Here is a 60,948-nt window from a genome sequence, read left to right as displayed (position 1 = left end):
TCCAGCTCAACTCCAGCTTCTTAATACATAAGATAATGCGCAAACAAAAAAAATCAGTAATTCGTTCGCAAGGGGGGGGGGGGGGGGGGTGGGGATGTGTCTTCTCATGGACAACTCGCCTTTCCTGCATATTACATGCATCTTACCAAGTTACGATATGCTTCGTGATTTAATGGGATGGTGGTGGTGGGGGGGGGGGGGTTGTATTTTGTTTTATTTTTGAGGGTGGAAAGAAATTAATTTTGAAAGAATAACGGGTAGAGTTAGTTAATCAATGCATGTAATGCAAATACATATGTATATATTTGTTTAACTACAACAAACGAGAAATAATCAATATTTGTTTGATTATCGGTATCGTTCACAGTGGGGATATTTTACTAATTCGTTTTCTGTAGGTAATCACACTTACATCGCGCATGAGGACCTTGCATGGATAACATAGACATTATTGTTGTTAATTTTAAATCCTTAAAATCGCTCCCTTTATAAATCTAGCTATATCTTAAAAGTCTTAACATTTCGTAAGTTTCGCCGTGTGGTCCCAAATTTTTCATTAAGCACCGCTTGATGAGATGTTGGACCGGCCGATTAGATATTGGGCCGCTTTGACGTATTTTAACGTCAACATCATATGGGTTAACCAAGTAGTAGATGCCTGATCGTTTCAGCATTGACCCGATATCATTATTGTCGCAAACGTGGAAGGGAGCAAAAATCATCATAATATAAAGTAAACGATTCTCGGTTTGCCATCGGCCTAACGGCCTCAGGCAAACAGTTTAGGCCTTGTCATAGGTCCAACAAATTGCATGTTGCCCAGTTAAACCCAGTCAATAAATGTACATGTATAATCATGACTGCACATCACGTTTAATTTTTCGTACGAACTCAAAAGTATCTAAACGGTAAATTAATTTAAAAAATAACAGCAAACAAACAAAAACCCAGAACTATGTTACGCTGCATTTCATTTCCGGAATTTTGCAGGGAATTCCCGACATTTTTAAATTTCATTTCCGACAATTTTTATTTTCATTTCCGAGATTTATTTATTTTTTTTTCATTTCCGGAATTTTTGCTGGGTACCTCTCCGGCAATTTAATGTTAAACAAGTAGGTGGAAAAGGAATTTTAAAAGAATCTATTTCAAATCACATTTTCAAAATATGTCTTATACATTGTAATTTCCATCCAAACATATTTGATTTCAAACTTAAGGACATACGCAACGTACCTTACCTACTGATAATTTTTCAAGATATTCTTAATTTAAGATTATAGTGCCATCAGATGTTCGTAGACAAAAAACTGCATGCATTACCAGGGGTTTTGAAAATATATCAATATGATGAAAATTCTTGTATAATTCAAAGAAAAATACACAAAAATTACTAAACACATATTCTAGATGTTTTGTTTATCCAAACTTGTTATAGAAGAAGTGTACAACAGCAGACATATAGACATACAAATGTAGCACACAATTCCTTTAAGTACTGGAACTCTTCAATTCCAGGGAAAAAGACAATAAAGTTCAAACTACGTTGTGTATGTCCTTAAAACAAGATTTTTTTAGGGGCACACCTGCTTAGGGTCGAAATTCGTAAAAAAAAAAAAAAAAATACAAAAAATGCGAAAACCGATTTCTATCATAGTGGTTTATATCTATGATTTTGGTCAAAATAGTCAGTATAGCTCAGAAAGATAGACTGCAGACTCTCAGCATGAACATTTTTAGTGTCCTGGTTCGAATCCACCTGTTGGCATACTTTTATTTTTTTCAAATTTTCACCTGTATAAACACGAATTTAATTTCTTTTTTATACAGGCTTTTGCATTTTACTTCTATTTTCTTCATTTAAATATATGTTTGCTGTTGATATAAAAGACATTTATGGAAATGAAGATCATAAATTCTCTTTAGCTAAACGCAATCAACCGGAACTATACCCTAATGTAAGCACACTTTGTTCGAGGACACGAATCATTCACTTTGTGTTACTCGATACTGCAGGTGTCACGAAAAAAAAAATCATGCCGAGCAAAAATTGCTGCGTTTGTCTTTCAAGAACATCTCTACGTAATAGTACTGTTGTGCCAGTGGGAGAGATACTGCGCTATGCAGAGTAGATGCAGTTCATTCCTCGGGAAAATTATGTGCATTGGCGACATTTTATGCCAAAAATGCAGGAGGAAGGTTTACTGATTAGAAAAGAAAGTGGTAAGGTCAGTTAAGGTTTTATGTCCCGTTGCCATTACCCAGGCATCAAGTAAGGACCCTCATACAAAGGATGTATCTGTAAATAACGAGGTAGGGTCATATGAACACGCAGTTGACTACAACTAAAGCGATACATGAGAAACAAGAAACTACACGCTTGTGGCCTAAAGTCATGCAGCGACCAGAACGGATATCTACGAATTTTTTGAATGACCCTCGTATTATCTAACAAGTCAACATAATTTTTTGACAAGTCGACATAATATATTACAAGTCGACATCAGTATCTGACAAGTCGACATAACATCTAACAAGTCGACTTGTCAGATAATTATGTCGACTTGTCAGAATATTATGTTGACAGATATTTTGATGACAAGTAAATATCAGTTAGTGGCTTTAACATACTTTAATAACAAGATACCGAGTTCCTGGTCCTGATGATTATTATCTGACAAGTCGACAATAATTATTCAACAAGTTGACATAAATATCTGACAAGTAGTGGCAGAAATATGTCACCATAATATCATGTTCATATAGCATGATTTTCTTAAGATTATTTTTAACTTGAATCTGTGCAATCATTTTATTTAATGGCCCATCAGTAATGTGTATCTGTATACTATGGAATTCATGGTGGAAATGCTTTGCAAATCGTATGCTATCTAAATTATTAGTAATAATGAAGAGAATTTTTCATACTTTGTTTTTAGATCATTCAACAACCAGCAACGTTCAAATTCCTATTTCGGTGTTTTGGACGCATACACTATTATAATATATCTCGAATTTTCGCAGTTTGCACCATACTCCCTGAAACAGCTAATATCTTTTAGCATCAGCTTAAAAAAATCTTCAGTACGCAGACCCACAGAGAGCCCAAACATAAGGGGATATACAATCCTATATTTTTATGGGGAGGGGGTAACAAATATTTGCACATATAAACAAGGGGTTCTATTGAGGGAATGGGTTAGCTCGAATCTTCACCCTTTATCCGCCTGTTTATCTATATTACAAATTGTCACCTCCTCGAAAACCATTTTCAACCTCGGCTGCGCCTAGGTTGACAATCGTTTTCTTGGGGTGAAAATTTTCAATGTGATGTATTTAACTACATGCATTATTTAAACATGTATATTACAATACCATATACACGTCTTCTGGTTGGTTTAGTACACTTTCAGAGCAAAAAAAAAAAGGCACAGCAAATAAGAAAATACATGTACCTTACAAGTTGCGTTAAGGATACAATAAGAGGTGTTCACTATATACAGGCCCGTAGCAACGGTTTCAAAAGTTGGGGGGGGGGGGGGGGGGCAACTTCCCAAAAAATCAGACAAGCAAAAAAAAAGGTAATTTACTGTCCAAATCCTGGAAATTGTCAGTGGAAATTTTAATAAAGCAAAATAATATACTGAGAAAAGAGTGAGGCGGGGGGGGGGGGGGGGGGGGGGGGAGTTGTGCAATTTGATATAATGTAGTGCAAAAAAATAATTATTAATATTCTTGCAAATGACCGCAACATTTTCATCTTCAATTTTCTGAGCCTCAATTCTTTTTTTATTCTCCTTGTGCCACTGAAAGTACCTGTAATATTTGCCGTTTAAACAGTTTTTACTAATTTACAGATCAGACCTGGCGCGACACTAGAGTTACCTAACAACAAAGCTTTATGATAAATGTAATGACTTCAACTTTTCAATCGTCAACTTCTTTTACTTATGTAGCAATGATACCCTAATCACCTGCATATGGAAATTATGTTTCTCAGTTGATTCGATACGCAAGAGTATGCTCTACGTATGAACAATATCTAAAACGAGGCAAGCTATTAACAAACACGTTCAAGAAACAAGGGGCCCCTTCCCTATGTGTATCTTTTCATTTCCGCCCGCTTCCGATGCCAGTGATATCAATCTTTTGTCCATGATTGTTTTGCTTTTGGTTTTTAAAAAAATTTAGTCTTTATCCTGAACATTACGATAAGTTAAGCAGTCAGTATAGTTCTAGAAAATTACGTTTGCATTCTTCAACGAGAACGATTGACCTACTTTGCTTACATTTTCATATAAGTATAGATATAACGTGCCTGCGTTCAATACCCTAGCTGGTAGGATCTTAAATTTCGTTGCTGTACACTGTGAAGGGGTATTTAATTTTCTAGCTCTGCACACATATTAAACAAGAAGTCTGTGAGGCGTTGCTCATTAGTAATCTGATGTGAATATACGCTCTCATGTGAACTGCAAAGAGTAATTGTTGAGAAAACTGCGACGGAACTTTGATACAGACAGACGCACGAATAAACAAGAACATGACATCAGATTCGTACAAAAATGAATCCCAACATATGACATGCCTAAAGAAAGAGTGTGTTAAAATTTTAAGCATATGCGGTGAGTAGTTGCTGAGAAAACTGCGACAAAAATTTGTTACCGACAGATAGACAAAAAGACAGACATACAGACACACAAGGGTAAAACAGTATACCCCTCCTTCTCATTCGGAGCGGGGGTATAACTTGTATGTGTGTATAAATCATCGTACTGACTTGGAAAAACAACATTACAGTCAAACTTTGCTATCTCGACCTCCATGGGACCAAGAAAAAAACCTCGAGACATCGGAGGATTCGAGATATTAGGGTTAAAATGCATAGAAAAAAGAATTGGGGACTCTCATCTCACCTCGACATATCCATGGTATTAGAGATATCAGTGTTCGAGATACCTATTAGTTTAACTGTATAATTGTTTATTATTTGATTCAATGATTGAATAAATAAATACAAACTTGTTAAGCTAACATGCAACCTTTCTTGTTTACAATTGCTGAAGATAAAATAAAAATAATTATATAGTTGTATTAATTTGGAATTTCTGACTCTGTATTTTTAATACAATTGAAAAAAAAAATCAGGCACGTTGCATCGATTTTGAAACCTGGGGGGAGGGGGTGGGGGTAAAAAATATTTCCAAATTCCAAATTTTATTTCTTGTGAAGGAATGTGACTGTACATATTGTCGTTCTGTTCGTATTGTCGTCGGCGACAATATGTACCTACCCCCATTGCACATATTGTCGTCCATCGGTACATCTTGTCGCCGGCGACAATTCCTTATTTTCCTTCTGCATAATGTACGATAAATTAAACGTACAGTCAAGCATCGGCACATACTGTCGTCGGCGACAATATGTACTTTGAACATTTGCACATTTTGTCGCCGATAAATTATTTCGTTCAATTATTATTGCTGTTTTTGATTTAGCCACCTGAGGAGTACAATATTCACTGAACCCGAAGGGCGAGATGAATATTGTACATCTAAGGTGGCTAAATCATCGCATTGATCTCAAAAACAGCAATAATTGTTTTAATATATAATTCAATGATGAAATGACATAAAATCTTTAAGCAGTTCATGCCATCTTATTTGTTACTAGCCAATTGCAATGAGAGAAGCAGAATTAAATAAATGTTACCGGTCGTATTAAATTGGATTTTTTGAAATCAACTTTAGTTGCAATGATAATAAAAGAAATAATGTCAGGCTCTTTGATAGGATCGATTTTGGCGGGGGAAGGGGGGGGGGACAATAGGGGCATTATCAGGGAAAATCTTTGATTAGCCCCCACGAAAATAGAATTCTATTTACTTCAAATTTTATTTGGGGTTTGGTGGGGTTAGGGGTGGGGTATTAAGAACCATTAGTTGGGGACCAGCCTTTCAATGAACGTTTTTATTCTAATTAAATTAAAAGTAAAAATTTACGTTCACAAAAAAGTGTTGGGGGGGGGGGGGGTCCCTTCCACCCCAAAACCATTCCCACCCCAAATTATATATTCCCTAATGATATGTTCACCTGAGTGGAAGTCGGTAGTACGTGACATAGCTTTCCAAAACTATTGGTATCAATTTCCCGATCTACATGTATATTTTGACCAATGTAGAGAAAATAAATCCTTATATTCACCTGGAAGGTCAAATGCATGTTAATATAACGTAGCATTTTTTTTCTACATTGTTGAATCTCAGCCAATCAGGGAGATAGGAATTATTCAATCGTGTAATAATAGCGAATATTTACTGGGGCCGTGAAGAGATTGACAAGAAGACACACACAAACACGCACGGAGGGAGACAGACGGACAGGCAGACAGACAGACAGACAGTAGAATTACTCGCAAAAAAGAAAAGAGAAAATTTTGTGGTAAAAAATTTTTGTCAAGGATCGGTGTACACGACTATGATTTACAAAGATTTCAGAATTCCTGAATATTCTCTTTTGTCAGTTGTCATTATATATAGTTTTTGAGTTCAGTAGTAATATGTATCTAGATAGTATTTTTTGTTATTCTTATACATGTGCCAATATAATTATGGTGGTGGTCGGGGGGGGGGGGGGGGTCCACATTTTGGCTCAACTGAGCTGGATGCTCAAGTGACTTTTTAAATCACTCTTTGTGGAAAATAATCAAGAAAACCCAAAAGATATAGTAGGGTCATTAAAATCTTTTCAAGAACCACAAGACATGGTTAGAGCGTCTGCTCTAGAGTCGCGAAGTAAGGAGTTGATCCTTACGTCGCGGGTTCGAATCCCACTGTGGGACGTGGAGACCGGTCCTTCGGATGAGACCGTATAAAACGTGGTCCCGAGTCGCAGTAGGTGCTGGCACGAAAAAGATCCCTCACTACTCAATGGCCGTAAGTGCCGAGTATAGGACAAAATTTGCAGCTCTCCACCGGCAAGTGGTGGCGTCTCCATATGAGTGAAAACTTCTCGAGAGGGACGTTAAACAACAAACAAAACAAAAAGAACCACAAGACCAAAAAAAAAGCTGAAACTTGTGTGGAAGCTTCCTTACTTGGTGTAGATTTTAAAAGAACAGCAAAGCCATAAGGAACCGTACTAAAGAGGAAAAATTCAATGGTAGAGACTAGAAATATTCATTTTTTTTTTTTTTTTATCAAATCACGTCCGCTGTATATTGGGTTGGGTCACAAAAGGCGATCAGAAATTTACATCCGAATACATGTACAGTGTATATTGGGGGGGGGGGGGGGGGATCTTAATGTAGAACAACAGGCCAAAAGTTTCTCAGTAAGCCTTGTGGTCCATGACCCTTTTGATTAAAAGTCTTCTCAATAAATCTGCCTCCATAGAAGCTACATGTATGTGATATTGATTAAATCTTCAAAAGCATTGGATATCAGTGTAATATTAAAAAGTTAAATTAATAGTAGGATGCAATTTAGATAGATATTTCAGATATTTCAAATTAAAGAGATATGTACATGTATGTACAACCTGTCTGCTACCAAGCCTTCTTAACTTTCCTCATCAGTATCATCATCTTTACATGTATCACCAGCATTATCTTAATATGTGCATTCAGGGTACGCAAATTTTGTTGTCGCCTGCAATAAGATATACCGACAGATGACAATATGTGGAGTTATGGGAGGTACATAATGTCGCCTGTGACAATATCATACTGTATCAAAAAGGAAGAGGGGAGAGCAAAAAGCCTTTCCACGAACATTTTATACTTAACCGATAGTAGACATCGTTCAGAAAAAAGTGCCCCCCCCCCCACCCTCCCTCTACGGGTGAAATAACTTTTCAGTTCTAATTTTATCAATTAGGAAGTTCTCAATTTATTTTTTAATCCAATGTAGACAAAATTCATTAACTGCAACAATGTAGCCCTCTCCGATATTTTTTTTAAATCAGATGAAAAATATTGGAAAGGGCTACATTATTGCAGCTAAAAATTCTTATTATATGATTGAATAATTCCCATCTCTCTGATTGGCCGAGATCCAACAATGTTAGAAAAATACTACGTTATATTGACCTGCACGTAACCTTCCAGGTCAATATAAGGAATTATTTTCAGGTCAATATAAGGAATTATTTATTCTACATTGGACCAAAAATAGATAATCATATAATAAAACAGTTATTGCTGTTTTTGAGGTCAATACGATGATTTAGACACCTTCGAAGTACAATGTTCACCTCGCCCTTCAATATTCACCTCGCCCTTCGGGCTCAGTGAATAATGTACTCCTCGGGTGTCTAAATCATCGTATTGACATCAAAAACAGCAATAAGTATAATATTTTCACCTGGAAAGTCACGTGCAGGTGAACTTAATGCTCATGTTGTATTTTTTCTATCATGTTGGAACTCAGCCAATCAGAGAGCTAAGATTATTAATTCACATAATAATAGTGATAACCTTTGCTTTCTTTCATATTATTTTTTCTTAATAATCCTTGTAATATGTTCCTTTTTTCCCAAGACAAATTTCCCACCATTTTTCTTTATTATTGATACATTTCAGCACACCAAAGTGCTTGCTGGGATCATGGCAATTACAACTGTCATGGTAACATGACATTTACAATTGAAGTTAGTAGTTAAAATTATTTTCATATAAAAGAATTATATATACGGCTTGTAACCTCACACTCATAATAAATTAATCATGTCTGGCAACATGCAAGTAAAGAAATTTTGCTCAACATTTTAAAGTACTGTATATACTCCTTAAGGATACTATTTCATGAACCCTTCTCCTTCCACACAGGCCAACTTGGATATGAATGCATAAAGTAAACAATTCAAGACAGTGACCTGTTTTATTCCATTCTTTGCATAGTCATTTCATCATGAAAGCATTTGTACATACATGACTGTATAAAGATAAGGAATTATTTCCACCGATTTAAAAATTCTTTAAATTCTCAAAATATAGATGAAATGAATGCATAACTTATTGGATGATTACCTGATAAATTGCTCTATTAACTTCTTTTAGTTAGGCCAAATAAAAAATATGTATGGTTCCGGTTACCCGACCTTCCCTATTTTATACCCCCGACCCTAAACTTTTTTTTTGGCAATTTTCATATTTTTTCCAGAATTTCCCCCGATTTCCGTCAATGGCTCCAGTTTAAGTTTTAGTTTCAGCAATGACGGCCTCCTTGCAAAACATAGTGCAAGTGTTTAATAGTGTTAAATTCAAAGCAAGCTAGCATGTAGGTGTCCCCTACCAATATTGACTAGTATATTATCACACCACATCTAAATGCCATTTGCAAAGCAGTGATAGGTATTATTTAGAAAAAATTAAGAAAATCATTTTGTTAAAAAAAAAAATCCCTACCTACCTACCCTAATTTTTTTGGAAGTGTAACCGGAACCACACATATTTTTTTGTTTGGCCTTATCTAAAGAAATATGCACTCTGATTTAACAAAAGTACAGATTTATACACAACATAGTTAATATATACCTTTCAAACACTATTTCCAAGACTTCCCAAAACTTTCTTCATCTTTAAATCAAGAAATATTTTATTTATTTATTTTTATTTATTTATTTATTTTTTTTTTTTGATTTCTCATGCTCCAATACATAAGTGTATACCAGTATGACACAAATGACAAAGACAAAAATATTGTTTGACAATCTTTTTTGTATATTGCTGCATTGTACTTTACACAGGTACAGTCCTTTTTCTTGCGATTTTAAGTATAATCATAAGCATTTAAAATCCAAACAATAAAAAGTTGTTTTGCTGTGTTACACAAGATGTGATGGCTGCAACATTGCCCTTGCTCTACATGTATACATAATGGAGGAATTGTGATACAGAGAACACAGTTATATCAAAAGTCATGCATGAACATGCACTTAATATAAATTATGAGGCAAGAAAATCCATTTCCAGATCTGTGGTGTTGTTGACAACTTGACATAATATTCAAAACTCTTCCTACTTCTTTTCTTTATGATCAATGTCTTAATTTTTTCTTCCTAAATATTGATTTTAATTTTTCGATGATAGTGCTTTGGGTGTTGCTATGTGAAGAGATTGATATATCGGAAATAGGCAGTCCTCTTTTTTCCCGTCGTTTGATGTTTTTATATCTGAAAAGAAAGCATCTGTCATGAGCATTTAAAGCAATGTAGGAAATATCAACAAAAAATACAACTAGTTGCCAATTTTTGTAATTGCACACCCTCATCCCCTGAGATGTAAAATGCATTTGGCAGTATTCTAAGTTTGTCAAATGGCACAGAGTATTTGTGAAATACCAACTACAAAATCATGAACTTGGAAGGCATTCAAATGATAAGCATATTAAAAACTTAAATATTAGAAATCTCACAGAATGAAAAGACAAGAAAGATGCTATATAAATCCTCCCCCCCCCCCCTTAAATGTCATATTTTTAACATTTCTTGAAATGTCCTGAATTGTATATATTTGTATGAACTAGATGTGTCGAATGCCACAAATGACTCTGCAGGCAGTTAAATAAGTTTCAAATGCCAAATTCAATTTTAAATTTGTTTGCACAAAAGATTTTTTTTCTAAGTTCAGGGGACATAACTAAATTCAAACTTGACATGTATTTTCTGGTAAAAAAATTTCATCCTTATACATACATCCCTACAAAAGTTAGAGAGCAGAAACTGAAAATTTATTAATTTTTTTCTAAATTCAAGAGAGATAACTCTGTCAAAAATCATTGGACCATGACCAAATTTGAACTTGACCTGTATTTTTTGGAAAAAAATACCTGCACATGCAATTTCAACCTTATACATACATCCCTACAAAAGTAAGAGAGTGGAAACTGAACATTTCTTATTTTTTATTTTTTTCTAAGTTCAAGACAAACAACTCTGTCAAAAATCATCGGACCATAACCAAATTCGACCTTGACCTGCATTTTCAAATGACATATCCATATGTCAAATTTGAGTTGAATGTGTCCAACTGTTGCAGAGATAATGAACGGGAAGTGAATAATGATGGAATGACAGAACAGAGTAACACTATATTCCCCTGGCCATTTTATGGCGGGGGGCAGAACAATCTGAATTAACAAAAAATATCAATGTTTCCAAGCAGGTCATTGGCAATTTTTTGGCAATTGGCAAGGTCTAAGTAAAAAATGGTTGATGCAGTTCAATAGCTTACTTCATTATGTATCAGCATATGAAGTTTGATAAAAAATATCTTGAAGAGTTTCTTTAAAACTGAGCTAAACACTAATTTAAGAAAAGTAAGTCAAGGTCAAAAGAAAGGTCATGATCATGAAATGTTGATGCAGTTGAATAATTCTCCTCCAAATGTATCAGCAAATGAAGTTTGATAAAAAGATCCTGTCATAGTTTCTTTGAAACTGAGCTTTAAACTGTGCTAAATGCAAAGCATAATGGAAGGACAGAAAGACGGAAGACGGACATGACAAACTCTATATGTCCTGACCATATTCATGTCATAAAAATGTATTCTGATGCATTGTATTTATAGACCTTTCTATAAATGTCTTTATAGTACTGATACAGGTCTCCCAAAAATGGCTAACCAGTAATCTGAAATGAAGAACTTTGCCATCTATAAATAATACAGTCAGGGTTTAACACTAAGGCACATCAGACCAACTTGGTTAAATGAATGGTATGGTTGTGTGCAATGTATGTGAACTAGACCTTTTGGTCAGGTTGATAACTGTTAATTCCATTTCAGTCTTTTGAATAAATATATTCAAAATTGTAAAAAAAAAAAAAAATATCTTATTTGTACAAATGTAAACACAACCATTGCTCTGTAAGATGAAATTCCCTTCATAACACAATTGTTATTTTTAGCCATAAAATTTTTTTATAATACAGTGCTACCTCAGTATATTGCCAACTTTTGTCCAAGACAGATTTTGGCATTAAAGCCAGGGTGGCAATATAACATATTCTGCCATAAATTACAATTCAATGGGTAATCAAAACAAATTAAATACATGTAGATTACGTAATTTATTTCCGTTACAATCTATTTATGTCACATGATATAAGGGCAGCTCTCATTTCTTTTTGAAAAAAAAGTCATTATTATTTTTTTTTCTTTTTGTTTACAATATTTTGAATGAAAAGCAATAAAAATATCAGAATATTGAACACATCAATTTCCTTTCGTCATGCACATGTTGAATAAGAATTTAATAACCCGATGACAAAGATGTCAGTGGCCGTTATAGCCTCTTGGTATAAAAAAAAAGTTTTTGAGAATTATCATTAATGTCATCTGAATCAAAAGTAGATTATTTCACCATCTCAAGAATTTCTGAATCGGTTAAAATGTTCAGTTGGTAAAGCATCATGACTGACAAATGGTAAGTCACATGTCAGAACACGTCAACCCGTTAAATTAGACATGTATGCTCATGTTTGCTAATACCTGTGTACTTCTCTTCCGATTCTGTTTTGATATTTATCAATCAAACCAATATATGCCCGACAAATAAAGGAAATTTCAGGGCTAACGATATCCCTAATATTTTCATGTGCGGAATTATAGTTACTGTAGTCTAAAAAAAGATATGGGGTTTCCTTTTTGATTGATAGAATGGCTTCTTAATCTAAGGGGACGCAAATGATTTTTTGCATTTATTATGGTTTTGTGCATTATCCATGATAGGCTAACGATACCCCTAATATTTTCATGTGCGGAATTATAGTAGTCTAAAAAATGATATGGGGTTTCCTTTTTGATTGATTGAATGGCTTCTTAATCTAAGGGGACGCAAATGATTTTTTGCATTTATTATGGTTTTGTGCATTATCCATGATAAGCAATAATTGGCGATATACAATCAAATAGGTCGAATGTTGATCAATCCTTTTTTTTTGTAATCTAAATTTGTACGCTTTCTTTCGCTTTACGTTTCCATTACTGTGATGAAATAATTCTTCTATCTTATAAACACACTCCAAAGACATTGCTAATTTTGAGTTTTATGCAACAATTATCTTTAATCTAGCTGAATTCCTAGTCCAGCAAGTCGCTTCACCGCAACCACTGTCAAAGCACGGGTGTGGTGTCCAAATTACCGACACACGCTAGATAGTTGGCATTGTTACCAAGGATTTTTTCTTACATAATTTGACCTTTTGTTTCCCAAAACCAGTGGCAGATGGCAATAAGCAGGGGTGGCATTATAACGGGTGTATTAATACAGGGGGAAATCCTGTTCTTCAAGATTTCCTGGCAATAAGCGAGGGTGGCAATATGATCGAGGGCAATATACCGAGGTAGCACTGTATTTTTTTTAGCTGTAGTAGACAAGTCTGGGCTGAAACATATTGATATGGTATAAATACTTACCAAATAACACTTTCTGTATTTAATAATATTTAGGATAATAATTTTAGTAAAGTTTGTTGAATGTCTTCAAGGCTCATAATTTTCATGTCCCAATTAATGAACCAGACTCAAAATGGCTGTCAGATTCTTGACACACATCAGGGATGGGGTCAATTACTTTATAAAGTAATTAATTAAATTACAATTACTTTAACTTTTTCTTCAATTAAATTACAATTAAATTACAGGCTTTTTAAGACATGTAATTAATTAAATTACAATTACTTTGCAAAAGTAATTAATTAAATTACAAATTACATTTTTAATTTTTTGGAAAATTTTCATAATCCTTGTCAATGAATATACAGAACATCATTTATTTGTATATAAGCTCACCCTCTGCACAAACAATACAAGAAGTAATATGCTATAGGCATTGTGTATCATTCTGGTTAAATTTACAACATTTATTTACAAAACATTAAAGAAACTCTTAAAGAACTATCCGAGATCAGTTTGATGCAGTTTCCACCACACAAAACTTACATCTACACAAATTGCATGGCTTATGATATTTGATTAAAAGTGAGTATTTTAATAGAGTGAAATGAGTCGCAACTGTAACCCCTCAAATTAAATATTTCCTTTGAAGGTAACCTGAACATCCAAAATTGCTATTTATGTTGTACAATTTTACTTCATAAATCAGAATTATACAGATAGAAAATTCATTCATAAAAATCTGTTTAGATGTTTAAATAATTATCAAATTGAAAGTTTTTCTTTTCTAAAGCTAGCGGAGCATTTTAAATTGAAATAATTATCTCCATTGGCTTTGTCTTCTAAATCATATAGAATGAATATCTCTTTAGAGGAGTTGATTTGTTTTGATTGCAATTTAAAGCTGTGATCTGAAGGACAATTATCTCTTCCCAGTAAGAGAGAACTTAATTAATGACACACACCTTCTTTTTCTTTATTATTGATCAAACAACAAAGATTGAAATATAATAAATGTGTGTTTCATAGCTGAATAGACCTAAGAAGGGTGGTTCAAAATTCATATTTATAAACATAGATAAAAAATTCAAAATGTACATTATGATTAGAAAGAAACTAATTTATTATTATCAAGCCAATCATTTAATTATTTTTTTGTAAGCATTAACCTAAGATTGAAGGATTGAGGATATGTTTAACAATAAAATAAAAACCAGTAAAATGGGGAGATAGTGGTGACGATATATCATGAATATATCATGAATGTGTATTATATAAAGTAATTGAATGTAATTGAAAAAGTAATTGAAATTACATGGTATTTTTTTCAGTGTAATTAATTAAATTACAATTACAAGTAATTGAAAAAATGTTCAATTACAAATTACTTCCAATTACTTCAAAAAATGTAATTAATTACAGTCAATTACAATTACTTTTTTCAATTACCCCATCCCTGACACACATAAGAGATAGTTTCAAAAGTTACCAATTAAAATAAGCAATTAAAATAAGTTTGGTCAGGGCAAGTGATTTTATGGTTAGTAAAAATTAAGGAAGGTAGCCTGACATGTCTAGTACTTGTTAAAATAAATGTCAAACCCTGATACTCAAACCCTGTTATCTCGAACTATCATTGGAACTGTGGAAAAACTTGGAGATATCGGGAGGATTCAAGATGTTAAGGGTTAAATACTTTATAAATATAATAAGTGATTGAGACTTAAAAATTACACACATATCCACTGTATTCGAGATATCAGTGTTCAAAATACCTATGTTCAACTGCACAATCATGTATTCTGTAAACCAACTATTATTCCCGACAATTTTTATTCAGGATTCTTTACCTTGAAATCCATCTGCAACAGTAAGCATTAATTTTTGCAGTGAAGGAAACATTCTACCATAATACACTGTCACAACTTATGATTGGTTTGTAATGAGAAGTAATGAAGGTTGCGAAAATTGCAGATCTTTCTTGCAGGCAAGTCAAAGTTGGTTTACAGTATATCTTATTTATATACTGAACTTTACAGGGTATAATAACCAAGTCTTACCATTCAAAGTAATTTAATCTAATGTTTCCCTAAGTATGACATCTTCTGTCATCAACTGCCATCAGAAATTTGAATACTTAAGCCAGTTCCAATGTCCTCCTTTGCAAACCCTGGTATTCCATGTGAACTGACATTTGGTCTCCATCTGATTCTTAGCCACTCCAATTCTTGATTGTCTTGATTATCTTCAAAGAGAAAAAGAAGTCAACTCAACCTAAGATCAATAGCTTCCTATAAACTTAAGTCTAATCTTAAATATAAAGATGCTCTAAAAGATGTCAAATGTACAACAGTGCTCACTTGAGTCATTTAAGCTCTGCTGTTCTTCAGAAACTTTTTATCCCCATGAAAAATTGTGACCTCATAATGTGACCTAATCTAGCTCCAATAATACTGCATCTTTGCTTGCTTTGTAACATACAATTTAATAACTCCAAAAAAATTGGGGGAGGGGGGGGGCTACTTTAACACTTTCGACCACCATACATCCAATAAATGTTTTTAAACCCAGAAAGACCAGCAGGGGGAACAATGTAAACAGAAAGAGGCATACCTTTCTCTCTTATAATGTATAGTGGGGTATTTTTTGTGTGGAATGATTATTCTAGGGTTTTACAGATTTATTCCAATGGTACACATGATAAATAAGTGTAATAAATATAATTTCTGAAAAAAAAGTCCAAGACCTAAGGGAGGGGGGGGGGGGGTCCTATCCATAAGTATCTGGTATCTGTGCTGCTGACTTGTGGGGAATATTTTTCACTTTTTATCACTGTTGACTTGTGGGGAATATTTATCACTGTTGACTTATGGGGAATATTTATCACTATTTATCATTGTTAACATGTGGGGAATATTTATCATTGTTGGCTTGTGGGGAATATTTATTATCATTGTTGACTTGTGGGGAATATTTATCACTTTTGACTTGTTAGGAATATTTATCACTACTGGCTTTTGGAGCAATGCATTATTTTACTATAGATTTACATAAAAGATAAAAATTATTTTTTTCAATAAATATCTACCAAATCTAAAATTTAAAGAATCAATCATAATATAAATGTACTGAAACTAAATAATATTCATAATTAAGTCCTCTAAATCAATGCACATTGAACATGTTTGATATGCTGCATAGAGAGTTTTCCTTAACTAGATTTAAATTAGAATTTATTGTAAATTTTTATTTTTTCTTGCATAAAACTGTTTTCAATTCAGAACTTAAAAGTCAGTCTATGCGAAAGTTTTTTAGACCACACTGGACATTCAGTCCTGTGTAATTTTTAATTAATGCAATGAATACAAAGGATTGAACCAAATTTTGTCAGACCAAAAAACCTCTTGAGTAGTCCTAACAGCTTTTCTTTTACCAGGGATCGCTCCCACATAATTCTGTAGAGTCCATGCAGTTTTAATGACATTTAATTACGTATTTGGAATTTTCGACAGTTTTTACTAATAAAAAAAAAAACATTGAAATGACTGCGTCGAAATAGTTAAGCTCAAAACCGGACACTGAGACATCAGACATTCCGGTCCGGTGTAAAAATTGACACATCAGGCCAGAAGCACTGCACATCGGTCAGGTTCGACGGTCTGATGTCTTTCGCACAAAAAAAAGACTGAAAAGTAGATTAAAGAGAGGTAAAAGTTATAAATCATAGGGGTATAGGTGTTAATTTAATCATTGATGGATTTAACTTAAACCAATTGATTACTCTCAATTATAATCAATCATTTATTAGTACATATTGTAAAATTTTCTGATAATTCAATATTTATCAACATGGTTATATCTTCACAAAGAATTTTGGCTGAAGTAAGTCGGAGGTTAAAGTGATCTGTTCTGAATGACTGAATCATGAAACCCTTGGAATTTATTAATGCATTTAACAAGTCAGTAGTAATGTTACCCTCATCATACTCATCATTAACAACATATTGTGCAATGGGTAACATCAAATAAATAGTGCTTATTTTTTAGGGTAAAATTAATAAGAGGCCCATGGGCCACAACGCTGACCTGAGTAATTTTGGCCTTGCTTTTCTTCATCTGATTTTCCCCCTTGTAATACCTATTGTGGCCCCGCCCTACCCCAAGGGGTCATGATTTGAACAATTTAGAATCAGCTTTTTTGCCCATTGGTTCTTCAAAATAAGATTTTTAAAGATATTTTCTACATATTTCAATGTAAAACTTAGATTCCCTTTTGTGGCCCCGTTCTATCCCTGGGGGGTCATGATTCGAACAATTTAGAATTTACACTACTCCAGGATGCTTCCACATATGTTTCAACTTTTCTGTGCAAGTGATTCTTGAAAAGAAGATTTTTAAAGAAATTTTCTACATATTTCAATGTAAAACTTGGATTCATTTTTGTGGCCCCATCCTACCCCTGGGGGTCATGATCTGTACAATTTAGAATCTACACTACCCATGGATGCTTCCACATAAGTTTCAGCTTTTCTGGCAAAGTGGTTCTTGAGAAGAAGATTTTTAAAGATATTTTCTACATATTTCAATGTAAAAACTGGATTCCCTATTGTGGCCCCGCCCTACCCCCGGGGGTCATGATTTGAACAATTTTGAATCTACACTACCCAAGGATGCTTCCACATAAGTTTTGTTTTTTTCTGGTTCAGTGGTTCTTGAGAAGATTTTTTAATGGCCCACCCTATTTTTGTCTTCTCTTAATTATCTCCCCTTGGAAGGGGGCTTGGTCAGTTATTTTCACAATTTACTGAGAGAAGACTTTTTTCAACTGATGCATCAGTATGTACACTACAGTGTATTATACAGCTGAATGTCTGATTGATAAATAAAAAAAAAATTCTACATCAGAATTAATTTTAAAAGGCATTTAAACACTCTGCATAGGTTTTTTATGCCATTTCTATACCCCAAGGGATCATGATTAAAAAAAAACAAACTTGAATCTACCTGAAGATGCAACCATATGAATATGACTAACCAAGGCTTTATTTTCTTGAACAGCTCATTTTTATTTGTAGGTTTTTCCTATGTTTTTCTATGTAAATTTTTGATCCAAAATTGTGGCCCCACTCAACTGTTACCTCAGGGTTTCACAATTTGAACAAACTTAAATCTGTGCTACCTGAGGGTGCTCCCATATGAATATGACTGCTCATGGTTTTGCTGTTCTCAAGAAGAAGATGTTTAAAGATCTTTTGCAATATATTCCTCTGTAAAACTTTGATTTCCCATTGTGGTCCTGCCCTACCCAGCCCCCAGGGGTCATGATTTGAGCAAAACTAAATCTAAGGGCAAGAGAAAGAAAAAAAACCCTGACCCTGGGGCCATGAAATTCATAATTTTGGAACTCAGGAAGAGGCACTTTGCCATTTTATAGTCTGTCTATTTAATACCCAGGAGAAGAAAAGATTTTCAAAAATATTAAAGAATTTTCACTATACAAATTCAATAGACCACCCCATCTTCAAACATAAGAGCTGCTGACCCAAATTTCACAAATCTGGAAGAGGTACCCTTGATTAATATAACCATGGGCTCAGTTTATCTGCTTTATACCCAGAAGCAAGAAAGATTTTCAAAAAAATTAATGCATTTTCAGTGTATATTCAATAGAACCATGCCTTAGCACCAGAACAAGTGGCCATGATATTCACAATTTTAAAAGAGGCACTCTTACTCATCATAACTATGTAGTAAGATTGGTAACCTGATGCACATGATCAAAGAAGGAAGATTTTCAGAGAAATAATGCATTTTCACTATATAACCAATAGGGCCCTGCCCTAACACCAAAACTACTGACCCCTTGGGGAATAAAATTCAAAATTATGGAAAAGGCGACTTTATTCATCATAACCATGAACTTAGTATTGTTTTCAATACTCAGGAGCAGAAAAGAAATTTTCAAAGAAATCTATACCTGTATTATCCATAGACCACACCCTCCAACCTCTCATCCTGGGGGCTATGAAATTCACAATTTTTGAAGAAGCACCCTTGCTCATTATAACCTGCACTTAGTTTTTTCCCCTTAATAATCAGAGACAGAGAAGAAGATTTTCAAAAGAATTAATGCATTTTAACTATACATGTAATTATCATTAAAGCCCCATCCTAACACTAGAACCCTCTATCCAAGGGTCATGAAATTAATAATTTTGGAAGAGGTGCTCATCATAACTTTGTACTTAGTCTGTCTGCTTCATATCCAGGAGCAGAGAAGAATATTTTCAAAGAAATAATGCATTTTCACCATATTTAATCAATGGAGTGCCACCCTTACACCAGAACCCCTGACCTTGGGGCAATGAATTTCAAAATTTTGATAGAGGGCTTAATGCTTATTCAACCATGGCAGCAATTCAACTGCTTGATTTCCAGGAGTAAAAAAAAGAAGATTTTTAAAGATTGCAATAGTTTTAATTAGCCCCATCCCTCAGGCCCAAAGGGAGGGGGTGGCAGAGATAATGAAATTCACAATTTTTGCTCCCCTTCATCATACTAGATATTCTTTGCTAAAATTGGTTGAAATTGGTTCATCGGTTCCAGAGAAGAAGCTAAAAATATTCAAATGTTGAAGAAGGATGGACAAAAGCAGATAGCAAATAGTTTATCTGAGTGACTTAGGGTTTCATTTGAAAAAAAGGGCTAAAATTAGCACAAAGTTAATTTGAGTTTCCTTTCAAGTAAGATCAATTGAAAACAAAAAAGTACATTTCAAAGACTGAATAACCATGAGGTCAGCAAATGAGGTCAGTGAATATTTTTTATGGTAATGGAAGCATAGATTCAAAATGATAATTGTTTACTTATGATCTTTTACAGTTATCTTGACTTACCAAAGCCTTCTGTCACCATACAGAAATCCAGACAGAATGCATTCAGTTATATACTCTTATCCTCCAATTCCATGCAGAGTTGTCTGTTAACATCTGCGTCTCAGTCTCCAACATTTTCAAGAAGAAAGTTGCCTTAAGTTTGCTCTTGTTGTGAAAACTCCAAAATCTGCAATAATAGTTTTTCATTAGTATATGTGTATATTTTTACCCATGATTACAAGAAAAGTCTATGAGCTACATCACTCAACACCGATTTTTGACCCGAATAGCAAATATAATTTGTCAGAGCTCTCAATACAACTAACCCTGTCTCGACACACTTACGAAATAAAATATAATTTGTAATCTTTGCATCAACTTAGATAGTTTTAAAAGACATTTTGCTTTGTCTGGAGGGGTGAGATCAAGTCCAACATCTGGGATTGAATAATACAGGTACTCACTGAAGAAGAAAAGAAGAACCGGGAAGACCTGTTGTGTACATGGTGTACATGATACTTAAATTTGCACCAGTCTGCAACTTTATTTGTTATTGACATGAACAATATTTCAAATTTTTTTTTAGAAAAGGTTTAAATCTCAAAAGTTCAAGGGGTCACAATCTTTAAATTATACCAGTACGTCATGTATTTTTTAAAAAAACGTGAAAAGCGAAAACAGTACAAAAAGATGAATGATCATCATCAAAGCAATAAAGTTCATCAAAAGCAAACATTTTTAAAGGGGTGGGACAAAACAGGTAGATCTTGTGATACAATACGTATCTCAATACATATAACATGATATGATAAATATCTCGATATTATAATAAATATATATGAAAACTATAAAATTAAAACTAGAGTGTTTAAAGGAACATGTGTCACCTACTCTGTAGCTTCCTTAAAGGTGAAAAAAAAATCTAAAATTGGTCAGTTTTTTATTTACTTTTAGCATGATAGTTCATGCATTTCCCTGCAAAGAAAAACTGCACCCACAGATAGTATAAGACTCCGATAGAATCTGACAATCAAAGAATATATGGTTCTTTAACCCTGGCCTCAAATGAATAATTTACTTGAAATTATTAGAAATATCTTTTTATCATTTTATTAATACATATTTCCAACAATTAATCCTCAAAAACAGATTTCAGCCTGTCCTTACTGCAATTGTCACTCTACACAATCCATTGTGGAAAACTGATCCCAATGTATTTTCATTGTATTTACATGTGAGTTAACTGAATTTCATACAGTACGTTTCAAAGTACTTATCATGAGCTATCTTTACAGCAATTGTCAGTCTTAACATGATCCATTGTGGAATACCTTGTCCCGATGTATTTGCATAGTATTTTATTAAAATATAAGTTTATGTGGTAACTGAATATCATACAGATTCAAATTACAGTATCATGAGCTCATAAACATGTATAAATGCTAAATATCAAAATCCTGTCTCTCAATTTCAAAAGTCATAAGTTAACCTAAACTCCCAAGGTATTTTTTGTAAAGGAGGTCAAAGGTCAAGGTCAAGTGGATTGTAATGCTGGTATTTTTCATATTGTGTTACAACAAACAGTGCACATGCTAAATGGCATAGAAATACCTTTTAAATGTCAAAAATATGCTGTAAATCGGCCCTATGAACTATTTTGAAAAGTAAGTCAAAGATAAAGAGGTCGGTAACCATGGTAATTTACAAAAGCCATAGTGCCAAGCAATATATGTGCAAAATATCAAATCCATACCTCTTACAGATCTTGAGATATAGGGTGTGACAGACGGACAGACAGACACCTGGTAAAGTGATCTCTTAGTGCCGCTCTGCTCTGCAGGTGACACAAAAATTTAGTATTTTATTTCATTATTTGTCTACTTGACAATAAATCAAGATTCTATATCACTCTATATCAAACCAAATGTGGTTGCCCACGTGGCACAGTGGTTAGAGCATTTGCTCTAGAGTCGCGGAGTAAGGAGTTGATCCTTACTTCGCAGGTTCGAATCCCACTGTGGGACGTGGAAACCGGTCCTTCAGATGAGACCGTATAAACCAAGGTCCTGTGTCGCAGTAGGTGCTGGCACGAAAAAGATCCCGCACTGCTCAATGGCAATGAGTGCCAAGCATAGGTCAAAATTTGCAGCTCTCCACCGGCAAGTGGTGGCGTCTCCATATGAGTGAAAAATTCTCCAGAAGGACGTTAAACAATAAACAAACCAAATCAAATGTGCTTTGAAACTGATACTTGAAGTTCATCAATTTCATTGACTAAAAATTTACAAAACAATATTCTAGGGGATATTTACTACCGATATTTGGACTTATTTTTCCTCAAGAGAAAATTTCCCTTAATATCCCATTTTCCCCTTTTGATGAGTACAAAATTCCCCTTACAATAATGAAAAGCACAAATATTTTTTTTTCTTTTATAAAAATTTTCAGACTATGTGAAAAATGGTTTACTTTGCTATTTTATGCACTCTAACTGGTCATTAAAATGCTGAAATTGGGCCCCCCAGCAGGGCTTGTCCAGTGACAGTGGCCCCCAGACCCGGCTGATTTTCCCAATTTCTCCAGTAAGGGTAATTTCCAATTTGTTTCAAAATTTCAAATTCTTTTTAATGAAATTTGAGAATCCATGCTTTGTTACTGGCTGTTAGTGCAGATGGACACTAACTAATAATATTAACTGTTGTGGAAACGATACTTTCTGATGCTTTACAAACTGAACTTTTCTATGTACAGTACCTAATCGTCTTCCGAGGATGCTCAAGAATGAAAATGTTTTCCCTCTTATCTATGACTTATTCGTTGTAAAGAGCGTTTACAATACCAATATCATCTCTTCACTTGGTAAAAGCGGCCATTTTCAATTTTTTGATAGGTTGTTCATGTATTGTTTCGTACTGATATTTCAATGCATATATCATAAACCGTATCTTAGCAGAAAATATTGGTATGTATTGGTTTATCAGTATATCATCCCACCTCTACCCTTTAAAAAAGCAATATTTATATATAAGATTATAACACTACTAGTCTAGAGACATAATTTTGTGTCTTTGAATGACTGAATTTGAACCCATCTCTGGCATGTCAGTCCAGTGTTCTATCAATTCAGGGACCAACCTAGACCCAAAATTTAGGGAGACTTCACTTCTCCCTCAGAGAAATGTATAAGGGAGAAGTTTTAAATTCTAGGGAGACTTCTTGACGCGCGTGGCACACATTGATCATTATTAAACTTTTTAAAAACAAGAGGCCCAGGGGCCACATCGCTCACTTGAGCACTATGGCTAGGAAAAAGCAGAAATCAGGCGAAGTTTGGAGCTCAAAAGCGACTATTTCGCCTCAGTCGCCCCCTAGGTTAGTCCTTGCAATTGACGTACAAGTTTAACCCACTAGCCCAAGCCGGTATTAAAGAAGCTGTGTATCATACACTACCATACTAACACATGTATATAAAAAAAATAAATATCTTAAATCCTTAATTATTTATCATTGTTCCATAAGTGATTTATCATCATGCTGACTTTAAGCTTTTTTATAACTTGTTCTGAAGGGGAAATACCTTCTTTAGATGCAAATTTATAACTAAAGTGAAGCATGCTTACATGTATATTGATCGAAGTGTAAGAAACAGATGAGTATGCTTTGTTATAATTTATTTTACATATATGTATTAAGTTTATAATATATTTAAAGTCACTGGGATTGTAAGCGTCAATTCATTAAACATGTTTGTGCTTTACTGTAGTGCTTTTCATAGGCGCTTGTTTTATGAAGTATGCAAAGAGGTATAGCGCCCTTTCCCACTCTTGAACATTTTCGGAATCTCAGACATCAGACAACATGCAGACTTTGAACTGCAGACTTTACACTTAAGGGAACATGTCAAAAGAGTAATTTGAATGATACATTCGAGTATATTTTACTGAACTTGATAATCAAATTTTGTTCTTATTTGTACAAGTTATACATTTGTACATAAACACATGATGTGAGTGGAAGGGGGCAAGGGGGCTGCCCCCCACATTTTTCTGAGAAATCAATACTTTTTTTGCTCTATTTCCCGATAACTTTTTTTCCTTTATAAATTAGTAACAACAAACTCCCAAAAACAAATAGAAAACAGGGATCTTCAAGAGCTAAGAAAATTTTATAAACTTGTACCTTTAAATAGATACATGTAAGTTATGGAGGGCACAATCTGTAAATAAAAGTAAATATTAAATTTTTTCTTTCTTTTTATGCATCAGTAGAAAACAAGATATTTAAAAACAGCTTATTGAGACAAAAGAGTTACATTTATCAATAACATATTAGAATACAAAAATATGAAAAAGATGTCAACCCAGATTTATCAAGAAAAAAAAATGGAAAAGGGGGGAGGAGGTCCATGCCCCAACTGCTTGTGGCTTTGACAAGCTCTACCACTTAGCTTGCTACACTTTGCAACTGGTAGACATGGTAGAGCAAGTAAATTAAAGACAGATTTATCAATCGACTAATATTCTTTTTCACACCTGAATACTAGTACTGGTAAACTTATATTTTTTCATGGAATATATCATATCAATTGCACCACCTTTTATTGAATCTGGATAATAATTAGATTTTATAGGTTATATTCTAGGCAGAATCTCAAGTAATATGTGATTAATAATATCTTTCAATTGGGTATTCTTTCATCCAGAATATGATTATTAGACAGCAAAAATTCTATAATAGGAAATGTATGTCATCTCTTGAAATAAAATTCCCAAAGGCTTATTTTCTCTTAGCTTTAGACTGTTCAAGGTAGCTCAGTCGGTAGAGTGCATGCTCCGTGATCGGGAGGTCGTGAGTTCGAATCTCAGCCACGACTGACGTAAGTCGATAAAAAATGAGTAGAACTGTTCCTTTGCCATGCACTTGGCACTTTGAAGTGAAAGTTGCGGGTCCTTCGGACTCTTGGAAATGTGCCAACTCACCCGATTTCGTTGGGTTACACCCGATTTTTCGACCCTTAACCCGATTATTTTTTATGACACGGCGGGTCATGCTTTTCACCCGATTTTTGCCGAACAACCCGAAAATCTCCTGATTTCCAGATTTGGTTCATAAATTAGGTTGCATTTTTAACTTCCAGTTACAACCCAAGCTTGGATATAGTACGTAAACAATGCCGATGGCTATGTTCAGTAGGCCGTGTACCAGTGAATTATCAGTGTAGGTGTAAACAATTACCTGAGAGTTGTTTTGAAAAATCAAAGTTTGAAGTCAATTTAAAATGGCTTCCGATAGAACGAGGTCATTATCAGGGCCAGCAGGAACAAATTGAACCAAGTAAAAGAGAAACAATATTTATGTACATATCAAGGAATCTTGGAAAACAACTTTCATTAGATAAAATAAAGTGTTTGAAGATAGTGTAGACATAACTGTAAATTTAATAGCACTTGTTAATTAAATTAATTCGAGGAAAAATAACTTCAAAATCAAAATTGGAATACTTTCAAATTTAGCACATTTAACTTTCCATGTACTTCAAATCAGCAATGCAGATTCTGAAAAGACTTTCCTTTAAAAAAATATGCACACTTAATTCAGGTCAATATACTGAATAATGAAACCTTAAATGCTCTTCTAACATGTAAATTTAATCAATATATATAAAATTTTTTGTCATTCTCAGTTAAAGCCACATTTTAATAAAATAATTCTCAATACACAAATGCTTATATATGCATATATATTTAATTTAATCATGGTAAATGTGTCATGAATGTCATTACGCGTTATATGACCAGATTTTTTACTTTCCAAATCTGGTCATGACCAGATTTTTACATGTTGGAGGTTGGCAAGTATGGAGATGTGTCTTTTTCTGCGCAATTGCAATCAAAGTTCTAAAAGTTATTGGGCTATAAACAACAGTTAATTTGTGACCTAACAGTTACTTCTTGAGTGAAATAACAAAGAAAACCAGTTTTGGTTAACATGAGCACAATGTGAAGTAATCATACTTATCCACACCTCATCGCACACAAGGTGGTGCACAGTTACTCAAACAATGGAAATACATATTTTTCTTAAAAGTGTTCAAACGCAGCAATGTTAAAGCTATCTCTGCTTTAGATTGCTTTTTAAATAATACCTAGAATGAATATTAGTAGAAATTTACTTGCCGTTTTTTGTCTTTTTAAAATAAAAAGCAAAATTGTGAAAAGTTTCCTTGAAATAGCTGAATAAAGCTACCTGAGGTAGGTAAATAAAGCTACGGTTGGTAATTTTAGCTACGTAGCTAAATGTACTGATTGTGCTGGACCTGCTAACGGTCGCACCATCAAACATATTTCTACATGGGCATATGATTTGCAAAAAAAAAAAAAAAAAAGGAACAACCTTCCAACGCCTATCAGATCCCGGGGGTAAAGTATTGAATATAAATTCTTTTTTTTTTTTTTTAACAGGATTAACAGTTACCATAATAAAATAAAATCGACGACTCTGACACTGTCTGAAGTGGACCAAAGTTTAACGTTACATTACATGGTTTTAAATGTTACTTTTCTACTACGAACTTCATGTACTACTATATGCATTACTTCACGCATGATTTACGTGTCTAAAGCTTAGCAGGTTGTTGTAAGTCTAATCAATAATAAAAAATCTAACTACTTACCACATGACTGTCACCTCGGAGCCGCCATTACCCGCAATAAGTTGGTTTTCCGCTCCTTGTTAGCCTTTGAAAGTTTACGATGTTAGGGGGACCAGTTTAAACCCCGCTGCATTCCGAATGAACATTTCCCAGCATCCCCAGACATTCGTTTTACGGTGCAGTGAGAACACAGAATGTGGGTTAATTTTGCCGACTTATGGGGAATTTTTCGAAAATGAAAACAAATCGATTAAATTTTATCAGTAGACTACGTAGAATCCAAAAATACCCATGACCGTATTTGTGGGGAACGAGAGATTTCCCCACAATTCTCAACTTTCCCCATAAGAAAGGTCCTTTGTCAGGTGTGAGTTCCCCACAAGTTGGTAAACGCGGGTGCTCTCTCTCTCTCTCTCTCTCTCTCCAATACTCATTTATCCCACCATTATATTGAAAACTTTACTAAAGTAAGCTAAAAAATGCACTTTTAATATATATATATATATATATATATATATATATATATATATATATATATATATATATATATATATATATATATATATATATATTCGTCCACAATGAGTGTTTCAACTCTGTGTTAATAATAAATTTATCAAATATATCGTTACTTAGCGTGTGGAAATGATAGGGAATTTGTAACAAATACAGAGTGTAATTTTTTTTTTTAAATTTCACCTTACAACATGAATTCGAAATCAACTGAGGTTTATTTTGTCGGCGTGCGGGATACATAGCTAGATTAGTGTATCGAAGTGGGCATGTATAAAATGCATAAAAAGGACAAAGGAAAATAAAATTCGTTGTCGAGAGGGATCAAAGTACGGCATTAGTAAATTTCTCCTGTGGTGTATCTTAATTCATCTCCATGCATGCAGTTAGTTTACAAACGTATACCTACTCATTTTGCTTTTCTAATTAAAAAACTAAACCAACATGGAACATGAAAACAAATGATGTTTCACAGAAATGTAATCTTAGGTGAACTGAGAGATGAGACCCTTGACATTTTATATACTCTTTTTTGAAATCTAATGGTTAATATTTGTATTATAAGACACAGCCATACGTCGACATGTCGTTGCAAACCCTTGAACACCCCCACATATACCACGCCTTCATCTCCTACTGTCCCGACACAGATACAAACAACGCAAAGAAAATACTAGAAGTTTTAGAAAGCGAGGGCTTTCAGTGCTGCTTCCCTGAGAGAGATTTCTTACCAGGAAAAATTCTTACTGGTCTGATCGTTGACGCCATACATAGGTAATTTCATTTAATTGGTTTAAGGTCACGGAAAGGGGTTTGGGGATAATTCGATCCGTTCTTGAGAATTCAATTCTCGTACAGAGCAAGAATATTATAAAATAAGTCATAACCTAAACGTAAAAATCACATTCTTAACAAATAGAAGACAGAGAAAATTATAAACATGATCAATATTAAAGTTATAGAATGCTGAATCTTTTTCTTTTGGTTTAAGGTTGGTTTAAATTAAAAATTACATGTAATTTTTTAAATGCTATGTGTTTTATTGATTGCTAAGGATACAGCCCTTTCTATTGATTTTTTGAAAAAGATATTTTCAAGAAAAAAGGGATAGGGATTACCGTGGATATTTATAAAAACCACAAGTTACTGTTTGGTGTAGATTACAACAATTATACTTTTTCGCTGAAATCTCTATTGATCTTTTCTGATCAAATTTTGTCGGGCGTCTGTCTGTATGTCTGTCCTTCCATTTGTCTGTAAATCTTTAACATTTTCGACTTTAAAGTCAACATTTTACAATGGTCGATACAAATACCTTGTTAGCAAATACAATCTATCATTAATATTGAAAATGAAAAAAGTGAAGATAAGGAACAGTGATCGATCCAAAAAAAGAAATATCTAAAAAGCAATACAAATATGTAAACAGGGCATAAAACACACGGATTCCTGGAAATTCAAGAAGTGGGATCAGATGCCTGGGAGGAATAAGCATCCCTTGTTGACCGGTCACACCCACCGTGAGCCCTGTCTTGATCAGGTAGTTGGAACATTCCGTAGTCATGTTGACTTCTATAAAAAATTATTAGACCATTATTGTCACACTGAATTTTCTTCGGATTTTTTTCTGTTTGCTCAATCATGACAAAAAACATAGTGTAGGTGTGATTTGTCGACAGGGGATGATTACTCGACCATGGCACCTGATCCTACCTATGATGCTTTTATAGGTCTGAGTTTGCTCTGCTCCTTATTTGTATTGTTCCAATGGATTAAGCTTTTCTTCATATTTTCATATTCAAATCATACCACCGTGAGTATTGTGGGCCACATTAGCGGATCATAGGGGAATATGTAGGATTTTTTTTAAAATCTTCTGATGAAGCACAGTTGGGACATGATGAGTCATATTCATTCGGAAACATCTACAGGTAGTGCAGATTCAATTTTGTTCAAATCATGGTCCTTGGGTAGGGTGGGGACGCAATAAGAGATCAAATTTTAACATAGTAATACATTTACGTAATTAAAAAAATCTTTAATACAATATATGTAGATAAAAAAATCTTGAAATTTTTTTTTCTGAAGAACAACAGGGGTTTGATTAGGTAGCATAAATTTATCTTTGATTAAATAATTCTCAAGGGGACAGGTGAAGTCACAAATAGACACAGTCATCCAATCACGAATTTTACATGGTACTAGTATTATATACGAGATATGTTTTTAAATTCTTTTGAAATACAACAGGGTCAAGATCTTAATGTACAAGCATCCTTAATTCTACAGTTCTAATGTACATTCAAATTTATTTAGATCAGATGCTCGGAGTTAAGATGGGGCTACAATAGGGGATCATAGTTTTACAAGGAAATATGGAGGAACAACTATTTTTCAAGAACTACAAGGCCATACAATATCATATCAATATCCAAATATTCCCAAGTTTGTTGATTCATTTTTCATTCAAATTTTGGACCATGTGGTTAGGGTGGGGCTTAAATGGGAGATCAGATTTTAAAAACTTCCAGTTTAGAGGGAAAAATCTTTTTAAAAGTCTTTTTCTACGAAACAGTAAGGCCAAAAATCTTTTGAAAGTCTATACCTCTGAAAAACAGCTTGGCCGAGCTCGAGATGACTTGATGAGCATTGTACCCCACGGGCCTCTTCTATATACATATTCTTTCAGTTCCCGCCATGTGATTCTGGTGATTTCCCCGTCGTCATTACAAAGCGAGTGGAGCAAGTTTGAGATGTTGTTGGCTGTGGACGATTCCCATACCCGGAACCGCGTTTGTTTGGTTCCGGTACTGCTGGGCGGGGTCAAGCTTGATAGTCTCCCACCTCCACTCCGACTTCTTACTTGTGTAGAACTCCGTGAAAAATTTGAGAATGTTCATGATATCATCCAGGCCATTAAAAGTATGTAACATTTACCATTTGTTGTTATAATCAATAGAATATAACCAAAATTTTGATTGATAACAAAGTTACAGAAACTAAATTTTAATCAAATTTATGAATTTATACAGTATCTCTTCTTGAGAAACTGAAATTTATTTTACAAGAAATTATGTAGATTTATGTGTATACATGTAACAGGAATAAAATTAACATTGTAAAATCACTTATTCTTGTGGGGTCATTTTTTTCGTGGTATGAAGAAAAATTATTGGATTTCTGGTTGAAGAAGAAACATCTCATTGTTGCTTGAAATATAAACAATTCCGTTGGGGACATGAATTCGTTGGTCTATACATACCACGAAAATAACGATTTAGTATAAACCCAAAAATAGTGATATCACAGTATAAAAGCGCTGTGGTCATTTATAAATGTGATCTTGAATTGTTAAAAGTTGAGAAACATATGTCAAAGATGCAATTTTTATTATATATCACGGAAAATAAAAGTACTGCTACATGCACATAATCAAAAAAAAAAATAAAAATAAAAAATGAATAATAATAAAAAGAGTGGAGAGACAATAGAGTCCAAATCAATTCTGTTGTCCATTTCGTTAACAGAAGCAGATTACACCTGGGAGTCCCTTTTACCTGTGGGGAATCTGGCGCATGGTTTTGCATGGGTATATTATTTCGGATACCTCAAAATCATTTTACCAAGTATGAATTTGTTGGCTTGCTTAGCATTGTTCTCTCTCTCTCTCTCTCTCTCTCTCTCTCTCATATTTTATAAGCTTTGTTTTATCAAGGTCTTTCCGTCTTCAGCGGAAGCACCCTTATCTTATTGTAGGGTTTTATTCATTATCATCTTTTCCTTCATCGATATCTCAGAAACAGGTTGATGTAATTTCATGAAACTTTCATAATTGAAAAAGGTGAAAACTTTCGGGGCGTATTTTCAATTCTAATGGCATCTCTTCCCATGCGAGTTTTTGATTTTGATTCCTAAATTAAAGATAGGTATATAAAAATTTTCAGGAATGATAGATTGTCACTTGTAGATATGCACCTGTCTTTTGAAAAAAAAAATAAACACGATTTTTTTAAATTTTTCAACTTTTAAATTTTTACAATAGGTTTGAAAATCCAAAAACTTAAATCCTCGTGCAAGTTAATTTAGAAGAAAAATCCTTTGATTAGAATTAAAAATTCGATTTTAATATTCAATTTTCACAGTTTTCCATGGTAATGATGTCTGGACTGTCGATTTTTCCATTTATTAGTTGAAATTTTACAAATCTTCATCCTTTTAAAGGTCATAAAGGTGAAATGTAATCAATGTGGAATTCGGGTCATTTTCTGCAATATGAATGTCATTTCAGGTCTAATTATTTCATGCGGAAGATTTTGGAGATAAAATACTGGAAAAAAACTTCAAAAAAGTAATTTTCAGCTCATTTAAGCGTAGTTGGGAGAGATTATGTAATACCCTCGGCGTCGGCTTCGATATCGACGTCGGTGTCCTAGGTTGAAGTTTTTGGAGGGATTTTTTAAAGTGCTTTTGTACCTTATATTGATCACAGATGAATGGACGATGCTTCTAGTCTGTTTCATAGCCTGGTTTCAGATGCTGCCTTGTCAGCCAAAGAATGACCAGGTTAATGTTTTAGAGCAGGTTAAAGTTTTGGAGCAGATCTTATTTCCAAGTAACTACAAACCCTATGTTGACCAAACTTGCAGGGATATTTATCTGAGGATGCACACTACCAGACTTGTGCTTACTAGTATTTGACCTATATTTTCCAGATGAGTGACCAGGTAAAAGTTTTTGGAGCAGGTTTATTCCAGTGTAACTTCAAGCCCTATCTAAACCAAACTTGCATAGATGAAATATCAAGGGATGAACACTCTCAGATACTGGATTTTCTGGATGAGTAACCAGGTTAAAATTTTGGAGCAACCTTTTTCCTTAAAGCCCTATCTGGACCATACTTGTATGTATTTTGCATCTAGGGGTGCACTCTATCTAACTTAATTGCTTTAAAGGCTGGATTTGACCCATATGTTCTGAAGGAATGATCAAGTAATAGGTTTTGGAGCAGGTTCATTCCACTTAAATTTTATGCCCTTCATAGAGCTAATTCCTTGCATTGATGATATATCAAGGGATGCAGTTACCAGACTTACTTTGGATGCTGGATCTGAAGTAGGCTTTCAGGATGAGCTACCGAGTTGAAGTACTAGTATCTTAAGCAGGTCTATTTCCAAGTAACTAAAAGGTCTACCTGGACCAAACATGTATGGATGATGCAGCAAGGGATGTACATTAACAGTATATGCTACATCAGATCTAGACCTCATTGTCTGGGTCAGTGACCAGTTTAAAGTTTTTAGAACATATTCATTCCCACTGGACCAAAATTGCATAAATGTTGCATCAATGAATGCACACTACTCATTTATTAGTTTAGTGTGGGACTATGCCTTACTTAAAAAAAATTCGTTGAGGTGAGCTCTCCAATATTTGATAACATATGTTTTTAAATAAAATTTTATGCAATTGTTGCAATTCAGCTGTTTTTGACATTTTTTAGGTTTTATAAGTAAGTCATATGAAAATTCAGAACAAGGATATTTTCTGTCATTTGAGAGGAAGAGAACATCCTATAATGTCATTTGGAACGTTTTATAAAATGAATTATGATGAAGTTTCTAAAATTTAATTTTTAAAAAATTCTTTAACATATTGAAATTAGGTCGCTTTCTGTCTAATGGAAGGCAGACGACAGCGTATCATTTCAAATGAAATGTTCTAGAGCTCAAAAGTGATAACATTTAAAATATTTTTTTACAGAATAAAAATTCCTTAAAACTATATAAATAAGATTAGTTTCTCTTCTGGGAAGGCAAAAGACATCAATTGTTTAAAAAATTAATTCTTACTTGAATTTAAATTCCTTCAAAATATTAAGATAAGTTCATTTTCTGTCATATAGAAGAAGGCAGAAAACATAATATCATATCATTTTTAATGTTTTGGGAGGTAAAATATATCATTAAATATTGTTTAAATTCAAAAAATGAAATTTGTTTAATAAATAAAATATTAAAATGAGATAATTTTCTCTCATTTTGAAGACAGGAAACATCATATCATGTCATTTACTATGCTTTAGAAATTAACTATGACAATTTTTTTTTTTTAAATGTATTTAAAAGAAAAATTAATTTCTTCAAAAGATAATTTACTTTCATAATTTAGCTGAATATTTTTATAAACAATTCTAAATCCATCTATGAATTTTGAAATCCCCCCTGGCACATTTTCTGCAAGTACAATTGAGAAACAACAGTAGAAATAAACCTCAAATTTAATTCTTTCGTTAGAATTTGACAAAAAGCTATTCTTTCGTCAGGATCATTGGCAATGGTTAGTCGTTCTCGGGAGCTTCGATAAAAATAACAAAAGACAGTGTAAACTCGATCATTGCAATTTTCCGTGAAAAGAAAATGAAAAGTTATTCCCTTTTTGTGTGTGTTCTGTCTAATTTTCAATTGAACTAGTATTTATTGTTTGTTTTCCCCAATATATGCATCATACTGATTTTCAAGATATAGATGTAAAAGCGAGAAAGTGGCGGATGGAAAACAGCTTGGATGGGAAAATGAGTGAAAAATTGTTCCTGTTATTTCCTGAAAGTTGTCGCTGTAGAGGTTCTCTCTCAGACGAAAACCCACTTATCGAACATGTTGGCCATCTACCTGCTATTACTATGAATAGAGCTGGTACTGTAGCTCGTCAGTATAGAAATAGTATATACAGCGTGCAGGACGACAGAGGTGAAGTGAGTACAGTTCATCATTATCATTGATATTCTTCTGTAGATCATGATGGTTATATTTTTTGTGTTTATTATTTTGATGTATTGTGTTGACATATCAAAAATTCCACATACGCTGCGCTCACTAACAGAGATATTGATTGATTGTGTGTTGTTTTATGTCCCGTTTAAGAATTTTTCATTCATATACAGACGTTACCAAATACCGGTGAAAGGCTTAAAATTTAGATCTTTGCTCGGCGCAAAGGACCATTGAGCAGTGAGGGTTCTTTATCGTGCCAACGCCTACCGTGAGACGGGGCATCGGTTTTTAAGGTCTCATCCGAAAGACCCGCAACTTTCACTCAAAGGTGCCGAGCACTTGGCGAAGGAACGGTTGCAACCTATTTTTTATCAACTTAGGTCAGTCGCCGCCGTGATTCGAACACACGACCTTCCGATCACAGAGCTACCGTGACAGTTCAGAGATATTGAAAGATATTGAAAGATGAAACATGAGAAGATATGCAAGATATAGGCGTATAGATAGTGATAGAGATGATTAATAATAAAACGTTATCCCGTTATATATTGCCATTTAACAATTACAAACCTTAATGATAAGGAACAAAATTAACAACCTTGTTGTACATCACATTAATTCTAGAACAAAAGTGATACATGTTTTGATTAGTTTTAAGAAAAAAATATAAATAGATCCTTTGTTGAAAATTTGCATTTGATTATAGGGATATTACTTCGTTGGTGAATATGTTACAATTATTCATACTTTGTATGAAATGGAACAGAATGATAAAACTGGGCTACAGACAAGAGAAAAGTATATACAAGCCATGAGGTTCTACCTAACAATAGAAGATATTTTAGAAAAGGATCGTGAGTGCTCGAAAAAATATAAAATTATATTTTACAAAGGTATAAGTATATCAAAAGCATAGAAATTTTGATTTTTTGACTGGGTATGGTATGGGTCAAAAATTTGATACTTTAATAATTTGCAACATTTAAAAACGACTGATTATTGTGTACTTTATTGATTTTTTTAAGCAAAACAATCAATTGAAAGTACGAAAGTTTGGAAATTAAATGAGTTTGTGGCCTCTGCGAATGCTATCAGTTGATTTTATTATAAAGTCAGTTATTTAATTGCGGTTGGCATCATCATATCTGTTCAATTATAAACCATTGAATTGTTCATGGAACCAAAAAGACCCTTAATCTACCTTGTTCTTTATAATTTGTACTTTAAACATTTGTTATCAAAATAAGCAACTAGAAAGCATAAAAACATCATTAAAAGCAGTGATTCTTAATGGATAACCACATCTTAATTGTTTGTTATAACAATGAAATAATTTAATTAATATTTTGAAAAAAGTATATCTACTGGTAAAATATAACTTTCTTATGAACAAGTATTCACAATAAAAGCGTGCTTATCTTGCCTTAATTCTGTATCAGTACAACAGCTATGCAACCGGGTCAAAAAACATAAATTACCTTTTAGATAACAGCAACAGCTCTGAGAAGATACCACGGTTGATATGTAGGGAAATAAAGAAACAGATACAAGAGGAATCACCAGATGACCGAATTGGCGAAACCTCTTTCAGCAGCCTCGAGCAGACTTCTTCCATTGGTGGACCCGATTTCAATCTTTATTCCATAGTAAACTCGGTCAATTCACATATGTCTAAAACTGAACCTTACATCCGCCGAAACGAGAAAGGTAAATTGAAGACAGAGTGAGGTGAACTGACCAATGTGTTCAATGAACCGATATGATGTAGGACAAGGAAAACCAAATGCTTTTCTTTGGTAAAAGGTTGATGGTTTTAAGATGAATGTGGTTTTGTATTAAAGTTTGACTTGCTAATTGTTTACCATTGTCATCGGTTAGAGAAGATAATTCTTTTAAAGGAAAGTGTTCTATTGTAGACATTATAGTGAGTTGTTGCCCAGTGATATATTTGAATACGAGTACATCATTTGAATATATATTTCATGAGGAGCAAGCATTGTATACAAGTATTTGCTTCCACTGGAATCCATTGTACATAAGTCAATATATAGATTTATGAATGTCAGTGACAAGTATTTAGATAAGTATATAGAATAAAATATTATGTTTTCTTATATTTTTTATATTTATATTATTCCTACGGTTAACCTATATCTAAGAAGTCCTTGATTAACCTAAATTTGTAAAAGCTCTCCACTATCTATCAGAATACGACTTGTCAAAGTTTAGGGGTCAACAGAGGTCGTGCCAAGTCTGATAAACAATTCTGCATAGTTGAAAGGAATGGCATGGATAATGCACCGCCATTAAAAAGGTCACCTTCTGTTTCAAGGCAGTTGTCTGTGATGGCGGGTAGAGGGCGTTTCTTGAAACTTCCTATAATCCTCGTATCACTTACAATTGGAATACTTTGTGGTCACTTGTTGTTTCGTTTTTCTGGCTCTTGGTCGGATTCAAGGTCACGTTTAAGACGACGTGGATCATCACAAAGTGATTCGTACTCTTCGTTTCACGTCCCTCCATCTGAACGGGAGGGTCTGAGCATCAAAAAAGACATGAGCATACAGTTTAGAGACTATCAACCGAAGAATTACTTTATAAACGTCGGCGGGACTTATCCTAAAAGTATTGACATTTTTCTTCAAACATATCCAGAATCGGAGTTCTTTTTGATTGTTTCTTTCATACCCGATGTGTCTTTTGCACCATTTTACCGAGTATTTGATAATCACACGTTGATAAGCCCGGCATGGGTAAGTGCGACAACGGAATCGGTAGAGAAAATAACTTTACATCCATTTGGTGAAAAAGAAACCATGGTTACACTTCCTGTCGTTGATATTGCCGCTTGGCTCCAGAATAATACGCATCCAGACGACTTTGTGATTGTGAAAATGGACATCCCTGATGACGAAGAAGAGGCTCTGATGTTTAAACTCGTTCACACAGAGGCCGTAGAATGGATAGATAAATATTATACTACATTTCCTGAGAAACAGCATCATAAACTACAACAAATTTCCGAATTATATGGGCTTCAGATTTTTGGATGGGACGAGAAGAATGAATCATTTAGTGATTTTAATGATGTCAATCCACTTAAAGTTCCGCCGGGGGCAGGTTTCATGAAAGAAGATTGTAAATCTACAAATTCCAGTGAAATTTTCGCGCTTTTCTTGTATGTCAGAGACATATCCCTAAAATCTTTACATGCATTAAAAATGTTGAGAGGATTTGAAATTGAAAAGAAGGAGAAACCGAACGCTGGCCTTTTTCTACCATATGATCTCTTTCTCTCAAATCGTGAACTTGCAGAGCATTTATTTACAGTGTTTAATGGTGGGCTTTTTTGGGATGTTCAATGTAATCGAAACATGTCGGATAGTCAGTTCCGAAATTCTGTGGTAAAAGTGTCTAACATCTTTTCAAAATTCCAAAAGCCAATGATCTTGCAGAATTTGATGTTTTCTGAAAAGAATGAAGAACTAGCAAAGTTTATTATTTTAACAAGACATCAGACGGTTTTTCATAAGTCACATGACATAGCATCAATGATGTCATTTCCTGTCTTGGAGTCCTCTAAATTTATACCCGATTCTGGGATAATTTATTCACTGGACATTGGAAGTGACAATAACGACAAACTTGCTCTTTATCTTCTAAAGAATTACGAAGAGCAGTTAATATCCTTGATAAAATGTGCTGTTCCATAAGATAAATATGTACATGTATTTTCCTAACCTTTTTAAAAATTCTATCTAAAGTGGTCTTCATGTCAACATTACTGACTACTTCATTAAAAATGTCTTTATTTGTACACTGTAAAGTTTAAATGTAATAATATTAATGCCACTTGTTGCAAAGGTTTCTCCACATTAAATAATTAGCATTATATAACTTTCAACTGCAAAGTTTATAGCACCATCATTTATCACCTGATTTCGTCTCCAAACAAACTGAGAGTTTTCTATTTATTATTAGTGACCCCAGCTACAAGTGCAAAACCTGCATTGTAAAAGTCTAAAAGACAGATAAAAAAAAGAGGTAACTATAAGGATTTTTAAGGATGTACCCAAGGGTTTCATGGAAGTCAAAACGTCACAAGCACTATAAAAGAGGCTGAACGCTATTTAAACTATAAAATGCTTTCTTTGGTTGTTAGTATGGGAATTAATGTTGCAAAGTGAATTCCCACACTAACAAAGAAAAAAAGACATTTTATTGTTTATATTTATATATGTACAAATAATCATCTAAAGTAGGATTAAACAGATTAAATATTGTAGTATTGATATTTACATCACTGTACGTTTCATTGATGGCAGAGCCAGTCTACTCAAGAAATCTACACAGGTGATATGTTTAGCGGTGTTTACTGACTGATAAATAAAAGAGAAAATTTTCAGTGGATGTAAATTTACCCCACCTCTGATGATTTTTCGATGAAATCCTTGCTTCCGATTGGTTGAAGTCTGTCACGTGAAGGGGGTGTATTACTTATACCTAGTTGCCTGAAAATCAATACATGGTTGATGCGGAGTTATCGTTCTTTTGTAACACTTCAAACAACTCGAGTTCACGAGGTTTGCGGGTGTCTGTTGATAAGTAAAAAGTTAATCAACTTAAGTAACGAGATGGAACCTTTTTCTCACTTTACTAAAAGTCTTCGAAACTGTCAGTACGTTATGAAACACTCGCAAAACAACATTACGTAACACAACGTGGCGTCATAATAGGCATTGTATGATTGATGAAACATATAGCGGAGAAAAACAATTTTACAAACCACAGACCATAAACATTTCATCGGTGGGGTAAATTCGTTACATAGTTTTGTAGTGACAGGGTACGGGATGATACCTGGTTAGTAAATTTCATACCTGGCTCGGCTTCGCCTCGCCAGGTATGAAATTTACTAACCAGGTATCATCCCGTACCCTGTCACTACAAAACTATGTAACTAATAATCTAGGTATTAAAATGAAGTAAAAGTTGGTAAAAATGATCAAAGTTTTGCAATGCGAAGCTTTTCAAAATATAACATGAAACTTTGTTTGAGTCAGTCATTTATCACATACCTGTGAAGTCGCCCGCGTGGCGCAGTGGTTAGAGCGTCTGCTCTAGAGTCGCGGAGTAAGGAGTAAACCGAGGTCCCGTGTCGCAGTAGGTGCTGGCACGAAAAAGATCCCTCACTGCTCAATGGCCGTAAGTGCCGAGTATAGGACAAAATTTGCAACTCTCCACCGTCAAGTGGTGGCCTCTCCATATGAGTGAAAAATTCTCGAGAGGGACGTTAAACATACAAACAAACAAACATACCCGTGAAAAGAAATGAGGATCTGATTTTTATCAGATTGCAAGTTCATAACTCTCTAATAGATAAGTTTAGGAACTTGATAATTCAAACAAAGATTACTCGTGAACAGGGGGTATTTCATAACATTGCCTCGCTGTTATTGTGGCAAGTTTAAGGTCACTGGCTGAAAAAAATGTAAAATTCATGTCAGATCCATCCTAATTGAGAAACATTGGATGTTCATAGTTCAATCAAAGATTACTTATGACCGGAGTATGTGTAATTTTTTTAACCAAGTTCAAAGATTATTTATGAGTAATTCTAAAATATATATACATGTATTTTATATATATAAATAATTATATTATAATTATATAATAAATTATTTATAATTTTTTTAACTCGCTCACAGTACCTCTAGTTAAAGGAGTAAATCAATCATCCGCAGAACTAATATCTGAACAGACAGACAGACATCATAATTCCATTAGTTGAAGTTTGCTTATATTTTGTTTGTTTAATAAAGAGAAATAAATGTTTCAATATTACCCATGAATAAATAACAAGAAATAAACACAACTGAACCGATAATGATGTTGTTTTCCCCAATTTTCGAGAGGTGTGACGAATGACCTGGCCGACACAACAGATTTTACTCCTATTAATTTACTGAGTTTTCTAGTATAAGGAAGAAAATAATTTCCCTTATAATTTTCAGTTTATCTCTTATTTTCATATCGTTTCTCAATAATTTTTGTCCTTTAAATGAAATTATTTCTCTACCTCTATCTACCCTTAGCAATTTTTATTTAATCAATAAAGAGAAAGATTTTTGTTCAGACCAAATATCCAATCTCTTGAGCATCAAACAGCACTCATTAACCTATAGATTGTAGGCTGGTTAACCGCTGAAACATGAAGAAATCGAAGATTTGATTTTGATCATTTGGCTAAAAATAAACTCTTTTTGTCAACATTAAGCCGTTTTCCTGTATAATTCTTAACTTCTTGAGATCTAAATGGGTTCTGTGATCCGTGTCAAAAAGGCTAAACGTCAGATTATTGTTAAAAGAATCCGCTTTCCTGTGTCACGTGACACTGTTTGACCTTGCCACTTCAACTCTCGAACTCGATGTGCCTATGACGCAATAAAATCGCTAGTATTTAAAAGAAGGGTTTTGCAAATTTTCTATTTTGAATTTTCTCTGCAATGGCTATACATCAATACTCTTTTATGCACTTTGGATATTGCTTCCTTATTTTTCTACTACCGGTGTCAGCTTCAGGTAACTTCTTTATTATAATAATTTCTTCTTTTGATTCCAGTTGCGGATCCATGATTCTTGAAAAGGGGAGGGTGGGGGCGACCAGTTGCGGGTCGGAGTGGGGGCCCAGGGGCCACACCAAAATAAAAAATGATTTATTAAATCTTATGTATATTTTTTGAAACAAAAGGGGGGATCTGGGCCCCCATCTAAATCCGCCAGTGAATTCAAAGATTGAGGGGATAGGTTGGGGCTTATTGTTTGTGTGTCTCTTCGTTTTTTTGTCAACAATTTTTGACCTTACCTTAACATAGCAGGATACGTGGAACGAAAGTAGCTTATGATCGCTTGGTTGTCATCATCAGGTTATTTCGACTATGTCAGGGACACGAGAAAAATGGAAATTTTTAGTTCCATAACTTTGTTGGAAATAAACATGGCTTTCAAAAAATTATTTTAAGCTTTCAGAATTCCTCAACACAGTGTTCAAGGTCTTTGGACAGGTCAAGGTCAGTGGAATGGAAAAGTCAAATTCTTGTTTTACAACTGTTTTATGATCGTGTTATATAAAACATTAATCAAAAGTCCAAGTTTGGTATAATCAAAGGATTAATCAAGACCCAGAACCAAGGTCATTTGGATAAGTTCAATGTCAAATATGTTCCGTCATGGATTGGACATGGAGGGGCATTCGTTTTTTATCTCACCTGAGCTGAAAGCTCAAGTGAGCCTTTCTAATCACCCGTTGTCCGTCGTCCGTCTGTAAACTTTTCACATTTTCAACGTCTTCTAAAGAACCACTGGGCCAATTTTAAGCAAAATTGGTACAAAGCATCCTTGAATAAAGGGGGGGGGGTAAATTATTAAATGAAGGGCCAAGCTCCCTTCCAAGGGGAGATAAACAAGAAAAGACAAAAAAGAATGGGGTCATTTAATTTTTTTTCTCTCAAGAACCACTGGGCCATAAAAACTTAAACTTATGTGGAAGCATCCTGGGGTAGTGTAGATTCTATGTTGTTCAAATCATGACCCCTGGGGGTAGGGCGGGGCCACAATAGGGAATCCAAGTTTTACATTAAAATATGTAGAAAAAATCTTTAATAATCTTCTTCTCAAGAACCACTGGGCCAGAAAAGCTGAAACTTAAGTGGAAGCATACCAATAGGTATTTCAAAGGGGGAAATCAGGTGAAAAGCAGCAAGGCCAAAGTTACTCAGGTGAGCGTTGTGACCCATGGGCCTCTTGTTTGTTTAAAGTACACCATTTTTCTGGTGGAGATGTCTACTCTTATAAAGATAAAAAAGACTTTGTCTCTCTTTAAAAACTCCAGTGTGTATGGATAAAAAGGAAAAGGTACGTTTTTGGCTTTAATATGCCCTTAATATGTGACGTTTTTAAAAAAGTTTGAAATTGGTTTAATTATAAGTTGAGTATGTAAATGTGGTAATTCAGGAAAAAAAAATAGAGCATAAGGGAGGACCTAGTCCGAAATATCTGAAGTTTTTCATGATTTTGATATTTGACTTGCCTGGAAATCCTGGAACATCAAATATCAAAATCATGTAAAACTTATATTTCGGACTAAGGAGAATCGTACTGGAAATCGCGATACAATACGACATCGTGAAATTGATAATTTCTAAGTTTTAAACAGAACAAGTCTTAAAATGACTTATTTAAATCACATATCTGAAAATCTTTCTAGGCGATGCATATAGATTTTACTGTCTGAAAGAAAATTCCATTTAAAATTGATGTCCTACAACCTTCTAAGAATATGCGAGAAAATGCACAAGTTCATGACGTCTCAGTTGGCATTTAGAATTAAGGTCATATACGAAAAACGATTTGTATGATCTTGCTGAATGGACTTTGAACAATTTAGAAAGCTTGATGTTCGATTTCTCACTACAATTTCCCATTTTGAAAAAAAAAAAATCAAATAAGGCCAAATTTGTATTGAAACCGTACCTCCTCCTTTCTTTCGCATCGGTATACTCATTTAGTGACTAAGAACATCGTTTCTCTAGGAAGAGTTTGTAGCAGCAAGTGGACATTTCAGCCCTTGGTGACAGGGGGTTATGGTTGTGTTCGATCAACGACAGGCTTTTTCAGTGCCAGAAAATGTCTCCTAAGAGGGCATCATCTAGCGCTTATCTCAGTGAGGGACAGAAAGACAGAGCTTGTCTGTATTAAAGGTAACTTTTTTTTATGTCTGAATTGTTGCAATCTTCAACTCACTTCTAAACAAAGTTGCATTGTGTGAGTCATTATTATTTCAGATTAAGTATATGTACATACATATGCCCTCAGCAAGGTTTTAGTGATTGGCTTTGTGATTAAATTAAGTTCAAACATACTCTTATGTTTAAATACTTTTCTTACTTAAATACATGCTGTTGCATAGATCTGTATTTAGATCAGCTCCATATATTTTCATGTATCTTTGAAATTATATTGGTAGAAAAAAATCTTTCCTTCTTCCCTGATAAAAATAACATATGTACATGTTTCGAAAAATTGTTTTTCTTTTCGGAATTCCCCTTATTAGTGTATAAGTAATTATATTTTACTTGTATTTTACTGATGGCATTTTTGTGACTGACTTTTGAGAGTTTGAGAGAAGGAGGAGGTAATAACATTTTATATTTTTAACAATTATTTGTGTCTTTTTTTCAGATGAAATCAATAATACACCATCGCCAACCACTATAAAAACTGATGCTATATTCATGTTTACTTCAACAATTAGCAGCGCTGACGCCAAAGAAAACCATCAAGTCTCTACATTCAACGCGGACCTTACGGAAAACAGTTTTGAAACAACCGCAAGTTCTCTTCATTCTTCCGTGGACACATTTACTCTGAATGAGACATCAAATTTTACTGTTGGTGTAAATAAAATCTTTACAACACCGGAAACGCAAACGATAGAAAGATCAATTTTATCAACAACGGACATGGAAAAAAGAGGGACAGATCTCAAAATTAATTTGACAGACACAAAAATACACCCAGACCTCATAATTAGTAACAATGAAAAAGAGAAACTAACAAAATCAATGGTCTGTTGTAATTCTGCATTAAGAACTGGATAAGAGAGTGAAAACGTATCGGAAAAGAGAGAATGCTATTAAATTAACTGTACTATTTATTCAAATTAAGTTAATTAATTATATAGTATCTTTTATTACGTTTTTCTCGAAGTTAAATGAAAGCACATCTTTTTCGGAAGCCTTATGTCTTGAGATATTTTAGATATTTTTGAAAATGTTTTAAAATACGTTACATCAATAAAGAAATAAGTTCCAAGATATTTTTGAAGAAAGTCTCTTAAGCACGATTTAGTCCAGGTTTACATTAAAATCATAAGAATGAGTTACTGGTCTGGTTTAAACAATATTCAGAATACTGAATAGATTGGGCAACAGGCATAATGCCTATAAATACCCTCTCTGGTACTTAAATTGTTTATAAACAAAAATCCATTTCAAAATATGTTAACTTTTTTTTTGACAATCCTCCTACATAAATTACGCCATAGCATCGACCTCTCATCCCCCCCCCCCCCCCCCCCTTGATAACATTGACTTCGATGCAATATATTGCAATTCAGGTACTGATCTCGAAATGAGTCAGGAATTGATATAGCACTTGAAATGCCAAATTTTCATAAAGTTTATGAATTTTAAATTGTTAATTTTTTGCATTGGTTTTTTTTTTTTTTTAAATCTATTTCAGTTGTTTAATACTGGAGGTGCAACCTTATTTTGCCGATGATTATTTCTTTGAAAAAAAGACAATTGTATCTTCTGTAAAAGGATGCTGGAGTTCCTCACTGACAACATTTATAGAGTATTCGGAGATCAGCAATCCTTTTCTCAAAAAATCTTACGACCAAGATTAAAATTTGACACCTGTATTATTTCCTTGTTTAATAAATATATTGAATTTTTATAAATGATTATTTATGATACATTCCAATGTTATAAGACTTTTAGATTTTTTACCACTTACTTTAACTGAGTCACTTTATGTAGAATTGAAATTTTTTTGTCTAAGTAGTATTTAAGATATTTTGTTAAAAGGTCAACAGATCTTCCAACAAATTATTGGAATTTCTTTGGGCACTATTAGTGCTCCTGTTTTAACAGACCTGTTTTTGTATTCCCATGGAGCAGAATTCATTTTTGAGAAAATCTATATGAGAAGAAGAAAACACTTGCTGTGACCTTCAATTCGACCTTCAGATATATCGACTACGTTTTATCAATTAACAATAGTTACTTCCATTCATATGTCGACTTGATATATCCCAGTGAACTTGAAATAAAAGACACATATCAGAGTCTGCCACATTTGTTTTATATTTAGATGTTTTATGACTATAGACGACAAGAATCAAGTATGACAGACGAGATGACTTCAGCTTTAATATCCATCGTCAGCTTCCATTATTTGGTTATGTACTAATATTTCGCTATCACCTGCATGTGGCGTTTATGTCTCCCAGCTTATTCGATACTCAAGAACATGCTCTGAGTATGATCTATTTTTAAACCGAGGCAAGCCACTGACAGATAAGTTGATGTTATAGGGATTTCAACAACCTCGTTAAAAGTCAGCATTTCGTAAATTCTACTGTTAGTATACAGTGACCTTGTTAACAAGTGGAACCTGTCATCGGGTCGTATTTTGGCTGCACGTGTTTCATACCTGTTGGTAGGCCTTTGTTTATATACAGAACTTGACAACGTTATGTACCGTCTCCCTTATACATAACGGATGTTATGCTTACTCCGCCTAACCACCTGATCCCACCTCTGAAATTTCGGGGGGGGGGGGGGGGTTTCTATTAACAGATTTGTATTGCTTGTAGATTTTCTGAGATCGATCACTGTTCGTAATCTTCATCGTTTACCGGAATTTACACGCGGTTATGAATATTTTGAGATGGCTGTTTAAACATATGGGGAAATAAATCGAGAAACAGTGCACTTTTTGTGCGCAATACTTGTATATACATTGTATTTTTTTTCATGCAGATGGTAACACTGTAGCTCTCTCGTTGTCAGTCCCAATTTATTTTTTTAATCAGACCAGTAAGTTACAGATCTACAGCTAAGTGACTTTTGACATGCAAAAAAAGGGGGTCATTTCATATGAACATCTTTAGTTATATTTTCGGTATTCGTTATTCCGACCAAATTATTGTCAACCACCACCAAATTATTGGGGAGGGACCCCAACATATCGTCCTCTGTTAAAATTTTGAACTTTTCAATTTAAATTTGTAAAATTATCTTTTTGCTTGCTTGAAGAACTTCTCTTGAATTTAAGTTTTTCTGACCGCTCATGGATTCTGTCAGTCACGATTTGCGTTTCTATCTAGATATCGATTTATAAAAAACAGATTTGAGACAAACTCAGACCAGCGTTTTAACTTTTTAAATTGAAACTGACAAGTTTAGACACAGGTCAGTGTGCTCAGGATGGCTGTCCGATTCTGACTGATCATCCAAAACAAAGTCAACAGTCATACTTGGTATGACAATAATGGTGTGACATATGTAAAATTGACATTTGGAGATGAACAGATAAAAAGTTTTGACACTAAACTCTTGAAATAATTGAGAATCAGATAATCGTCCCTTTTGATGTTATTTTGCCTGAAGATAATAATTATATAATAAGCAATATCAAACGATGCTGTGTTAAACCCAATTATCTTGGATTACCTTAAATCTTAAATCGCCGATGTTTTAATTGAATAAAGATTAGGAGACGTAAATTCAATAAAGAAAATAATTTGAAAAGCTCAAAAATATAGAAGGAATTGTTTAAGAAGCATTTAACTTAATTCTAGGAACTTGAAAATAAATCTCTTCAAACAGTAAAAATATTAGATCGTGAAAATATTCAAACACACACACACACACATCAAAAAGTGGGAGAGAGGGGCACCCCCTTCCCCCTGTGACTTAACTTAGAAGATATCTGGGATATATAATACATTAATGTTTTCCGACTGTATAGTAGGGCACTAGTTTAACGACAAAAGAGGGCTCTCATATTTTCAGAAAGAAATAACTATAATGAATGAAAGTTGAAGGTTATAATTAGCGTTGTTATAACACTTTTTTTTTTCCAATTGTTTATTTCATTTTTTTAATAGTGTTGTTTATAAAATTAATTTTAATTCTCAATTAGCTAGGTCCTCTATACTATTGGTGAGAAGGTGTAAAGTCAGTCCGAACATTTTTGAAGTTAATTTTTTGGAAATATAATACATTGATTTAGAGATGAACGGAAATTTTCTGTATTGTGTCATGTTGTAAATTTATATTTTCTGCATGCTATCCGGTAAATTCAAAATTTACAACGTGTCAATTGCATGATAGGAAATATTTTTGGTAATGCAAAATTGCAAAAGAGACTTGCATGTCAAACAATTAAGAAGTTATCAGAATGTTTATAAAACACGTGCCAGTATGTATGACAATGACGTGATTATTTTCTAGAATTATATAATGAGTTGGATGGATTGCAAAAATTAGGTTAATTTTCCATTTATTCTGTAGATGACATGCAGGGTTTACTTATTGATCTGAGGCCTTTTTTGTCAATATTAGTGACATTAATTAAAGTAAAATTTGAGTAAATGTTGAAATCCAAACAAAGCTCTCATTAAATGCAATTCAAACAGAAATATAATTGTTTAAAGATACGTATAGAGCTTGAAGGTATTTCACACCCTGGACAACAGTCATTATAATTAAATTACAGTTTGCATATCATTGTTTAAAAGAGTCACTTGAAAATAATTATATAATTGTTTTAATAAAACTTATAGAGGCGCGCATGTCTAAACTCATACGATGGATTAAATCAACAAATTCCTAAATTTGTTTTATAAAGCATTGTGGAAAACAATACTTCTATTATTTAAAAAGTTTCTTTGTTCAACTACCTGATGTATAACCGATTGATAAAAAATACAAAATTTCATGCCACTTGAATAGAAAATTATGTTTATGGGCATAAAAATGCTGAAAAAGTGTTGAAGGTATTTGTGCTAAGTATTGATGAATTGCAAAACTCAAAGTTTATAAAGAATTGAAGTGCACTAGGTATAAACCAACATTTTTTTTTTTTTTACCTTTTTATGGCAATTAAGAAATCGATGAGCGAAAAATTCATGTTGATTAATGGAACTGTCGTTGGAGACTGGACTCTTGCATGGTCTAAAAGAGGTTACTGTAAAAATAATGAAAATAAATAAATAAATTAAATCAAAAAATAACAACAATAAAAATTATTGACACCGCAGCTGTAAAGCCCTTACAATTGAGTTTCTTTTTTTTTTTTTTTTTTTTTTTTTTTTTAAATCATCACAGTCTTAAATATTTCAATCATGCTTTTCTAGAGACTTACACAATTTTCTAAATTTTCTAAAGACTTACATAATTAGATATATAAGTAAAGGAATATCTTTTATATATCAGAAAAGTTTTTTTAGTCATGAATCTTAGTATTGTTAAAAAACTACAAATATTTACTGTCATAACACAGTACTTGCATTTCAAAAAAAAAAATCATTTTACATGGCCAATCATGATAACGTTAAATTTTACACCTCCTTCTTTTGTTTTTGTTTGTTTGTTTTTGTAATTTTTTTTTGTTGCAAATATATTCTATATGCTTTCCATGTTTAAGTCCTGTAATGATTATTTTAAATATGATGAGCCCCCCTTTCTCTCTCTCTCTCTCTCTGGTGATTAAACAATTTATTTTTTTTTTAAATCTCCGAGGCACAGTCAAAACCATCTGTATACATTCTGTATATTTTTAAAAAGTCATTCTGAGTAAATTATTGTTTATTATATGTATTTATATATAGACAGGGTTCTTAATTTCATAAAATTGAACAAGAATGAGATAATTAAGCCAGTACCGGTCGGCCGAGTTAAGGATTGAACAAGGTTCCACTGAGCCTTATAGCATAAAAATGAATACTGTAGTACAGATCAAGCATTGCTCGAAAGGGAATATACTACCTCATATAAATATAATTAATTTATTAAATCCCCTGTTCTCTTTTTCATTGTTAGCAGATATACTTACACCATACAGTAAATAAATGCTTTGAATAGAGTTATAGAACAGAACAGAACGTAGCCAGGCGTGCTGTATAGTCATGACCCCCCCCCCCCCCCTTATTCTTTAAATAGTTCTAAGTAAAAATTGCGTTCCAAAATATTTTTTAGAAAAAAGAAATTATTTAGTCAATAATTGTTTAAATAAAACAATGAACGCATGTCTTAGTTACAATGCAAAAAGTTACCCCCTTCACCCTTTTCCGACACATCTGTGCATGATATTTAGATCCGCCTGTTGACAGTTCAAACCGGTTAAAACCAGTTTTGGGCCTAAACGTTGGACGATCGTCAGCAGTAAACAATGTGCCGAAGCACATAGGAATTCAATCGCCTTACGTCATAGGTTTATATTTGAATGTAATCAATTCGCGAATTTCTTTTTTAATTTTAAGCCATTTCAATTGATTGTACAAAAATAGAACGAAAAAAGATGAAATTTTACTTAATGGGACCAGAAAATTTTGAAATCGTGGACGAAACAACTGGGAACTATATTTCATCATACTAGCGTATTGATATACAATGCATTCCTATATAAAGGTTTCAGACGAGGAGGTCAGCACGCAGAAGGCTGTAGCGGGTGCATGGAAGGCTGCGTCAGTTTGGCAAGCATGTTTTGTTGTCTTGAAGGGCTTCTTGGGCTTCTTCAGATAAGTAACTCGTCTTAAAAAGTGTCGTGATGCTTTATTCAGTTTGTATTTAATATTTTTATTCACCCTGATATCGCTGCTTGGGAAATTATTGACTGAGTTGAGTTTTCAAGATGGCGGGCTTCATTTCAAGTGACGTAAATATGGCTGACATGGATATTTTTGATTTAAGGAAGATGAATTTGCTTTGTTTTAAACTTGTTAATGATTTAATAAATAACTGGATATTGTAAATAGGTTTTGTGGTGTATTGATGATGGGGTAGGTGACCCAAATATTATTGCCCGTTTGGGCACATTTCGTCTTATTACCTTGCTGACTTTTTCAGTGAACCAAGTAAATAAGACCAGAGAGACCCAAGAAAACAAAGCGAAGAGAAATTATCATGATAAGTAAGCAATCTTGAGCCAGTTATGTGTTTTTAAAATCATGATGTAAGTGCTCAATGGCATGTAATTGTAGACCATCTGGCTTCAAGTGTCAGAAAACAGTAATGTAATCGCACAATTATGTCCATGCATCTTCTTATAAGCAACTTTCAGATTAAAAGCCTGGTAAATGAGAAGACTTAAAGTTGGAGGTACCCTGACTACCCTCTGTAAGCATGATAGTAAGCAAAAGCTTGTTATTAATTTCATTTTAAGAATATCGAAGCACAATTTAAGAATGACCTTAGTTGTGATATGGAATGCTAGCAAGGCATTTTTAGGAGGAAGAGAGCAAGACAGATTTAAAGAAAAAGTTGACAAGAACTTGGATATGAAAAGAAGGAATTGAGGTTGAACGGTGAAAATTTCGTAAACATTGAAAAAGACTTGGTATGCACAAGCAAAGTAAAGTAGGTGTAAAATTCCATAAAATTAAAATAGAACATGAGAAAGAGAAAATATTAAAAAGTAACAACATTGAAAAATTGATATAATGCAAGCAAGATCAAGTGTCCCAATATGTTTATATTGCCCTATAGGGCACATGCCTTTATATAACATACTGATTTTTCCAGTGAATGTCAAGAAATGGAAGCAAACAGTAAGAAAGTTTGATAGAGTTGTGTGTCCTAAAAGTTATATTACAAGCATCAGAGGGACCATACACGACATATTTTTCAATTTCCTTCTCGAATGTTTTGATGAAGATGGAAGCAAGTCTGTTAGTGTTCTGTGCAAGCACCTGAGTATGATGGCATTTAAATTTTTATGTACAATTATTCCATTACAGTATTTAATTTTAAAGATAGGGCAAAAATCTTGTGTTAACTGAAAACCTTAATTATTAGCAGGACATTTCCTTTTAAAATTGAAAAAGATGATTCATTTCAAAATAATATTGGGAAAATTGAATTTTTTTTTTATTGAAATGTTTGCCATGCATTTCCTAATCAGCCATTTTCAGGTTTACATATTAGAAGTTCCACAGTTGGATGATCCCACAAGTAAGCCCAATTACAATTTAAATGTAAATGGAATGATTTTTTGGTTAAGTTCTTATAAAAATTCCTCTTTAATATGTTAATTGTTGCAAACAGAAGATACCTTCAAAGCATTTTAGGTAGGCAGAAGAAAAGAAAAAGTACCTCATGCAATAAGTGGTAGAAAATAGTAAGTTAGAAGAAAATAATTTGAAGAGATGGGAATAAACTGTTGAAAGGTAGTAAAACTGTACATAATAACAATAAATAAGGTCTGGATAAGGACATGGTGATTCAAGTAGCCATGATGCAAGCAAGCCCAAATATGTAAGTTGCTAACGAGGTTCGTGAATAAGCAATACCGAAACCTTAAGCGGATCTTAAAATGTGAAAGGTGTGTGTAAAGCGGGGTAGTACTGTAATGTAACGTTTGATGGAAGAATATAAAAAGTGAGAATAGTATCTTGATGAAGGAGCAAGAATAAGAAGGGTACAAAGTATGAATTAGCCGTGGGCCCAAAAAATTGAAAGTTGGATAAGAAAATTCAGAGAAAGAAAAACGTGAGAAAGATGTTCCTGAACATTGTGAGTAGAAGTATTGTTATAAAATTGGGATGAAGTTTACATTAAAAGTGTTAACTCGTTTTGTGCATTAGTTAGATATTGTACTGTAATGAAACTTGAGAATAATCCCTTGTTGAATTCCTGTTTGTGATATGCATGAAGGGGGGGGGGGGGGTAGGGTTATGTTATTTGCAGGAACTTGCGTCAAGGGTCCTAGATGTCCATGCAGTAAAAAAAGCCCACATAACAACTAAATGCCGGGTATTGTAACAAAGTGTGGAAGCTTCAAAATTGACCGCAGTAAAAAGGATGCACAATAACCATTCAAGTAATAAGATTTTGTAAGAATTTTGATTTGTTCTGCATTTATTTCTTAGCCTGAATTGTGTGATGGTTGGGAGGGGGGAAATATGATTTTTTTTTCTAGATCATCTTTTCAGCTCATTGATAGAAACGATCAAGTGTTTAATGATGGAAATTGAGAATAGAAAGGTTGACTAGATGTTGGTAAGCAAAGCATGAACTTTGAAGAAATGGGGGGAGGGATTATATTCTGAAAGTACTGTTTACTCTTCCAGGAAAGGTCTGCAAGAACCAGTTTATTGTAATTACAAGTTGTAAATTGCCTTAACAGAAAGTGGGTAAGAAATGCGATCTATTGATGCAGATGGAAACATTGCAAAGGGAATGCTGTGTAAGTTGCATTATAAAAAGGGATCTGTTTGGAGGGGGATAGACATTAATTCTCATTTCAGAACCTATTCTTCCAATGTCCCATTCGCAAATGTATCGAAGGATGCAATTTGAATCGATGGAAAAACCAAGAGGTTTCCAATCTATTCCAGTATAAATATGTAAGCTCTATCCTATAATCGAGAAATTTAATTTTTTAAAATGGTATTTTTCAACCTATATGGATATGTAAGCTTCAACATGTAATTGTGAAATTAAAGTTGTATTTTTAATCAAGTTAATACTGTACCTTGGTAAGTTTAATGTGAAGTATATATATGCCAAGGGGGTGGGGATGTAAATTACAGGAGTTTAGGTCAAGTTATTGCCCTAACAGTGGAAGATGGAGTCATTTCAAACGTAGAGGACACAAGATCTGACCCTCTGCAGAAAGCCTTGTATGTAAACCCTATGTATAATGAACAAGTCAAACCGTCTGAGAATCTTAACTGCAAAATGTAAGACAAGATTGCCGATGCAAGTATTAAAATCTCTCAAGAACAATCAAATTTTTCTATGCTCATTTATAGTACTTAAGTTATTTTGTTGAATTAATTATATAATGGTAATAAAACATTGATATGAAGTAACTGGTTGCAAGATAAAATGAGGTTTACTATAGGGGGGTTAGGGGATTTTGATAATAATAAAGATCCACTTTCAGCTCCTTGCTTGAAAAACTTCCATGTTAAAAGGGCTGTTGGGACCATAGAACAAAGTGTTGGTCCATTGAACAGATTCATTTGGAAACGTAAATATATTTCATAGGAAACCAATGGTAAGCATGGGATTTTCCGAGTTGAAAAGGGGGGGGGAATTGCCAATACTCTTGTCTTTTTCCAGATCGTCCTAAAAGATCCATTACCTAAAGTATCTGTGAATGGATGAAACCATCTGCACTGTGAGAAATGCATATGACCTTTTGAAGCAGTTGGGAACACTAAAAAGGGAAATGTTCAGTAGAAGATTTTTTGTAAAGTAGAGAAATATAAATGTCCTTGGAAGGGGGTTGGCATCAATCCCAGTTTCAGAACCTAACTGTTTTCCAATTTCCCAAGCTCGGTGGTGTCGAAGGATGCGATTTGATCCAATTGACGAGAACCTAGCAGTTTTCAACAAGTTTCAGTATCGTTGACGTGAGCTTTAAATATTTAATATTCATAACTTAATATGTATCTCATTCGTTAAATATAGTACCTTGATAAATCTGAAAAGAATAGCATATATGAATTGTGTATGTAGTGGAGGTGGGGATATAAATGTTAATTTCAGAACCTTTAAATCAAGTCCATGTTCAGTTGCTGATGTCCAGGCAGTTGGAAATGGAGTCGTTTCAAATGCGCTGAATAAATGATTTGACCCTTTCCAAAAAGTGACCCCAACTTGAGTGAAAACTTGGGTACGAGAAGAAGTCTGGCAGCTTTGAATCTGGCTTAGTAATGTATGATAGTGCATAGTCATCGATATGCCATGTGCAAGTAGCAAGAACTCCTTGCAAGAATAATTAAATTTTTCTGTTTAATTATTCCATTTGGGTTAAAAATGATCAAATAAAAGTGTAAGAAATTCACTTGGTCAAAGAAAAATGTGTTAGTTTTCTTAATTTTATGGAGGGGGGAATTTGTATACCAGATCAATTTTCGGCTCTCCTTCTGTGAAAATATTGTCATGTTGCATTATAATGGTTTGGGATGGTGAAAAGGAGGTGGATGGTTATCTGATGGACAAGTTCTATGAAGTGTTCACAGTAGTGCCCTTTGAAACCAATGGTGAGCATACATTTTTAAAAAATGGAGGGGGGAGGGAATTGCCAATAGTTCTGTTTTATTCCAGATAGTCCTTTAGTAAAATTCCTGTTCAGAACAGACTGCATTGTGCACAGAGTGAATGAGCATGAAATGTGAATGTATGGCTTACCGAAGCAGATGGGAAATACTACAAGGGAAAATATTCTGTAAGTTTTATCTATGTTGTAAAATGAAGAAACCTGATTCTTTTTGAGAGGGGGGAAGGGGACATTCTAGTTTCAGAACCAATATCCATAACTCCTTGCTGTTGAAGGATTTGAGTTGATAGAATTTTACCGCACCCTTAGCAGTTCACCACCAGTTTCTGTATTGATGTGACCTCAGATACTGATAATTTGCAATGTAAGAATGATTTAGATACAGTATCTTCCATCAATTTCGATATTGTACCTTGATGATCGTTAAGAACAACATACAATAATTAAATGTGAAATGAGTATGCAGAGGGGGGTGGGGATAAAAATGTTAATTTCAGGAAAATTAGGTTGAGAACAGTTGTTGATGTCCTTATGGAGAAAAATGGATTTGTGTTATTTGTAAGTGCGCAGGATAAGACCTAAGAGATCACATACGAGTTTAACAGCTTTGAATCTGACAATGCAATACATACACAGTTGGCGGAGGAAGTATTGAGATCTCCTCATGTAAGAATGATTTTTTTTTTTCCTTTTTGATTTTTGAAGAAAATAGATGATGAAATAAGAATCATAAAATAAAAAAAAAATGAAATTAGAATCGTTAAAAATTGTAAAAAAAAAAAAAAAGTTTGAGGTTAGGGGATAGGGAGCACTAATCAGTTATTTGCAGGTAGAGTGATATAAGGTTTGACAGAAAAGGAAAAAAAATTGTGGACCCTATCATCTGGAATACAGAGAAGCAAAATTCCAAGAATTGGTATTGATTTTGAAGAAATCTTTCAGTATGAACTATTTTGTAATGTACTAATGGAAAATGCCTTACACCTGGTAGAGTTGTAATTCAAATTAATGGATTCATTAAGTAATGCTGAAAATAAAAAGTTGTAAAGAAATTTAAGTTTGGGAAAGGGAGAACTAACAAAGTTGCTTGCAGATTGAAAAGATACAGGCTTGAAGTCGAATGAAGTGAGGACCCTTTCAGTGCTTTAGGAGCAAAATGCCAAAAAAATTTTGTAAGAGATGTTTTATGAATTCCTGCAGCATTAGTTAGCTAAGTGTTTTTTGTTGTGCATTTTGATAATTATTATCTTACTTTATTAGAAGAATGATCTATTGAAAGCAAATTTCTTAGCTATTGTAAATACTATTTAAGATTTTTAAACCTTTGAATAGTTGAAGTTTACATTGGTTTTGAAATGTGTTGGGGGGAGGATATAAGTAATGTGTAATTGTTGCAGATTTTTTGGTGCTGCTCACAAATCACCATGTTGCCAATGCTTACGTTTGATTAGATATGATGGCTGATTAATAAAATCCTGATGTGGTAATGGTTGTTAATATCAACCCTGTATCTAGCTTACAATGAATTTTAACAAGTAATGTAGCACAAAAGACCTTTTTTTTTTTTTTTTTAAATTTATATCTTTAAATACTTCCATATTGTGTTTTGTGCATGTTTTCTTTATCATGCAGTTTGTTAAAGGTGTTTTTGGTGACCTTTGGGAGTATCTGTAGGTGATATTTCCCGTTTCCATTTTCTTCTAAAGAGGCAATTATCCCAAGGTTAATAAGTAAGTTTCAAAATATTGCCATTTTAAACAATACAGACTATTGGTTATCGAATTGTACATTTTAAGGGGGTGGGCAGACATGAATATTGGAGATTTTCAGACCTGAGGAATTAAGAAGAAAACACTGGATGTAGAGGGATTGGGCATCTCAGAATTGCAGCTTGAAAACGGAAAGATGGTGACCTATTTGTAAGCTTAACATGCCTTTGATTTTCCAAACCCTGTTTTATGTGAAGTAATATCCTTTAAAAACCTTTCATTTGATTTTTCTTTCTGAAATTTGTCTTTCAAAATTATTTGTGTAGATCTCTAAAATTGTGCTAACACAGTTTTTAAAAGGTGCACTGTATATCCCCTTGGCTTACCTTGTTTGTTGATGAAAAACTAATCTTTTTAAGTATTGCTCTTTTTTTTCAACTCTGTAGTATGGAAGTAATACTTTTTACATTTGTTTACCTTTTCAAGTATATAATTTTGACCTGCTGATGTTAAATGTGTCTAATGTTGATGTTAAATAGGTTAGATCTATATTTTACCATAATTATTGCATGCTATTGTTCAAATAATTGTGTGATGAGGGGGAAGGGGTTTTTTGTGACCAATTTTTCAGAGGCTTTTATTAACAGAACAGCCTTCATGATGCACAAGTATCTTGGAAATAGCTGCTTTGAAGACCCTTGTAACCACCATAAACCTGTAGGCTTGTGTCTTCACTTTTTTGTGGACCTGCAGGTTTTGTTACACCATTTTCTTGCTTTATTTTAAACATTGACTTTTCCAACTTTGACATTTTATTAATTACACTGTTATTGGTTTTTTTAGTTGAGAATTTGTTTACTTTATAAAATAAGAATCTTTGAATGAGTGGGTAAAGAAAAATTATTTAGAAAAGGGGGGGAGGGGATAATGCAAAACTTTCCTTGTTTCAGAGTAGAAGTAAAATTTTAAGAAAGCAGTAATGCTGACAATGATGTACTGAATATGCTTTGTGCAAATGTAACGTGCTGTAAAGAAAATACTTCTGACAAACCTAGCCTGTACTTGAGTATGCTTCATGTATGCCTATCCTGTATTTCCCCAGTTGTTGGATGAGTTGCACAGCTGAAGCCTTGTGATGAATTCTGGTAATTCCTTATTCTGGTTAGCAGTCAATGTGTTTAATCAGTCATCTTGTCTTCATTGTAAAGGATCTGTAAGAGCATCATGGATATGTTAGAGTATCATAAAAGCATTTTACAGGGGTGAGGGGGTATTTAATGACTTTTATAAGTTTTAGAGAGAAAGTGCAAGATGGTCTTAAAAAACTTGATGCAGTCCTTAATTCAAGACGGGAAATTTCTTAGTAAAGCCAAAGAACAACGAAGCCCAAACAATTGCAAGAATGCCCAAATACAGTGGTTTGAAATCAGAATATTGAGGAAGATTGAAGGGGGATGTAGAATAAAATATCCTGAAAACTGGCAGAGTTTCTTAACCCAATGGACAGCAAAAAACATCGAAGAGAATGCTGCAAAAATAGAAGATAATGATATTTTTTTTTCGTAAGCATAAAAATTTCAATACCAAAACCAAAATGAAAAATTTAACAACTTGAATATTACAAGTAATTCAAAGGGGGGTGGGGAGAATTAACATTTCTACCTAGTTTCAGGTTCAAGCTGAAGTTAAACACGAGTCCTGTTAAGTGTGCAGCTTTGTCCAGGGTGTACAGATTTAAATCCCTGAAAGGATTCTTCTTGATGTGTAAGCATAGACTTGAGAATGTATAACTAAATAGGAACAATCATCCCAACAAATTTATAAGAAGTGCCATTTCATAAACAACAAATGCAATTCAACTTCCACTACCAGAGTTTTTTCAAGCACCTTTGTAAAGGCCATCTTAAAAATGCTGCTGTTTGAGGGGAAGGGAATAATGTGAAATGTATCAAGCTGCAGATTGCAGATTTACACTACTAGAATAAGTTGAGCCCAGTCCATGCCCTGAAAACAAAGCATATAACAAGCCTCTTTTCAAAAGTGGACATTGACCAATTTCCTCGCGGATGCAAAGAAATAAAGTTGTGAAGAAAATGGGTAATGATCTCAGTGACTTAAATTCCAGCATCTGAAATGCAGGGAAATTATTTGGACTTCTAGAAGTAAAGGTAGACCTCTTTTTTTTCTTAATTGAAGAATTTCATTAATGAACCATACAATAAATGGGGGGGGGGGCCTAATCATGTTTTCTTAGTTTCATAATTAGGTATCTGCTAGGAATACAGTGCAAGCTCGGAAATGGTTGAATCAGGAGTTCTGCATTTAAAGAGCAGTTTTCTTCCTAGATGGTTTACTCTTCAGTCCAAAAGCGATAAGTAACCTTCGGTGATTAGTACCAAAGACAATTCTAAATGGAAGTCAAATTCTACATGTGGCTGCCAGGTCTTCATAAGAGTGAATATTCAAGCTTTAGAAGTTAAAGAATTCAAGCAATTTTTCACCATAGGCAGATTTACCACAAAGCTAATGTACAGAAAAGATCAATAAAACTTTAGGATCACTTCATCATTGAAGTCTTGGATGGGGGGATGAAGATGGTAACTACCCATTTAGTTCCAGCTTTTAGGTAGAACAACTGCTTAAAGATGAGTAGAAAGTTCATCCTTTTTGAAGTTAGGAACCAAGTTTTCCAAAGAAGGTAGATATGGCCTGTATACAAACTAATCATTATGGATAGGCATTGAAGATGTAAATTTCTTTTTTTAAGAATTAAGAGCAGCTTGCAAAAGTTTACATATCCTGTATTGAAAATGGCAAAAACTGATTTGAAAACAAAAAATAGAAAACTTCCTTTGCAGAAAGGGGGAGGGGACTTTCATTTTTGTGTTTCAGAAATGAAAATATCAAGTGCCATTAGAAAGGTGTGCAAGTAATGAAAATCCTTGTATCTCGAGTCCTCAGTTGAGGTTTTACCACAGAACATCGTGACATTTCATGCTGTATATATAAGATAACCTCATTCAGCTCTTACGTCTCTTTACGGGGGATGGGAGATGATTTCCAACTCGTAATTTAGGAGATACAGTCAACACCGGCAACAGTAATAACAACACATTCTGCCTAAAAATTGCATATCATCTATAAAGGTAAAAATCAACAACAACTTCATTTCTGATGATTCTTTCCAGTATGCAGAAAGGGGGAGGGGACATTTGTTATTCATTTCAGAAATGGACATATCCATTAAGGAAATACTTTCATGTTCTCTGAAATTCCAAGATGGACATTCACAAATTAAAGTTGTTTAGCCCACATGTCTCATTAGATGGGAGGGGAGAGGCAAGGTGTTTCAGATTAAAACTGTATGGAAGAGAAGGGTGACTCCATCCCAAATTGATATTAAGAAGTTCTACATACAAATGCCATTTGTCCTTAAAGGTAAAGACTTTCACAACAGCATTCAAATAGGATTTTGAAGTGAAGCTATTTTTTAGGAAAAATCCAAGTTGACCAGGCATTTTTCGAAACCAGAAAGTCTACCACTTTTCTGATTTTCATGGATTAAATACAAAGTGCATTTTTAATAAGTGTAAAGGAAGCCACTGTTAATTTCAATTGCCAGTTTGCAGGAAAGGGGAGGGGTATTTACTTTACATTTCAGAAAAAGAGACCTTCCAGTAAAGAATGTGTTTTCCTTGAAAGTCCTAGTTGTAAAATGTACCACAAAGAAAGCACAGTGAGAGGGATATTCACGATGAAAAGTCAACCCATTTCTTCCCCATTAAGAGAGAAAGGTGTTAAGAACTCAGTTGCTGAATGCATCTTCCAAAATGATCTACTAAAAGCACCAAGGATAGGAGTGTTAACACGTAAAAAGATATAAATTAAATCTGAACTTCAGGAGTAATCTGCTATATGTTTAAGTGTGCATTAGTCAATAGAATGCTTTTTCCTTATCTAGTAATACACATCTTTTTAATTTCAAGTGATTTCAGTTACACACTTTTGGAATAATGGGGAGGGGGTGAGCTAACCATATTTGCCATTTTTGATTTCAGCAGTGTTGCGAGCTAGTGAATTTGAATCAAAATCTTGTGCTGCATTTGACCAGTTTCATGGAAATGCCATTATCATGATTATAAAGGTGTTCCCATCCAGTTTTTAGGACGAATCTATAAGATGAAGTGAAAATGTGTATTGTATGAACAATTCTTTCCTATTTTAAACTAGATGCAATTTTAAATAGCATTTTGTTTACGGTAAAGTTACATCAAATAGAAGTGGATGGAACAGTATCAACTATTGTTGAAGTTCATTGTTGGTTTGCAGAAGGGGGGAGAGGACCTTTATTTTGTATGTTTCAGAAATTAAATCCCAAAACAAAGTTGTGGAAGCAATGAAAAGCCTGTTGCCCTTTATTTTGAATCCTCAGTTGAAACTTTACCAAAGAACATTCATCCTGCAGTTGTGAGGTGTATTCATACAGCCATTTGTCTCTTCACAGGGGTAAAAAAAGATTTTTGATTGCAGATTTGCTTAAAAAGGTGACTCTGATCCACATTATTATTATCAGCAAATTCTACTTTAAAAAATCATATCATCAGTTAAGGTAAAGATCATCAAAACAGCATTCATATAGGACTAGATGTGAAACAGTTTCAGAAAATTCTACATAATTCAATGTTTAGCATTAACCAGCTATTCTTTCAGGACAAGTCTCCGCATTTTATTTTCATGGATTAAATGTTAAGTGATGTCACTTCCAGAAAATAGAAAAAGCTCAATCTCCAGTTTGCAGAAAGGGGTGGAGGGGACCATAATTTTGTTGTGTTTCAGAAATCCAGTATTAAGTGCTGTGTTAATCTTCTATGGAAAAAAAATTGTGAAAATCTCAAACAGGATTTATGAAGTGAATTCGTTCAGCCCACTTGTCTGCACTGGGGGTGGGGAATACAAGAAGGTTCCCATTACAGCTTGCTTGAATGAGGGATGGCGACTCCAGGTCACATACGTATCGGCACATTCTCCATACTTTTCATCTGTTGAGGTAAAGATGTTGAAAAAAGCAAATTTGTAAGATGGAAGTGAAGCAATTTTCTAAAATTTCTTCATTGATTTGAAGTTAGGAATTAACCAGCAATTTTTCAAACCTGCAAGTCTACCACTTTGTAATT

The 60,948-nt window shown here is 33.8% G+C and overlaps 2 protein-coding genes and 1 long non-coding RNA gene across 3 annotated transcripts; 2 read left to right on the top strand and 1 right to left on the bottom strand.

The window, feature by feature from the left end:
- Positions 1–10,140: 10,140 nt before the first annotated feature.
- Positions 10,141–27,144, bottom strand: LOC133187082 (uncharacterized). The gene is made up of 4 exons (XR_009721116.1): positions 26,944–27,144; positions 20,292–20,457; positions 15,456–15,640; positions 10,141–10,172 (listed from the first exon to the last, which is right to left on the bottom strand). It is a non-coding gene; the product is annotated as an uncharacterized LOC133187082 (long non-coding RNA).
- Positions 27,145–28,018: 874 nt separating this feature from the next.
- Positions 28,019–35,932, top strand: LOC133186920 (stimulator of interferon genes protein-like). Its single transcript, XM_061322310.1, has 6 exons — positions 28,019–28,209; positions 30,125–30,357; positions 30,963–31,061; positions 33,954–34,186; positions 34,912–35,098; positions 35,691–35,932. Exons 1-6 carry the CDS (start codon positions 28,019–28,021, stop codon positions 35,930–35,932), a joined length of 1,185 nt encoding a protein of 394 aa, XP_061178294.1.
- A 437-nt stretch (positions 35,933–36,369) lies between these two features.
- Positions 36,370–37,918, top strand: LOC133186919 (uncharacterized). The gene has a single exon (XM_061322308.1). The coding sequence runs from the start codon at positions 36,494–36,496 to the stop codon at positions 37,916–37,918; it is 1,425 nt and encodes a 474-aa protein (XP_061178292.1). The 5' UTR covers positions 36,370–36,493.
- Positions 37,919–60,948: the final 23,030 nt, after the last annotated feature.

The sequence above is a fragment of the Saccostrea echinata genome, unplaced genomic scaffold (genome assembly GCF_033153115.1).
Source record: "Saccostrea echinata isolate AGI-Se365-2 ecotype Australia unplaced genomic scaffold, CSIRO_AGI_Sech_v1 ptg000014l, whole genome shotgun sequence".
NCBI classification, from domain to species: Eukaryota; Metazoa; Mollusca; class Bivalvia; order Ostreida; family Ostreidae; genus Saccostrea; species Saccostrea echinata.
This window is presented reverse-complemented; position numbering and strand designations above follow the sequence as displayed.

What these genes read in the sequence shown, in the direction of transcription:
- LOC133186920 (XM_061322310.1), top strand. Translation starts at nt 28,019, where the DNA reads ATGTCGTTGCAAACCCTTGAACACCCCCACATATACCACGCCTTCATC. An exon ending in CCTCAAAATCATTTTACCAA is followed by an intron (nt 31,062 to 33,953) that starts GTATGAATTTGT and finishes CTGATTTTCAAG; the next exon opens with ATATAGATGTAAAAGCGAGA. An exon ending in TAAAATTATATTTTACAAAG is followed by an intron (nt 35,099 to 35,690) that starts GTATAAGTATAT and finishes ATTACCTTTTAG; the next exon opens with ATAACAGCAACAGCTCTGAG.
- LOC133186919 (XM_061322308.1), top strand. Translation starts at nt 36,494, where the DNA reads ATGGATAATGCACCGCCATTAAAAAGGTCACCTTCTGTTTCAAGGCAG.